Source organism: Parasteatoda tepidariorum, chromosome 3 (assembly GCF_043381705.1).
Source record: "Parasteatoda tepidariorum isolate YZ-2023 chromosome 3, CAS_Ptep_4.0, whole genome shotgun sequence".
NCBI lineage: Eukaryota > Metazoa > Arthropoda > Arachnida > Araneae > Theridiidae > Parasteatoda > Parasteatoda tepidariorum.
Window position 1 is genome coordinate 40,914,237 of NC_092206.1, and position 72,089 is coordinate 40,986,325.

Consider the following 72,089-nt stretch of genomic DNA (forward strand, 5'->3'; position numbering starts at 1 on the left):
TATTTTGATGTTTAAAAAACGTTGTATTTTTCGCGAATTTATTTAATAAAATCAAATATTTTAATTTAAAACTTTGAGAGAGATATTAAAGAACTGCAAATTTTCTCAAACATCTTACTATGATCTTCCCCATTACAATAAACACCCACATTTATCAAATAATAGCTGATAATAATAACAAAAAGAAGAGTTTATTTAAATTATCGGATTTAGAAGCTATACCCTTAATAGCCTTTAAAAAACTTTAATTATTCATATTGCTTTTATAATTAACCGATTTTAAGCTTTTGGTAGTAATACTTTGAAGATCATTCACTAAATCCTTGGATTACTTAGATTGCTATCTTGGGAAAAGGAGACCATTAAGAAGAGCTCAGATCTTCAACGTATTACTTAAGTACACTCAGAATGGAAATAAGTTTTTAAAAAATTAAATCTGACTCTATTAACTGTAAAGTTTTAATTTTAAAAATAATTCCTAATTTTAAGGCGGACATACATAAGCTGAAATATGTAGTGTTAATCCTCTTCCTCTCAAGATCATAATGCAGCTGCTTTTAATGAAAAAAAAAGGTTTTTAATTTTTAAAGGTAAGCAGTAACTCTAAATTGAAAACAAGTTGGCCTTTTATTTTTTTATCTAGTTTTGCTGCAAAGCAGCTTGAATGGATTATTTTGATCCATATAGCATAAAGAGAATTCTTAACTACAATTTTTATAGCAATTTTTTAGCTTTGAGAGAAATTGATATTGATTGGAAAAACGTATTTTTGGCAAGTATTTATCTTTAATATTGGCATGGAATTTTTCCTGTAGCTCTAAAAAAAGAGACACATTTTTGTAAGAGAATAAAAATTCCTTTTTTCTTTTAATTTGATACGACAACACTATTTAATTGTTCATTACATTTTGTTTTAAATTTTTTTGTTTATTTACTAAATTTGATGAGAAATAGCCATAAGTTGGTCTTTTTTAAGTTTTAATTTCCGGTATGGTAATTTTTTTTTGTATTTAAATCATATAAAAATCATTTAATGAATCTTAATCTCTTTTTTATCCAATAAAAGTAAATTTCTTTTTTAACAACAATTTCCCTTGAAGTTTTTGTGCTTATTTGCTAGCTTTGTGGAGAAATTGACATCCGTTGGAAAAATACAAAACTTGCAAGGAGTATTTATTTATATAATTTTATAGTAGGATAATTTACTGTATATTTACGACGAATATCCAAACGCAAATATATTTATTTTCTAAAAGGATATAACATTCGTAATTATATGAAAAATATAAATGAGTATAGAATAAAAAGAATAAAATATGAAAAAAATATTAAAATGAATATTAAAAAAGGTTACTGAAAAAACTATTGTTTAGATTTCCCAGATTAAAACAAAATAGTTCCGCATTGAACTAATCGTAAAAACACGGCTCCCAGTAAAATACAGAAGTCAAACATCACTGGTTGCGACCAGAGAGCGGATGGCTGACCATTTTGAATAGAAACTAAGGGTGTGCGCTATCGGTCCTCGTTAAACTGTTCTACCGTAATGTGTTTGACTTCGCTTGCAGGTCGTGACGCAACCAAAGCGAGGGAGCCATCACCTTCACAGAGATTCAAAATTGTGATGTAATAAGATTTTCAGGGATGTTTCTATGATCGTCGCCATTAGCCCCTTAAGCAGCTTTACGGTCACGTAAATGAACGACTACTACTAAAATATACGACTACTAATATAGTATAATATTTGATTTATTTTACTCCAGTCAAGATATCGCAATGCTATAATTATAGGTTTACACTACTATATATTTATAATTACAGGTTTTTCTATACATTTATCTAAATTTTTAAAACAAGATAAATTTAAAAAAAAATATTTAACTAAAACAATATATAAAAGAATGCATTCAAATCAAAAATATACATAGCTCAGAATTCCGTATTATATATTTTCAGGGATGTTTCTATGATCGTCGTCATTAGCCCCTTAAGCAGCTTTACGCTCACGTAAATAAACGTCTACTACTAAAATATACGACTACTAATACAGTAAAATATTTGATATATTTTACTCAAGTCAAGATATCGCAGTACTATAACTATAGGTTTACACTACTCCAGTCTATTTATAATTATACTACTACTATTTATAATTATTGGTTTACAATATATTTACCTAAATTTTTAAACCAAGATAAATTTTTAAAAAAAATTAACAAAAATAATATATTAAAGAATACATTCAAATCAAAAATATACATAGCTCAGAAATCCGAATTATATATTATTACAATAATCTTGTTTTTATTTCCTTAACATGGGATCGTTTTTAATATACAATTTCTTTGATGTATTATATTTTTCAACTTAATATTTTTTAATTTTAATAATTATAGCATTTGTTGACTATACATTAGACTCGGCCCTTTAGTCACAATGTCAATACTTTTAAAAGCGAAGAAAGTTACGGGGTAAAAATGTCTTGACTGAGAATTTCTATCAAGACAGGATAAAATGTCTCTAGAGACAACCGTTTCTTCATCCTGATGAACTCGAGGTTATAGAATTATCTTTTGGAAATCCTGAGCCAAGAAAATAGTTTGCAATCAAAGACTCCAGAGAAATCTCTGTAGTTTTTCTTTTTGGAAGTTCGTTTCGTTATTTGGAAACTCTTTAAGTAGTTTTGAAAACTGAAAATACAAAATAATTACGTTTAAATAACAGTTTTCTAAAGGGTTTCAAAAAATTTACAAAACATATAACAACAATAAAAGAGGATACTCAACCAAAATTTTGGTTCAACTTTGAACCTTAATATTGGTATATTGTGCCATAGGTTTAAATTAAAGTTTTCTAAAGGGTTTCAAACAATTTACAAAACAATTAATAACAATAAAAGAGTATACTTAACAAAAATATCAATGCAAATTGAACCTTAATATTGGCACAATGTACCATACGTTTAAACAATCACTTTCTAAAGGGCTTCAAACAATTTACCAAAAACTTAATAATAATAATTAAAGAGTATACTCGACAAAAAATATTATTTCAACGTAAATATTATTACCTTGAATTCTATGTTTAAATAACACTTTTTTAATGGGTTTCGAAAAATTTACAAAACATATAACAACAATAAAAGTGTATACTCAACAAAAATGTCGGTTAAACTTTGAGCCTTAATATTGGTATATTGTACCATAGGTATAAATTAAAGTTTTCTAAAGGTTTTCAAATAATTTACAAAGCAATTAATAACAGTAAAAGAGTATACTTAACAAAAATATCAATGCAAATTGAACCTTAATATTGGCACAATGTACCTTACGTTTAAACAACCACTTTCCAAAGGGTTTCAAACAATTCACAAAAAACTTGATACAAATAATAAAAGAGTATATTCAACAAAAATATTATTTCAGCGTTAATATTATTACCTTGTATCATATGTTTAAGTAACACTTTTCTAAAGGGTCTCAAAAAATTTACAGAACGCATAACAGTAGAATAGTATATTCAACTAAAATATCGGTTCAAATTTGAACCTATATATTGGACATTGTACCGTACGTCTCAACAACACCTTTCTAAAGGGCTTAAAACAATTTAGAGAACACTTAATAATAATGAAAGAGTACATTCTAATATTATTTCAACGTTACTATTGGTATCGTAAACCATATGCTGAAAGAATAGTTTTCTAAAGGGTTTCGAAAATGTATAAAACACCTAACAACAGTAAAAGAGTATATTCAGTGTTCAACATTAATACTGGTACCTTGTTAATATTGTTGGATACAATGTTAATATTGGTATCTTGTGCGTGTGTGAGTCGTGCATTTAAAGAATATTTATCTGAAGGCTTTCAAACTTTTTATAAAAGACTTAAGAAAAATAAAGTAGGGTATCAAACAAAAATATCGGTTCAATGTTGAACTTTAATATCGTTACTTTGAACCATAATGTGGTATAACTTATCTATGAACTAAACATTGTTAAACTAAGCCATGTTTTCGCTCAAGTAGAACCACAGTATTGAATAAGCTTAAGAAGTGATATAATATGGTTCAACTTATTATAAAATCATAGAGGTTTATGACCGTAAATTTAATAAGGTAGTGAATAATATTTCATGAGATTATTGTAAATTTTAAGAGAATAAACTAATTCACTTTATTTTTAAAATTCTTGTTAGTCAGTTTTAACAAAAAATATTTAATTTACAAATGCATTTTATTAAATAGAAATTTCGTAAAACATTTTGATTTCTCTCTCTTTTTCTAACAGTTTTTAAAACTTTCCGAATTTCGGTCACCTATTATTATATTAAATTAAGGTTGTGTTAAGGTTGATCGATGATCGAACAGTATAAAAAATTATCTAGTAAACAAGCGTTAAAAGGGTAACAACAACATATTTTCATTTATAAATTAACGACTTTAATTCTTTTTTTTATGTATACATTACATACGCTTTATTTCCTTCAAATCGATTCAGAAAAAATCTTTACTCCATAAGGTCGCTTTTGGTGATCCAAATCTTAGTTTTGCTAAAAACTTTATAATAAGTCTTATCTTCTCTTAAAAAAAAATTGTCAGTTTTAGTGCTAAATGTAATGGACAATGACTGATAAGAATTTTTCGAGCCTAAAACAGATCAAACTGTCCAAAAAGGAAATAAAATAAATATATTTAAATTTTTCGACGCATGTTTGCAATTCTGTCGTTCATTGTAAAATTGCAGTATTTCTTGATAAATAAATTTCGAAATAATGAACTTATTATCAAATTTATGTGAAGGAGAAAAAGTCATTGTTTTGTTATCTTCATAGTCATTGTTGTCATATTCGAGTAGTTCAGAGGAATCAAATACCACCGAAGACATTCAAAACAGTCCTGGTAAATTAGTCGTTCTTAAATTCAGTTATTGTTATTTTCTATTGGATAATAATGCAATTAAAGTTGATTCATTTTTATTATGAAAAGAAAACTAAATTTACAAGTATAATATACAATTTAGTAAATAAATGGATTTTTTGAAAACATATCGATACATAAATTTTCAATAAACGAAGCAAATAAATTTCAGCGAAATCTTAGAAGCGTAAGCATTTATGCATACATAATTTGTTTAAATGGTAATGCATACTTGGTAATGTTTAAATCGTATCAATACTTTAAAAACGCTTAAACATTCTTTTTATTACTCTTAAAATGCTTTAAAATATAAATATGTACCAAATTACAAAATTTATGTTTAAGATTAAACTTAAAAACGTATTGACAAAAAATTGTTTCTCCTAAATAGGAAAATAATAGTTCATAACTGAAAAATAAAAGTATAGTCGAAGAAAATATCTAATAACACTTTAGAAATAAGGAAAAAATATATTTACTTGGAAGAAATATTACAATCTCTTTTTCGATTTTCTTAGCTCATTTCGTGTCGTAAACTCAAATTTTAATTAAGAAATGCAAAACCTGACATTATGTATTAGATATTTTATGTGACAAACATATGCATAAAATGTCAGCTAATATTAGGAATAAGGTTTTTGATTAAGCAGCTTTTAATTGGAAAAAAAAGCAGAATGATTTTTGTCCAACTTTGCCTAAGTAATCTGTGCTTAAATTAAATGCGTTTTGAAGTCTTGAAAATAAATAAAATTTTTTTATACTCTTTAGGTACATTAGTCTTAACACTCAATTCGCGATTGTCAAAATAATAATTCAATAACACTTTAAAATAGAGGAAATAATATATTTATTTATAGAAAATATTACAAGTTCATTTTTGATTTTTTAAATTTATTTCGCGTAATAAACTTATATTTTAATTAAGAAATGTTAAAACAGGCATTTTTTCGATTAAATACTATCTATAATAAACATGTGCGTAAAATGCAAGCTAATAATTAGAATAAGGTTTTTGATTAAGCCGCATTTAATTGAAAAAACTTCAACAAAGTAGAATGAGTTTTCCATGTTTAACTTCAATCAATTAAACTGTACTTAAATTAAATGCATTTTAATGTCCTGAAAAAAATTAAATTATTTTTATACTCTCTAAGTACAATGATCTTCACTTCAGAGCCAATTAATTTTTAACGCTGGTTAAGTTTGCTCGTTAATACTTTTAAATAAAAGACAAAACGGAAACAAATAGCAAAATATAAATTCTTAAATTTGAAAATAGTTTATGCTACAAAAGAAATGTTGAAGTAGCTAAGTGTTTTTTAAAGTGAAGAAGTATTGGATAGTGTATAACGATTAAGGATTTAGTTTAATACTTTAAAAAGGGAAAAAAAGTAACGACAAACTTTATTGGAAAGATTTATTTTAATATTATCTCTTAAATAAAGCAAAATTTAATTAAACTGTTAGTTTCTCTTTATATTAAGAAGAAACTGAGAAAATTCTTAAATTTAACTTGGAATTGTTATTTAAAGTTCTTTTTCTTTAGTTAAACTTTTTAAAATAATTAATATGATCGCTTTAAGTCATCTGGACAGTCTGTAATTATTTTAATGAAATTATCACAATAAAACTTATTCGAAGTTTACATAAAATGAGACTCATATTTTTTCAAAAAAAAATATTTCCATGCCATGTCAGTAAAAATTAAAAATATTTTGATGTCAAAAAAAAATAATTTTGTCGAAAACACGGAAAAGGCATGAACAAAAGAAGAATCAACAACTTCGAGAAAAATAAGCATCTGTTTTAGTCCAAAATACTATCTAGTCTATTGTTTATAGATTTATAACTTGTAATTTTTATTATGCATTTCTGGGGAAAATTTTATTAATGCACTCAACTCATCAAAAACAGTTTTGAAAACTTATGTAGTATTTTAGCTAACATAATTCAATTCAAACCAGTTTTAAATGAAAAAAGTAGGTGTCTTATTTTCTTAACATAACTATTTATTCAAAGAAAATTTTAAACATTTTTAATAACATTAATTTTGTCAAAAACACCAAAAAAGCATTCTTAAGCAAACCTACTTATTTTAAGCATTTTCAGGAGGAATGAGCATTAATCATTTTATAATTTTAAGTATTTTCAAGATTCAAGAACATAATCAAATTTAAGGATCCACAAATTTTGTGACCATAGGTGTTTTTTCAATGTGGTCATCATTGCGCACATGCCACTTTCACTTCCCATACATTCTGATGCTCATTGATCTGATGTTAGGGGGAGAGGAATGAAAACAAAACTGATGCACACATTGTTGTGCTTGGATTCCGCCCAGTTACCTCCATGCTTTTATTTTAGGATGACCTTTATCGTACTGTTTTAGCTTAACCCTCTCCAAACATTTATATATTTGCAAATATGTATTTATTATGGTTATAAAAGTTGGTAGATGTTAGCTTATGTAGAAATAAAAGCAGCTAACTGACAAAAAACATAGTTAATAATCATTTGCAAAATAAAATAGAAGTTTCAAACTAGACACATTTCATCATATATGACAATTCCTTTGGTAAAATTACGATACTTATGGTAAAATTAAATAATATTTCCTCATTTACACAGAAACGGCATGATATTAAAACTATATTTTACCAAAAGTCATTACGGAAATGCTACGGTAGAAAACACGGTAAATTTTCCCACATACTCGTAGTTTTAACCATATTTTTTTTTTTTACCGTACATTACTAACAAAATGTGAATATTAGTGACATTATTTCATTTTTTCTTATGTCATTGTTTATTAGCAGATTGAGAAGGTGAATTAATTGTAATAAAAGTGCATGGAATTATGAACCATGACCAGTTTTACAAGCATGACTTTTGTTATTATGTTATTCAGCAATATATACACATACATTAGATATTGCATGTGAAAGAAGCTAAACACCTTAAGTTAATTTCACTAAACAGACTGACTAAGAAGATTGCAATAAATTTCACCAATACGCAACTCTGGGAATAGCACTTCCAAAGTCACAATGCAATCGTCGGACTGAAACATTTTTGCTCGTAAAATAATATTGAAGTTGAATGAACGAAGCATTTTATTTGAGTTGGATTTTAATTTTTTAGTATGCTCTTGTGCCTCATTAGAGAGAATTAAGTGGTCGAATAAGTTTTAATCGTGCCTTTTTATTGCTTGAGTTCTTGTAAAAGATCCTAATAGCTCCCATAGGGGGAATTCCGATTCCAAATAAATTCTTTTCACTATCATTTATCCATGTTCCTGCTCTGAATTTCTTATTTCATTTATGTATATAATGAATGAAGTTTATTTTGTTCGAAGTTTATATATATATATATATATATAAGCATTAAATATGAAACAAAAAGTAAATTCCTTTAACTTGTTTATTTTATTTTCAAAATAATCTTTACCAATAGCAATCAATAAGATTACTCACTGCGGATTACATACATTGCGTATATTCCTGGAAGACGAGTTATTTCGTCCGTTGCGATGAAAGAGTTTAGCAATCTACAACTGACGCTTAGGCCTCATCAGTGTTTCTCGAAGCTCTTTTCTCAAAGGGAAATAAGTAGACCATAATTTAAGTTCCTAACACTTAAGGTGGTAAAGATATAAATTTAATACTATATATAGATACCGTCTTGCCGGAAATAATGGATGGGCAAATAACTAAAATATTAAAAAAAAAATTAAAAAAAAAACGTTAATTTGGAGAGATTTTTCCTTCTAGATGAAAACTATCGAAATCAATGAATTATTCTCAATATTTGCAAATTTTTATGAGCCCTGATAAGGTTGCATCAGAAATTTTTTTAAATATTTAAAATTAGATCGCTAATGCTTTTCCCTTTCACAAAACTGTGACTTTTCTTCGTATATACGTTTTGTGTCATTTTCAGAATTAGCCTAGAAGAGAGGCAACTAATGATGTACGTTTGCAAACTCACAGCAGTTATGAAAAGAGCCTCAAAAAATCACTTTATGAGAAGACAAAATCTTCAAAAATCAGCCTTAATTTTATTTTAATATTTTGGATTTTCTGTTATTATTCTGAAATATTACACGATTGTTGTACTACAAGAGCGGTTNATATATATATATATATATATATATATATATATGGATGAATAGATATAAGATTAAATAGTGCGTTGGTCAGTGTCGGATATTTTCTGAGTAACTGATAGTTAGTGACTCAAATTAAAGCCAAAACTTGTATTTGTTCATTTAGTTATTATTAAAAAGATATAAATAATTAATCCAGTATTTGCAGTCGAAATTTAGCAATATAGCTTAAGCTTGAGGTTAAAAAAATTCCTTTAAAATTGTAATATTTTGAAAATTTTGGTATCAAAGTAATAATAATGGTCGCTTGTGAGGTTATATTTTTAAAAATTTAATACACGTTTCAAATAAAAGCATATTGCGAAAGTTATAAAGAAGTATATTTTGCATATTTTATACGAATATATAAAATATTCAAAAATAAGATAGTTATGAACAATAAGAGAAAAATGAGAGCGTTGGTCAGAGTTAGGTATATTGCATATATACAATATTAGGGTGGGGGAGGTGTTCAAATTAGTGCCATACTGTAAGTATTTTAATATTTGCAATATATTTTATTATATTTATTACAATATGGGTGAAATAGAAAATAATCATGTATAATCAGTGTCCATCAATTCGTTAATATAATACTTTTAGTAGATTTATATTCATTTCAATTAATATTTGTTCAATATTCATTCGTTAGATGGTCTAATGTAAAATATAAATAGTTTTTACTCAATATAATAATAAAAACCGAAATTATAGCCAGGTCAAATGTCGGTATACTTAAAAATCTGTTATGAAACAACTGAAATTGAATAGAATCAGATATTACAAAATGAAATTTCAGTACAAGAGTCATATTTTAACCGCCATAACAATTATAAAATAATAAGAAAGCCCATAGAAACAATTTTTAAGGCTTACTAATTAAGATTTATTTCAAATGTGCAATAAACTAATAAATTTCGGTGTAATACCCTAATAATTACTAATGTTCTAGGCATTTGAAGATTATGGTAAAGGTTTGTATGCATTCAAGATTATTATGTATGCATAAAGAAAATTATAAATTCCCTCAAAGAGTTAATTTAGTCTCAAAAGGAAGTCTTAATACAAAAGACATCGTAAATTGGAGACAGTTACGAACATTATACTAGTTAAAATCAGTTACAAAATGTTTATAATCAATATAAAATAAATTATTTTAAAGAAGCTCTAACATGATGCGATAATAATTAACAAAATTATAAGTATTTTAATTAGTTTGTTGCCCAATAAACCTTAATAGAATGTTATAAACCAAAATAAAGATGGTTTATCAATTGAGGTAACAACGTTATCAAGCATAAATCATAGTAAAACATAAAGAAAAAACAAAATTACGAATTAAAAAACTCGTTGAGGCATGATTTTTGAAACAATATATATTTTTGGGGAAAGTCATGTGGATAAACAGAAATACACGCAGAGAACGACCTCGAAGCAGGCTGAAGTAGATTTGAGAATCAAAATCCAGTCATATGATTTGACAAGTCAATAATAGTTTTTGAAATGAAATCATTAACTTTTACTACGATTAGTAGCATTTTGTTTAAAATCATAAGCATATTTTAATAATTGACCAAAGAAAAATGTACTTGATTTACTAACCATTTCACTAAAAAATCAGGTAATTAAGGTACAGGAATGAAACAAAAAACTGGAAGTATCACAATAATTTGGGACAACTAAAAATCATGATTATTCGATGAAAAGCTCAATGAAAAGTACTTAAATGTACACATACGAATATTAACAAAGAACAAAGATAAATCGTTCTTAATAAGTTGCGATTTTTTGGAGTCATGTGCATTATTTATGGCCTTTGGGCCAAATTTAAGTAACCTTTCCTGTGCTTTAAGGTAATTGCTTAGGGAAAAATAAAAATAAAATTTTAATAAATGAACATTTGAAACCCCCAAAATAAAACAACGAAGAAACATTCTGAAAGCACAAGGCTACAATTTAATAAAGCAAATTTTTACATTTTTTTTAAAAAAATACTTTACGTATTTGTTTAGCGAATCTTGATCTTAACAAATGAAATTTTGGTGACAATGGACATATTTTTTTTTATTGATTTTACAGAAAATCAAGTAGTACAAAAACAACATATTTTCTCTCTTAAAAAAATCAACAAATTAAGACGTAGATACAGGAGCAAAATGATTCCACAAATGGTTAGAATGGTTAAACGTTTCCATCATTAATACAAAAATTCTTAAAAATTAGGAAAGACTCATTACAGATGCTATATTCAAAATGACGAAAATTACAAACCAATTACATATTTATAATACCAATAACGGGATGCATTTTATAGTCGGGATTTTGAAACAGATTGACACAATTTGAAAGCAAACAACATTTCCTTCATATTAAATATAAATCATTTAAGAAAAATAATAATTTACTTCATACAAAAGTTGATCCGATATAAACCGCAAAGAATTTCGTTTGGTTGGCAAAAATTTAAATTGTAAAAAAGAAAACATTTTACCGGCGATAAAGCCTAAGAGGGAAAAACCTCTTGGCTATAAACACCACACGATGACGCTAATGATATCTGGCTGAAATTTAGAGAAATTCTGTGGGTTTTATGAAAGAAAGATATTGTGCTAAAGGTACTATAGAATATCTGTTGAAACAAGAGGTTTTTATAGAGTTTAGTTGCTTTCAATAAGCCAGTTTCTGCTGCAATGAATTGACTGGCGTCGTAACCATAGTAATACCTTCCAGGCAAACAATCTGAAATTGTAGAAGAAATGCAGTTGTATCTGGTTAAGAAAAAGCACAACCAGGAGTTCTTCTTTCAAAACTAGATAATTATCTAACTTATTTATTAATATTTGATTCTTGTACCGCCATCAAAAAACTTAGAAGAATTAAAATATTCGAAAAAAACATATATTTTTCACCCTTCCTTATCACACTGGCCTATGATATTTTTTTAACAATTTATACTTTTATATTAAGGTGGTACTTTATTAAAAAAATAAAATATTTACTGTTTATTCATAGAGACAAGAAGAAAACTGGTTGTACGTTACAATATGTGACCTTTTACAGTACCAACTTGTGAAATACTTCGGAATTGGCGTTTTCCCCTTAAAAAATACAAAACAAAATTTAATTCTTCTGTCACGGTTGCACAGGACTAAATGCTATTTATTTCATAATAACTTGGTAACTATTTATGTTTTAGATTTGTTTTTGAAATATAATGCAGCACTCATTCTGTTTTATGAGTTTAATTATATGTATTCTTCGTGTTATTGCTGTCCAAAACTTATTTCAATTTTAATCTCATTTTACCATTTCAACTGGCTTTATTACAAATGTCAAATATTTGTTTAAAATTCGGTTGCATATCATACAGAGCAAATGAAATATTAATCGAAAATCTAGAACTTCGAGTATAATATATATTAAACAACCTTCTTAAATTAAATAAATAATGAAATATTTCTAGTTTAAGCAAATATCAGATCCCATCTGTTTTACAATGTCTATTTAAATAAGAAATTTTAACTATATGATATAAAAATTTTAAAATAAACGTAATCAAAGGTAGAGATACTTTGATTTTTTTTAATAATTTACTGATAGTAAAATTCAAATTGGATAGAATTGCTTGAATAGTTCGTTAAACTTTTACCTTATATCTATGCAATTTCAATTACAGTTTTGTTTGATTTAATTTCAAATATAGCGATTATAAAATATATAATAAAACAGAAAAAAGTTTAAAAGTTTATTATACTTTTATAGGTTATTATATTTAAAGTTACAGTATTCAAAGTTTATTTTCAAAACGTTTTTGAGAATAGCATATCTTAAAATTACAAAACTTTTATAATTACTATTAAAAAGTATTACTATTTCCTTCAAAATATATACTACTTGATTTGTTTTAAGCCTTTCTGTATTCTATAATAATTTGAAATAAGGAGTTATTCGAAACAAGTTTCTATGTAATTGGACGAATGTAATGTATTCTTGTGACGAAAAAAATAATTCGAAATTGTAATTATGTACAGAAGAGATGGCTGGTGTTACAGAAAAATCTTCGAGTGAATTACATACATTTTTAAGCTTTACAGCGCACCTATCTTTACTTAATTATAATAAATAGACGAATTTTAGCAAACGCAAATATTGAGTTATTTCTCTTGTCTTAAGTAATTTGTTAAAATTGTTAAAGCAATTTATATTATAATTTAATATGACTTTTATTTGTGAAGTATATTATTTAATAAATTTATAGATTAAAAACTAAGTAGGCCTCTCCTTAAAAAGAAAACTCAAAATTGTATATATGTATAATTGTATAATATATTTTTTGCTTGTCAAATAATTTATGCTAATACAAGTTCAATTAAACATAGACATCACGTTCATGAGGAAAAATGTTCTGGTCATTGCTTACTGTATTTCAATTACTAGGTTTTCTGTGACAAAATATAAGATTCTTAAGACTTGTACTAATTCACTTACTAGCTCATTCTTTAATACTCCAATTCACTTATTAACAGATTCCATTTATTGAATCATTCCATTCATTGAATTACTCCATTCAATGATTTTTCTAATAACTAATTTATGCCTTCACTCTTTCATCAGCATATCGAATAGCTAATTTACTTCCTTTTTTCAATCGTACCATTTTTTCTTTACCTCGCAATCCAGGAACACTCTCAGTAATTACTACATTAACGTGTATGAGTAATTACTGCAGAAAATAATTATTAACAGTAACTACTGCACAGTTTTTACTGCTCTAATAATTTATAATAGTGTTGGAAAATAATACAGTTATATTGTATTATATCCTGATCATTAACAACCATATCTCAATTTCTAGGTTTTCCGCGATAATGTATACGATTCTTATTGCACCATTTTTGAATTCACTTATTCACTGATTCCATTCCTTCAATCATTCCATTCACTGACTTTTCTTAAAACTAATTTGCGCATACACTTTTTAATTATCTGATTTGTTTTACATTTATTTTATTATTTATTTTATTATCTGATTTATTATTTTATATTTAATAGTGTTTTTTTTTCATTCTCCTGCTATGTCCAGAATCAGTCAGAGTAATTCTAGGCATGCATTAGATATGCACTATTCATAAATATGTCTTGACGATTCCTGTTAAATAATACTAGTTTCAATCCATATTGTCTTTTCCCTAACTACACTAACCTATTACAAAGTCACTTGCATTAGTTTTATAATGATTTATTTTGTACAAAATTTTTATCGATAATATTTATGATTTATTGCTAACCACTGAATTCTCAGAGCAAAAATAGCGATTATAGAGAATGAAGCACCATATTATCTTAATAGCAGTACATTCACTTTTGCTCATGAAACTGAAATTTGCTCATTGAGGAATTGAAAAATTAAACGCTTAAATTAATGGAACCTAAATAATTTAAAATTTTATTAAGTACCATGCAGGGAACATATTATTTTAATGAATGTCAATTCTCACAAGTGAAAAACAAAGTAAATTTTGCAAAGTGTTTTACTTTATCCTCCATTTACATAGAGAAATTCAACGTCGCAAAATTAAACAGTTTTCCATAAACGTACATTTGAGTAAACATCAATAATGTAATGTCATACTTCTAATGTTAAAAAATATTTTATACCTTTTAATAAAACTTTTCTAAATTCAATTTACAAGTTTTCTTAAATAAAAAACTACTATCGATTTACTCACAAGTCCAAGAGAAATACCAATTCAAAGTTTAGCCATATTACCACTGAAGTGAAGCATAACACAGTGATAAGTTTCTGCAACCTTAATTCGGTGCTAAGTTGAACATTGCTTTTCTATCGTATAATCAAGTTCAGGATGGAGAATTTGCACTATAATATGGGTTAAACTTCGCAAGCTGTTAAAATTTCTGTTCTAAAATTATGGTAAAATAACGGGCAGCAGCCTGTCCATCAAATTAACTGTAAAGTTAATGGTTTAGGGCATTTTTTACCTTTACGGTTTTGTAATTGTTTACAATTAGAATGGTTATAAAACCACGAGTAAAAAATTATGTGAATTTTCAACCATTAAAAGCTAATATGGTTTCAAAAACGTAAAAATAAATTCAAATGGAATTCGGGGCTTGTCTTTTCGTTAGGGTAATGGAGAGTGCAGGACGCTGGTGAGTTGAAGAGAATGTAGGAAATGTAGTGGTGTCAAGACTGGGACTCGAATCCCGTTCTGTCACTCATGAAATTGACAGATTAGCCCTCTCGGTTATAATATCCACCCAGCTGCAAGGAACTAAGTGATTTTATTATTAGTTGGGTCTAGTTGGTGCGATGAAATTCTGGTTGGCTAATCGTAATAGGTGAAAGCCATGAAGCGATTTTTCTCACAGTCAACAGTTTGAATACTATCAAATTTATGACTATTTCTCCATTATGTAAGAATATGGTTAAATAACAATCAAATAAAATGTTATTTAACCTTTTTCCAAGAAATTTCCAACTGTGCATATTATTCAGGTTGCGATAAATTTTGATATTTTGAGTGATATAGTGGTTCTACACTAAAAATGTAATTAAAATATTAAAAAAAATCATTAAGAAATACTAAAGGTTTTGTTTCGTATTCGCGGGAAATAGTTTTTTCTAATGCATAATAAATAAATGAATAAAAAAGCAGAAACAAATGTATATGAAAAAAGAAGTGACCTTTTAGAAAATACGGATTCAATGGAAAGGTTTAGTGTTTACACGGAATTATCTTTAGAAGCCCAAAGCTTTCAAAGTTGTTTGCAATCAAGGTCTCTGGGGAAATTAGTTTATTTTCTCTTTCAAAAACAGTTTTGTTGCTTGGAACCCTTTAAGTGATTTTAAATTTAGTATTGAATAATTTTTACGCATATTTGAATTTAAGAGTAGAAATTAAATTGCGATAATAAGTAAATATTATAAATTATTCCCTAATCCTTAGCACATATTAAAATGAATTATATTTAAAGTATTAATCTAGTAAATAATTGAGACCTTATTGGAAGGAATTAGTGTTATAATATAAGATACTTTTAATTCCAATACCTTAATTTGAACTTCTTTTCTCAAAAACAAGTGCTGTTATATAAATATAAAGTAAATAATGTTTTTCTTTCGTTTGCAACAAACATTACATGAGTACAGTAAACGTTTTTTAATCTAATTGAGAGAAAATTTAAACTGCGTACATAATAGTTTTCATTCCTAAATCTTTATTTTGCAATTTAAACAGTTTAAATCCAATGAAAGATTTACTTTCTATTTTTTTCTACAAATGAAAAAAAATTTTTTAAACCAAATATCTTTACATTTTTAACATAAAATTCAAATATTTTTAATCTGTAACATTTATAGAACATCACATTTAAACAAAAGCAAATCATCATACATTATTAAAAAAATTAACTTTTTCTGTAATATAATGAAAATGTGTGTAATGTAATTAAATAGAATTTCATTTTGCACTGGCTGGTTTTTATTTTAAACCTATAAAGTAATGAATAATCCATCAAACATTGCTAATTTTTTAAATGATAAGCAAGAAGAAGTTTAATGATATTTTAATAAATTTTTATAAAAACTATAAAGAAAGCGAATTTTAAATAGTAATATTTTCTTACAAGAAAAGTGGTCTTAGGTTTCTTGCAAAAATGTTCGAAAATACTTTCTTTATATGACTCGCTAAAACTTAAAAATCTGACCTTAAATAAATTAAGATATTAGTACAATAACTAAATTTAATTTCTTTACCTTACAAATAAAGTTATGGATATACGTATTATGGATTATAGTATTATGGATTAAAGTATTATAAGTATTATGGATATAAATATTATGGATAATAAAAAGAAGATCAGCATGGTGAACGGGAAAGATCGACATTCACTAACACTCCCACTAATCACAACTTATATATAGTTTGTTTACCAGGAGTTGGCACTTGGCTCCGCCTTCATCGCGTGGTATCCGTCGATGCTATTTTGCTTTTTTTGAGAGAAGGATGTGAACAATCCTGAACAATGTTGCCGCTCTGCGATCATATTACAAAAAATTTTATTTCGAAATTTCTATGTGCATTTTATTAACATTAAATATTTATTGATGATATTTCTCTCTTTTAAGTTGATAGTTTGTCCTTTTTGATACCTTTCTGATACATTTGGTGAGAAAACAGCAGATTTAAATTTAAAATATATTAAATTAGCTAGAGCAACGAAAGGTATAATAGCAGATGATAAAGTGAAGTAAGTGACTGAAAAAGAACTGTTTGCGTTTGGCGCGCATTAAGGGCAGTCTCAATTTCAAGCGCGGAGATGTTTCTCCTCTCACTCCCACGTTGAAATGAATTCTGAATCAGATAAGGTGGAGCGAAGTACCAACTCCTGGTGAACGAACTATACTTAAAACCTTGGTTCTAAGATTCATGAAACTAATAAATATTATAGGTTTTGCATTCAATTCTAATTTTTTTAACGGTTCTTGCGAAGTAGAAATTATTCTTATTTCCTTAGCAGGAAAAAATTAAGAAACATTTTTATTTTATATTGCAATTTGTGTCAATAATATAGAAACAATTTATTTTTAAATATCAATTTGTGTGAAAGATATTGCAATTTTAAATTCTTATTTTTTTACTTTAGGTTACATTCTGTTTTGTGACGTAAAAACTATAAAACTTAGAAACATGAAAATCGGAAGTTATGTAGAAATATGTGCAATAATTCAATGGAATGAAAAGAAAAATAAGATTCGATTAACAGTTCAAAAAGTACAACTCTTCAAGGCGTTTTTATGAGCTCCCTAGTTACTTAAAAGTTTTTCTGACCTGACGATTTTTTGCGAAATTTTTTCCACCACGTTTTTTTCTTTTGCTATAAAACTCTTTACCCACTGCTATAGAGAAAAAAATTTATCTTATTTTTCAAATTCTGTTCGTAAGCTCGTGCAGAAAAAAAAAGATTAAATATACTGAAAAAAATTAANATAAGATTCGATTAACAGTTCGAAAAGTACAACTCTTCAAGGCGTTTTTATGAGCTCCCTAGTTACTTACAAGTTTTTCTGACCTGACGATTTTTTGCGAAATTTTTTCCACCACGTTTTTTTCTTTTGCTATAAAGTTCTTTACCCACTGCTATAGAGAAATATATTTATTTTATTTTTCAAATTCTGTTCGTAAGCTCGTGCAGGAAAAAAAAGATTAAATATAATGAAAAAGATTAAGAGAATGAAAGATGGGATGTTGTTAGATATTGTAGATTAATTGATGAAAAATTCATCATTTATATCAATTCTTAAAATATAGATTACTCAAAAAAGGAAAAGATTAAAAGCCATTTCCAATTTAAACTGTTAGATAATATAAAGTTATCGTTATACGGTGTTAACAAGTAAATTTACTACACATTTATCACTTGTTATTACATCGCACATTCTATATTACAAGAATTAAAAATTTTCAAGTACATGTTGAATTTTTTTCAATTAAAGGTAATTGTTCTTTTTCGTTACCAATTCCTTTCATGCATAAACCATTGCACGCGTCAAATATCAACCAGAGTAAAATGAGCTGGGAATGAAGCCTATGCTTCAGTCAAAATTATTGCTTTATTTTTCAAAACCTCAAACTAATAGTAAAATGACTTTATTCAAAATACTTCAAGGTAAGCTATATTTAGCTTCGAATTCATAAAATTTTTTTTCCTATACATTCTAATTATTTTATGGCTTCTAATTAGCAAGAGACTCGTCTTAAAAGTTTTCAACTTTACAGCATTTTCTCAGTATTTCTTTTTAATGCTCCGCTACAGATTAAAAATACTAAAAGCAAGGTGATTTTAAGGCTTTTAAAGTAAAAATTATGTTTCTAAAACATATATATTTATCAGCTAATTTATTCTTTTCTTTCATGTTACAGTAACATTAACTCTTTTGAAAAATTTAGAAACTAAAGTCCATGCAATTAATACATTTTGTAAGCCAGTAGTTATTAATGAAAGGATAATGAATTCATTTAATAAAAAATAAAATGTAGTTTAATATTATCTGTAAAAGAATTTACATAGTTTATTGATAATCTTCGTAATTATAAATTATTTTGAATGCCAACCATTCCATTTTCCTACAGAACTGTAATTAAGCTTTTAGTTTTGAAATAACAAAAAATACTAATTCATTAGCAAATAAATGACTATATTTTATCTTATAAAAACACCATATAATGCTTTTAAGTTGATCTCAAAGAATCAACGTCTTTTGTATGGTTCCGGTAATTGGGGAAAGATAATTTTCAGCATACACCTTAAAAAGTATCGGATACGATGGAAATATATTCTTGAGATGTACGTAATATATATTATAAATGATAATCTTTGAATTATAAAAATCATGTGTTTGCATCTAGAATGCGATTTATAAAATTTAAAAATTCAAGTTTTAATTAAAATCCTCTGAAACCTAACTCGAAAAAACTCCAAATTTAACTCGAGACATTAGGAAGTTCAAAGGAAGTTGTATGCATCATTATTTTGAATAATTTATTAAGTTACTGAGAGAAATTCTCTTATTATATATAAATCTTTTATTACNTATATAATAAAAGAATCTTTTATTATATATATAGCATTTCATAGGCAAAGATGTTCCTTGTTAAACCTTAGTGAATTATTTGCATTTTTTAGTACTGGTTTGCTTGTTTAATTTTTTTCCTTAACTGCTGGTTCAACTATATCTGCCAGAAAGATCCCCATGCTTCTATCCATGCGATTTTTTTTTCTCCTTAAATTTTTTATGTTCTTTTTGTTTAAGAGTTAGTAATTATAGTTGATCATGTTTCGTATTTCTCCCTTAAACTATTACAATTTAGTGAGCAATGTAAGGATAAAAACCTGGTATATAAGTATTCCAAATCAATCAAAATAGTTTTAAATTTCAAGATTTTTTCTTATTAAAATAAATTGAATATGCAATGAATTTTCAGAAAAAAATTGGCTTAACAAAACGTTAGACACAATATTTTATTCTAGTAATTAAATTTGAAACCAATTTGATTATTACTTGAAAGGAATTATAATCATATATTAAATATTAAAAAAAACATTTTGATAAGAAAATTTTCATTAAACTTACGAATTTGTTTTTTAAAAAATTAGAAAATTTGATACAAAAAGATCCTAAACCAAAAAGTTTTTTGTCGGATGCCTGTTTAGACAGTGGAGGTGCAATTGTTCCTGTTTCTCAGTGGCACCATCTATGGCCAGGAATTCTACTTCTGCCACGTCATTCACGCAACCACAACCCGTTTCGGGTCCCATTCACACACAAAGGAGAAAGGACATAGAACACACACAGAGAGAAAGGAACATCCATGCCTTTCCCGGGATTCGAACCTAGAACCTTTCTGATGAAAAGACAGTTCCCTGCCCCCTACACAGGCCGGTCCGCCACAAAGTTGATCTAAGAGCAATTAGGAAAAAAAAATCTTTTTCTAAGAATTGTGAAATTATTTGAAGAAAAATTATTTGAATTTGTGCACTAAGTTATTAACCATTTTATGTAGTATAAAATTTCCACGCACTTTTTAAGAACGCGTTTTGAAAAAAAAAGGTAAAACAAATTGAGAATCCAATTACACCCTAAAAAGTTAATTGACTGAATGTAAAACAAAAATGAAACATCCTTAAATTAAAATGAAATTCTTTAGCGTGAAAGTCTTAAATTCAAGCTATCACTTTGTTTACAGGAACTAAATGAAACAAAATCAATATTTTTTGATTAAATGTCTAAAAAGGTGAAAAAAACGTTTTTAATCGAAATATCGTAAGAGAACGAGCTTCTGAATATAACGTGGCAAATCAACGCTAATTCCAATCTCTTAACTTTTCTTAATTTAATTTTAGTATTTATTGATTTTTAATTATTCAAAATTAACATGTGTTTCTTTAGTTTATGTAAAACTACAATTTCATATAATTTTTATTTTCATTTACTGAAATGTCGTAAGAAATAAAAATAAGTAGAACGTTAAATAAGTAGAACATTTTTTTTTGCAGATGATCGCACTCGTTATAAGTATTATCTCGATTTTACTGGCTGCATTACATTAACATATACTATATTAATACTAACGTTTCCATTAAATTTGATTTACGACAAATGCTTGTTACAAATAAAATTTTCTTTGAATTATGTATTTCACAATAAAGCACGCCATGCCAAACAAACAAATTTTCTCAAAGAATTTAATTAAAAGTTTAGTTCCTAAAACTTTTCTGGTAATTGGATCAATATTTCCTTAAAGTAACTAAATAAGCAAATTAAATCAGTTTTTAAAATTGCTAAGTAAGTTCAAAATACTTGTCTAAGAATTGTTAGAGAAATTGGGAACGTTTCTGTTAATTTATTGTAAATCTAGAAGAGGTAAAAGAAAAATGAATAGTTTCTATTAATTAAATTAGAATCCTCTTTTCGAGTTTCACCTCGTATATTCCCTTTCTTGAAACAGATGGAATAAAAAGATTTGCATACCTGCAGTCATTAAGTTTAATTGAAAACAAGCTAGAATAAGATTCACAATTAAAAATGAATTTATCAATTTTTAACGGCTTCCAATATAAATTTTTTTTCACTATTACTTTTATCCTATTTCTTTAGAATAACAAAAAATATTAAGTTTTACTTCAAATTTCGTGAATAATTCTTCTTAAGTTTATTTTTTTAAAATAAGAAGATATATTTAGTAAGTATAACCATCAATTACTTTCTTTCTTTGATTTCAGAAAATGTTTAAATAAAACTAAATTAAAAGTATCATTTATTTTTTAACGATTAGTTTTGCCTTGGAATTACAAAAGAAAAAAATTGCTTAAAACTTTATGAATAAGTTCTTAAGCTTTTCTTTTTAAATAAGAAAATATATTTAGCAAGTATCACTTTCAATTATTTTCATTTACAGATTAAAGAAATGTTTAATCAAAATTTAATTAAAAGTATCATACAAAACTTAATCTCCAATACTTGTTTAATTATCCGAAGTCTTTAAATAATATAATGGTTAGAAAAATAAGAAATAATTTATGGAAAATTTGAGACAAAAATGGTGATGAAAGGAAGTTCAGATTTATAAATTTTACTACGATTTAGTTCAATACATTTTTAGATAATATTATGAAATTACTAATTTTTAACTAATATTTGCTTAGTTTTCATTTTCAAATAAGAAGATATAATTTTATAAATAAATGTTCAACAGTTCACTCAGTAATAAAAAAAAGTATTAAAAACTTAATTTAAAACTCTCATAGAAATCTTAAGTATTGTCCTATTTTCCCAGGCTTTCTGATGATATATTAATTAAAAATAAAAAAATAAGAAATTAATTAATAAAATTTTGAGAAAATTAGGATATCAATGGAAATTAAGGAGAGCTTAACAATCATAAATATTTATGTATTATTAAAATTTATGATAATAGTAAAATGATTGTACTTAATTTTCTATTTAAGTAGTTTTCATTTTAATTTTGCAGAAAAATGTTACACATAACTACTCAGTTTTGTTCTTGAAATGAGATAACATAATTTATTAAATGAAAGTTTTAAAACAAATCAATTAGTGATTAAATTTTTTTTTCTCAATTATTTTTTTATTATAATGCATAAATTTAATCTTACAGGGTCTTTCTTCTTTTATTGATTATAAAAATTAAAAAGTAATAATGAAATAAAACATAGATTTTAGGATAAAAATAGTGGCAATTATGAAATGAAGTACAAATAGCACAAATAGAAAAAAATAAGACGGAAAATCCTTACCTTTCCGCATCAAGTATTTCAAGCAACAAAAAACAAGTAAAATACGATGCCAAAACAATTTTTCTGTAGTAAGGTTATTCTTATTTTTTCTAATGCTTTCATTTCAAATTAATATTGGCATTTATAGAATCAATAATGAATGATATTAAAAGAAATACTTAAAATGGCTGATGTTTCCAAGACAACAGTGGACACAGTTTTTATTTTTTAAATCATTGAAGCACAGTCATAGCCCATTGAAGACACAAGAGCGACATACCTTCTGCGTGTAAACATTTCCTAGTAGCATTTTTCCCATAACTTCGCATTTTTTTTCTAATACGGTTGAATACTCTGGGTGAAGAATAGTGAGAATTTTTTAAGGAAATTCTTGGAGCGTTAACGAATATATTTACTGAGTTTTGAAAAAAAAACTACTTTTTTAAATTTATATTTGTTAAGATGAATATTTAAATAAACGTTTATGAAATGGTGGAGAGAAAAACATGGAAACTTTATGTAACCAAACTTTTCTTTTCATTTAAAATATGTTGGTTTACGTACATTAGTTGTGAAAAATGGATGCATTACTAACTTTTTAAATAATTACATTTTATTGATAACTTTTTCATAAAATAATGTAAAAAAAAAAGATTTTAAAAATTGGATTTTTTAAGTAAATTGAAAAAGAGGAAATATTTGTATTTTTATGAGACTTAAAATAAAAATCTAGGGTATGTCACTTACAATAGTTAAGTTCATAGGTTATTACCTACTTAAATTTAGGTAATAGGTAAATTTAGGTAATTTACAAATCAAGTTTATTACTCTGAGAAAAAAAAGTATGGTCAAAACTACCATAAATTGGTAAAATATACCGTGCTTTTAGCAGCAAGGGAACACCAAAATGCTCGGTAATTGATTTACTGAAGCACTTTGGTAATTATTTCGGTGAAATTAACAGTAAAATATGGTTTTATAATACTTGATAAAATTTAGTAATTGTGGAGAAATTTTTAAATTTTTATGATACCTAAAATCATGGCATAAAAACCATTTATTTGGTTAATATTACTTTTCAGTTTTGTATTTTTTACTAAATGTGTGGTAATAAAAGCTATAATTTTGAAAACCATAATTTCCGGAAAACCGTTACCAAATTAACTCAAAAATTTCCAAATAAATGGTTTAAATGCCGTACGTATTGGCTTTATTAGCCAGGATTATAGTTCTTCTTACCAGAAATATCAATTCTATATAGTATGATAATTTCCCCAGATTTTTTTCCCTGTACCAAGGTAATTTCCAATGTTTTTTGATTTAAGACTTACAAAAATTTATTTGCTCTTTAAGTCTACATAAAAATAGTAGTTTTAAAATATTTTTATTTAAAAAGTTCTTTATTTTTACTTTCGTTTCTTTTCTGCCAAAAAAAGTTTAAAATGGCAAAATTTCAAAATTGCAAAAATTGAAATTGCAAAAACTTGACCCCTTTGCTCTTCATCTAGTAAATAATTGTTACTTGAAGATCTTTAAATGAAAACTGAACACCCTAATCAGACGGAAGGTGAGCTAAATTTTCGATTGTCCTTAACGACGATATATATCCCTTTTGTAGTCATAAGTTAATGATTGAGTCTTGTATTAAAATACTACACAGAGATCCTGTTCAAATTTCTAGTCCAAATATAACCAAAGTTTTGATTATAATATTTTTTTTCTGATAATACACCAATAAATTCTACTTTATCACACAATCATGGCCAAACACTTAGCCACCTTTTTAGAGCTTTATGTCTTGATGTCCCTTTTGTCAATAAGAATTAGTGAAATGACTACTGTCTTAAACTGTCTAATCATCTTAGCTTACTGTCTTAAATCATGACTGTCTTTCCGTTGCGCTCAAAGTTCCAGTTTAAAATTGAACTTTCCTGCTAGCCGAAAAATTTTCAAAATTTTCTATTGAAGAGAGTAAATAAAGATATTAATATTTATCTCCCTTTGCTGATCATATGACTGTACTGAATGTTAAAAATAGTCAAAAACAACAAAATAAACCAGTTAAGGGATCTGGAACAAATAGCGAACTTGTACTGCCAATAGCCACAGAGCTCTAGCTGATGTTTGAGTGTTCTAGATAGTTGGAAAGAGGTTAAACTTGTTATTACGAGATTCAATCTTTCGAAACGAACGAGTTTATTAAATGTATAAATAATTAGTATTAAACTATAAACTGCGCTTTTTTAAAAGTTAATCTCATAGTTTTATAGAGTAAAATCCCAAAGGTCCGTAATATTTTAACTGTAAACCTTTTGAGCAAACTATGTTTTCATTTTAAAAATCGAAACATTTTCTAAAATGTTTACAACGTAAACTGTAATAAACATCATTTAATAGATTTAACTAAGCTTCTTGAACAATTTTCAAGAATCTTAACATCCTATTAAGAGATTTTCTTCTCGTCCTGAGAGACACGTGTAGTTTGATGTAAGAGACACTTGATATTTGACATTCCGGACAGGAAAAAAACTAAGACAAGCTACAGATTAGTTTAGGCTACGGAACAAAGTTTAAAAGAATTCTGAACCTTTTAATTCCGTTCGAAGTTAAGGACTCTAAGGAAAACACTTCAGTAATATTGCAAATATGCGTCGACTTTTAAAGACATTTTATTGGAACGAACAAAAATGAATAACTTTTCCTGATAATGTTTTTTGAAGCACTCGATAAAAAGGACTGGGTATTAATTTGTTAATAAAGCAGGTTGATCATTTCAAGATCTTTCAAGATGAAAAAAAAATGCTGATTTATCGATATTTTTTATCAACACTATTTTTAATAGTTGTGATGATTATGAAATTTTATACCCACTTTCAGTTTATTTCATTCTTTCAACTTGCTTAAAGCTTGTCAATACTTGTCTGTAAAATTAGAGTTTATTTGTCTTGAAGCATAAAAATGTTCTATTGTCATTTCTTCGGATTTTCAAATCGTATCAATTAAACTTTATAATAATTATTAGACACATAAACAATGAAATATTATTGAAGAAAGTGAGTACAAACACATAATCATAGTACACTTCTAGGTTCGAACTTTAACAATAATATCGTGCAAATGTGTTAAAAACTAAAGTATTAAGTTGAAGAATATTAGTATTGTGATGCCACAATTGGCATTACATATTTATTTCCTCTCCTTTTAAATATCTTTGACTATTTAAGCTTATTTTTATTAATAGAATTATATTTAAAATGAATCAAAGACTTAATTTTTTAAAACGAACATAAAATATTTATTTCTTCTCGTATAGATCAATGTAACGGATACTTTTTATTTCATTACTAATGCAGACTTATTAATTCACTGTCGCCTCTAATCGAAAACAAAAATCTATTTATAACTTTTTATTTTAATTTCTAACCGCAAAAATGTTTCAGTTGTATGGTTGTAATAATTCTCATAAATTTGTTGGCGACTCGTGATCGCCAAGGTGTTTTCTTAAACCCAATATTAATATGCAGGTTGGCTTTGTTTTGGCTATGTAATATTTTGATATTTTGCCAATGTTGGATCTCCTACCCATGCTTCTGTGTCAGTTGGAAACAAATTACATGTGCTTTTTAATTTGGCTTTTGATTAAGCAGGTCGTGGGGGGATTTGTCTCCCATGGCCTGTCCTTATTAATATTATTATGCAAAATTGATTCAACTGAAATTATTATGGATAATATTTATATTTGCTACCTCGAGCTTTGCAAATATATCAAATAAAAGCTTTATATGATCCGGTTTTCATTTTCAAGTTTTCTTTTCATCATCTCCTGATTTCAGCATCAATCTTCAATTTGTCAATACCAATACACCCTCCTACAACTCCTGCCTATTCCATCTTAACATTATTGGCACCCTTGGCATTATAATAGTTACATCTCCATAACTATTATAATTGGACTATATTATTGAACTATATTATTGTAATTGATAGATGAGAGATAGACAAAAGATAGACTAGGGAAATATAGTTTAATAAGCAAATAGTACATAATTGACACAGAACTAAGAGTGCACACAAATATACTTCAAAAATTTTCAAAATGTCTAAAACGTCCATGGAAATGTCCATAGAGATTTCCATTTAGTTTTCAGAAATCATTAAACTATTGCTCATTCTTTTTATGCATTAAAATATTTCCGAATATAACATTAAAAAGTGTTTTTCTTCAGAAATGAGAGAAAAGTGATAATAAAATCTTTTAATTTTTAGCGTTTTCGAGAATAGTAAAATATCAATGACAACCATGACTTCAGTTTTTGGTTCAACTGAAATAGTTAATGTTAATCATAGATTTTTTACTCCTCTCGAAAGCATGCCAGAAAGTAAATAGTTTTACTGAAATTTGAAAACTTGTATGGGTAAAAAAAAATTGCAAAATTTGCTTTGAAATGCTGAACTGCATTTCATTTGTGTTTAGGTTCACATACATATTGAACAACTAGATAGTAATTCAATAAAAAATTAAGAAAATCGATACATTTTTATAGTAAGTTCCGTATAAGTATTCTGAACTACGACATTTATAAGCTGATATACTTCCTAATTATATGGGATATTTTTTAAAAATACTTTTAAATGTCTCCCATGGTCACAAACAAAAAACATTATACAAAAATATAATTATTTTCTCATTTAGAAAAAATTATCTCATATTTTAAAGATTAAAAATGGGAAAGATTCAATTTTTTTAAATAAAATTTTATTCTTATTTTTGAATATTTTTTCCTTCACGGAAAAAAGAGAGTTTACGAAATTCTGTCTAGCAAATGTTTTTCTTTCTCTATGAATATGGAAAAGAAAGCAATCTATATAATAACATTTTAAAAATTTTCTTTAGGAAAATAAAAATTTAAGTCTGTCTTTAAATTATAGTATTTTTCTTCAGAATTAAATTAACTTAATTTTGCAATTAACTCCCTTATTATTTTATTTTAAATAAATAAATTATTTAATTTTAATTTTAAATTATTCTATCAGTGATCTTTGGGTAAAAAGCATTAAAATAATTTATCGCCAATAAAAATGCATATCCCATTCAATGATTCTTTTATTTGACTTCTTTCTCAATTATCTGCAGTGACTACAAAGAAATATAATTGAGCATCTTACCCTAATTGTACTAATTCGCTTAAATGGTGCATCTAACAAGAAGAGCAATTTTCCAAATAAATAAATTTTAAATTACATCATTTTGTAATCACAAAAATTAAATAAAATTCATCCTTTCACTGAGAAAACCTCATTTAATTAAATTCAGATTTAAAAAAATAACCAAATGAAAGAAATGAAGTGCTTTCCAAAAGTGAATTTCTTTTCTTTTAAAAGCAAAATAAATGATTCGAAAAGAGGTTCTGAAGATTTATCATCATTAACTGAACTTAAAAATGAGTAAAATTTAATCAAAACTTTAAAAAAATGTCTCCGTTCTCAACAAGTACAACTTAAATGTACATCTGAAAGTTTTCGAAAATGCTTTCTTAATTGCATATAACAACTAAAAACTCAACTCCAAATAGTATTTCATTCAGAATTTTGTTTTCAGCGAATAAAATAGTTGTGAGCAAATGTCATTAAATATGAGTGAAGTGTTTCATTTCCTAATAAATGATTTATTTTTGCTAAATTATTTGAAGGAATCACTTGTCTGCAATTTGTTTTTTTTTTGTTAAAATGATTTTAAAGAGCTAGATTATTTGTGTAATATCAAATATGAATGAAAATAGGTACAAAAACTTTAGCTAAACCTAAATTGTTTATGAACTAGGAAGCAGATTTAAACATTAATACTTTTGTTTAAAATTTTATTAAGCGAGACTATTCAATTGAAAATATTAAAAAATAAAATTAACTTTTGATCCAAACATATACTCTTTTTCTTTTTCTCGAATCAAACAAAACTCAATGTAAAGAATCTCTTAGTATAAACACTTAAAATAAATAATTGTTTGCACTTATTGGTTTAAAATAACATTTTAAAAAATGTACCTAAAACAAGCATGTGTAAACGAAAGCATATTTTATTAAATCCTTCTACCTACATGGTATAATCTCGAATCATTTATTATTTGTTAAAACTAAAACGAATAACTGTGGATAATTTTTTATTTAAAATATGACTCTGAAAATTGCATCTTAGAGTAAACAGATATAAAGCCTCTTAATTGGATGATTTTCAAGGTTTCATTTTTATTTTCTGATTGCTGTAGCATTGAAAAAGAAGAGGTCTGAGAAAAGTTTAAAACAAAGAAACATAGTAACACATACAGGCAAACACAAACGAAAGTATTTTTGATGGAATCTCAAACTTTTAAATCATGATCAAAAAATAGGTTTGAAGTTAAAATTCTGAATCTCAGACTTTACACGAGTAGTTTTCAAAACCCAGAGCTTCCAAACTGATGAAATCATTAAATTCTCTAAGACTTACTTGTATACGGCATAAGTATTTTACTGTATACTTCGTTGTTTTTTTTTTATTACATCATCTTCAGTTTCAGAATCTACAAAAGTTTTGACACACAGTACATCAGGATTCCCAGCAAGAGTTCTTGAAGTATGATGAACAAAAATATTTTTCCACACGTACAACCACCGACAGATATCATTCTACAAATGTCAAAACGTGTTTCGCGCCTCCCATGAAAGTGTAAACCCATCAGAACCTGAGTTACAAATATTTCACGAATCCATTTTTTTCTTTCATTCTTTCTGATCTAATAAACGAAAATGAAATAGTTTTTATGATAGGAACCAAAATGTAGAAAACTTTTCTCTGAGTTTTTATTAAAGTTTTATGAATGTTCTTAACCAGAGATTATGAGCTATAGTAAAGCTATTTGGTGTTGAACTAAAAATAAAATCATTAATTTAATGTTAAATAAAAATACATTAATATTTTCGTATTTCCTTTATTTATCATTGGAATATCCGACTGCCTTCAGAATGCTTTTTTTTAAGAATCCCTGTATGAAATATATGCTCAGTTATTTTTCATTTTGTTTCGTTAATCAACAAATGTATTTTAAAATTTTTGCAAGAAAAGTTATTTTTTTAAAATTTTATAAAAATAATAAATGAATAAAAGTAGAATTTCCCCTTAATATCAAAGCTTTAAATTGTGAGAAAATTAAACTTTCATATTGATATCTAAAAAATGTTCAGTTAATTATTTTTTGTTCAGTTAATTATTAAATGTTCAGTTAATTATTTTTTGTTCAGTTAATTATTAAATGTTCAGTTAATTAATTTTATATTTGGATTGTTTTAAATTGTAATTATTTCGAAACCGATATTTACGTAACTAATTAAACGTTGAATAATTTAAAAATATGAACGATGATTTCCCCAATGCATTATGAAAAAGATTCAGCACTCAGGATGTCGGTTCATTCTACCGTAAAATACATTTTCTGGAACATGTTACGGATAAAAAACTTATATACGATATTTTTTTTACAGTAATACTTAACGTAAAACTACTGAAGTACACTAATTAAACATATATTAATGTAAAATTTATCATAAAATATTTTACGGTAAAAATAAATTTTACTAAGGATGCGTCGAAAGTGCTGGCACTTTACAATATAATTTGATCCAGAATTTTTACAGTGTGAACGTCATTATACGCTGCATAAATTTTCTCGGAAAAAATAGTTAAATAAAAATTTATTTAATTTTCATTTTACCATATTCAAACAAAGCGGTCAGATAACCATAGTTACGATGGTAATCAAACAGTTAACCGAATACCAATTAAGTGCATTTAAGGGACAGAAGATCATTAACCTGAGAAATTAAATTAGAGGATCAGGGTTTGAAAAAAATAACATTATTGTTTTGACTAGTAAGCATGGTATCAAGGAATTTGTTTGAAGATAATATAGTTAATTAGTTTATTCGTAGATAGGTTGTGTAAATAAGAATAGTTATTTTTATCTAAATAAGTAGAAATTTTTAATTTTATTTAACGTTATTTAGTTTTGGTGAGGTTGTGGTTTAATAAGAATTGGCTATTATTTGAAATCTATATACTAGAGAGTTTAAGTGCAGTGAAATGATAGTTTTCATAAATGAGTATTAATTTTCCTGGTCCATATGGAAGCTAATAACTGTACTTGTTTTTGGTTAGAATATGTCTCACCAATATACCGAAACCACTTCATTAACGCAACCATACCAAAATTAGGCTAATACCATCGAGGCACATTGGAAGAAGGGACAAATGGAACTTAGAGCGAATTATAAGTTATATAGAAAAACCAGCCAAAGAAAAGGCGCGTTTTTCTCCTGACGCAGGTATGGAAGAATCAGCTCCGATTGTGCTGATTAACAAAAAGGATGAAACAGTATTGAAAGGATTAATCAAAGCTGGAGAAATGAGATTGATTTAGGAACAAATATTAAAGATTGAATTTTGAGAACAGGAAAAGGTTTCTAGATGAATTTCCATACTAACTGGAATAGAATTTTATTTTATGCTTCATTTATTAAATTACATAGTTTTAAATAAAAATTGGGCATGTTTTTATCTTAAATTATTCATCTATCTTAAATCAATAACCAATCGCAAGAACATAATGCCGACTCCCGGCACAAATATTTCGATGCTTTTTACTTTCTGAACATATTCAATTTTACTACCATCTTTTTGTTTTATGGTATTTGCATGGTTTTTATTACTTTAATATTTCCGCTATTAGATCTTTAATATCATTAATACAATATTTCTGTGTTTTTTTATGCATTAAATACACACATTGTTAGAACGAATATTAGAACTCTTGTATTTATGTAATTTTGATTACTTAAGTAAGTAATAAAATTTATCTTGCTTTAGAAGTTTAAAAAAAATTCTGTTTATTATAACACAATTGCAGATATTATTTTGAAAAAAAAAAACAATAGGCCACAAAATGAGATGCAGAAAACATGTTTTAAATTCAAAATTACTTGTAAGATTATTTTTCGAGGTTTTGTTTATTATATTTCTCAAATCAGTAGTTTGATTTTAGTACAAATTTCATTATTGCATTTTTTAATATTTTCAGAAAACATTAAGAAACTTTTTTTATCTTGCTTAAATTTGTATGAAAATTTTTTTGATAAATAATGAAAAATAATAATACACTATAAAAAAGTAGAGAAACTGCCTTCTTAAAGTTTATAAAAAATGTTTTTGGTTTCAATTATTTTTAAATATTATTGTTGAATGCATAACCAAAGCAGAAAATACAGAAATATAAAGCATTAGATAAATAAGGCTACAAATGAGAGCACAACTTGTAAATAAAAAGTAATTTTTCAATTGATCTTCATCTGAACTTTTTGTTTTATAATAATTTGAAATTGAAGTCATTACATTATTAACCTTTTCTTCTGAAACACCAATATCAGTATTATAAGAAATTGCGATTAAAATTGTGCTCTAAAAATGAGTATTTCTTTATGCCAGAATTCCATAAACAAAGTATCACATAATTTAGGGAAATAAAATATATTATACAAAAATGCTTATTTGTAATTAAGGAAATAAAATATTTTATGCAAAAACACTTATTGTAATTAGTTTCAATGGGGTCCATTTATTTGGCTTAAATAATCTTTAAAATATAAATAAAGATATTTGAAATCAACAAAATATTTTACAGTAAAAAGATAATGCATTCGACGTAATTTCATATTTAAATTTTTCAAAAATGTATCAACTATGTTAGCGCTTTTCTATCAAAATTAATTTAATATTTTTGACTGAAAAATTAAAGCTTGCACTGTTTTTTCTTATTTCAATGGAAATTAAATCTGCCAATTTAACGTTTTATACAACAACAAAATCAATCGCTATATTAAAATTAAATGGTAATAGGTGTACTTACAAAAACTCAAATGAAAGAACTTAATTTTTAAATGCCTTAAGAATTAATCGAAGCAATTATGATTATACTGCCTCTATTATGAAATCTGAGCATAAAATTCTGATTAATTAGTTTAAAAGGATATTAATATTTTAAGAATTAACTATATTTAGTGTCTATTCATTTTTTAACCCAAAGTGATGAAAATTTAATAAAATGGAATGCGGCAAGTTTAGGGAAATAATTAATGCAGTATTTAAAAGAATTTCAATTTTTAATTTTACCAATTTAAATTCGTTAAAAATGGAGCATTAGAACAAAAGCAATATCTTTAAGCTGAAACATTAAATAACGCTTAATTTATATCTGATATTTCTCAGAGAGGTAAAAGAGATTTAAAATACTATGACTAGTTTTTTAGTACTTCACAGATTCCGTTTAAATATTGGATTACGACATTTCAAATTACGCACTTAAAAATATGCAAAAATTGTGTATCTTTGAATTAAAAAATAATTTGGAATTATTTTATTTAAAATTTTATAATCGGTGCTGAATAGCCAACTCGATTCTGAGTTTACGTCTACCATTGTTCAACTCCGTAGCCTTGTAATTTTGAACCCAATTCAGAAGACCGGGGAACTCTTGGATCGAGTATTAGGAGAAATTTGCTTTGTTGAAGAATTTTCGATGGAGCTAACCCGCTTTTGCGTCACAAGGAGAGGCAATCCACAGAAACCTCCCACGGTTAGTCTCATAGCAAGGGGATTCTAACCCCTGATTAGTCTACCACTGAGGATATTTTACGTCAGCACTGTGTTCGGTACAAGCCATGTACGGAATTCTTTTCGATCAGCCATTACAGGAATTTGAACCCGAATCCCCTCATTGGGAGGAGAAATACTTATAAAATATTATTTTCATACTGAATTACATTTAGATAAAAATAATTTTAAAATTGAGCAAAAAGCATATTTTAATGTTTTAAAAAGTGCAAAAGGTATAGTTTAATTCCATCATCGTTTAATTAACGTGAAAATAACATTGGAGGTACAAAATTTTCGACCGCTCTCCTATCAAAATTTTTGTTGTCCTATTTTCCAAGTTATGGGGCCACCCCCTCTTACTTAGAAAATACTCTATGGTTCTTGAATCCAAATCCATCGAAATTAAACAAATGTTTTTTCACTAAAAGTATGTTTTTATATCAGATTGCGTAGCTTTAAATATTTTCTACACATTTTGTGTAGCTCTAAATATTTTCTATTTATAATTTTCTACACAAATTAGTTGGAACATTTAAGGTTTCCTCGAATCATTAAGATTTCATCTCACTAAATGAAAAGCCAGCCATATGGTCTTAGTTAAGGAGTTTCTTTTTTTCTTTTAAGAACTGTACAAAAAATATGCAAAATTATTTATTTAAAAATGAAAAAAAATCCTCACTTTAATCAGGCCACTTGTTGAAGTAAGCATATGGGCCTAAAAATTAAGAAAAAAAAAGCTTTAAGGCCTTAAATGTATGGAACATTAATAATTGTACAATAAAAAAATGTATGGTACATGTTCAATCAATAAAGTTTTTACTTATGCACTTTTAAATTATTATTTTTATTAAAAATTTCATCGTGATGCAACTATATTTTTTTAATATTTATTTCTGCACAATCAACATAGTTTATCAATTTTAAGGACTATTTTAATGAGTGTAAAATAGTGTTTTTCAATAAAGGTTTGAATCAAAGTACAATTTTGCAGTTCCTGTCCAATAGCTTAGTTTTAAAACAATTTATATTAATTTAGTGAACAGGAAAGTACACATTGTTGGAAGGGATTTTTGATTAAAATACTTAATGATATGCACTTCGATTAAATTTGTCGCAATGTTTATTTGAAGTGTCCTGAAAGAATTTAGTTATACGAAAACGCATTTTAAATTCTTACGAAAAGAGAAAAATTCAAATTTATGAAATATTAGGAATATATAAATTTAAAAATTAGTTTATTAAATAGAATTCAGATAATTAAATGTAAGTTAAAAAATAATTTTACCATTTAATTTAGTTTCCTAAACTTACATTTCAAACTTTTTGTTCCTGTAAGTTAACAAGATTTCATTTTTCAATCATATTTTCTCTTGATTCAGTTAATTTGTGTTTGTTTTCAATTGAATTTATAGTTTTAAGTACTTTTTTTTATTTGAGATCACTGGAACAAACTTTTCTTGAGATAAAGCATATGAAGAGTTGTGAAGCTTGTGCAAATCAAGTGATTTTGTCCGATTCCTGCTAAGTTACAGATCCTATATATTTTTTATCAGAATTGCCAAAAAATAAACTTCTTTGCTATTTTTATATTTCATGATTCGTATTTCTTGGTCAGGTGAGGGGTCTGTTTATTTGGAGTCACCAGGAGAACATTTTTAGAATTTGATTTCATTGTAAAAACTATATATCTCCATCATGGAACTTGAAATCGAATTTTATATGAACTTATTATTTACCAAAGGTTTTCAATAAAATATTTTTCCTACTAAATACGTTGTAAAAATTATGGAGTAATACCAATCCCAGTTTATTTTAAAATAAAAAAAAATAAATAAAGAAAAACTCTTTAAATGATATATTATTTCAAATTAATACCGAATGTAGCGTTCGTAGAGAACAATTACCGAAATCATACCACAATTCACAACCTAATTTTTATCAGTCACAAATCACTGATAATTATATTTTAAATATCTTAGCAACAAAACATAGTTATTAAGCTGCTTATGTTTTGTTTTAGGTAAAAATATTTTTGAGACACTACTAAGAAATAACTATTTTTAGAAGTTCGTGCAAGTGGTGCGATTTAAGAAACCAGTTGGCTATTTCATTCCACCAGTCCCCAAACCGTACTTACCTTGAAAATTTGAGCAAAAATGTCTAAACAAATAAATAGAGAATAAGTAGTTCAAAACACAAATGTTTAGTATTAGAACGTAAAATACAGTTACTATATTTTCAGAACTGTTACGAGTTCAGATAATGGCATTAAAAGCCAAAGAAATTGCGAGGAAACATGACAGTTTGTTACTAGCAAACTCAAGTAAGACTTTTATATGGAAATAAAAATATAATTAATTATAAAAACAAGCATTTATAAAACAAAACATTAAGTTCAGTATTTAATAGGAGTATGGTTTAATTATATTCAAGATACAACATACAAATTTTTTTATTCAAACCTCTGTGGCCTACACATTTTTCATGAATCCAAGTTTAACACAATAAGCATTGCACCATAACTTCAACTGAATGAGTCTCAAACACAAGCAAACATTTGTCAAGTCTTGAGAATGGGTGCCTGTTTTGAGAGCTTGAAGCATGTCGACTACTATTTCCATCTTCACATTTTCGAAACAAAAGTAATTTTTAATCAAATAATATCAGTTTCTTAGGATTTTTTAATTAATGCACCTATTGCTTCAAATCTTAGTTGGATTTTAGTTTTTTTAGTGTTAGTAAAACTAAATTTGAAGGTTCTTGATTTAACGTTTTTAATTTTGCATTCATCTAAAAATTTTTAACTTTTTCCTTGGCGAATTTAAGTTCCAGTTAAAGTTCCGGATCCCGTTAATTTTTTAAGGGCATCTTGTTAAAACTAGAGCTCTTTGTGACTGATTAGCAACTTTTTTTTTTTAGATATTGGAATTATGGAAATTTATTTAGCTATTGAAATATTTGAAGCAGATGAAAGCATTGAAGCAGATTGGTCAATTTTATCCTAACCAAACATAGGATTACTTGCTTCACGAGGAGGCTTAAAAAGTCAGCCCGATTGATTTGGGTCCATGTTTACAATTTCATTTAGGGAAAGTCTAGTGAAAAGAAATTATAAACTTTGGTGTCACTGACTAATGAAAATGATGGCGGCTACTTCACACTAAGTAGAGTAAAAGAGCACTGTTGTCGTGAAGCACATATTTCCATGAGTTATGTATCGTGTTTTACTTCACCACTTTAGTGTAAAGTAGTTGCCACAATTTTTGATGTTGGGGCGGTACACTAAAATTTTTTACAGATTTTTTACAGAAACCATAAAGATTGCAATCATTTTAAATTAGTGGTCACGCAGGTTTTACTTTATTTTATTGTATTGTAATAGGTTTCATTTTTCTTTGATTTTTAGAACATTCGTTACCCAGGGTAAGGAAATTTGAAAAGTGTGACTTTAGGCATTACTGAGTTCAACTCTTTCTATACCTTTTAAACCAGTAAGCAACTCTTTCAAAGATAAAAATTTCTAACTACCACTACTCCAAAGCGTTTGGTTTCGATCGAATTCCGCATAAAAATTTAAACCGGATACAATATCTCATTTGTCAAGATGGCCTCTCCCTTTTAATCCTCTTTTCTCAAATTAATCCTCTTTCCCCTTTTCTCTCCAGGCGCACGTACTAGATGTTTACCTGTGCTTTCCTTATGCTACAGTGCATAAGGAAAAAAAATGCCACTTGAAATACCGAAGCACAAAATTTTAAATGAAAAGTAGTTGAGGATGAAAAAACACAATTAAATCCCCATAGGATAAAATAAAACTTAGTAAAATATTTCCATGTTATGACCTAACTTCTGTCAGTTGTAACTGATGGGTCGATTACCGGTAATTACAGGACACTATTTAATATCAAAATTAGCTTCCATAATTTAAAGTAAAAATTAAAAAAAAATTAAATAAGAATGCAATTTTCTTTTGAAGGGGGGGGGGAGAAGAACAAACCGCTATTTTCTGAATGCTTGTTAGTGAGTTGTCTAGTTTTTCTTCAGAATTCCTCTCTAAATCTGTTTTTATGTAGCCAGTTGTTTTTAAAATTACAGTGAATTCGCGATAACTCGAATCTGATGGGACTGACGAATAACTTCGACGTATCGGAAGTTCGACTTACCGTAAGTTTTGGTTTTGGACTTTCAAAATACTGTCGGATTATTTAATTAATGCTTATTAGTTACAAATCTTCTAAATGCTTACAATATTTAAGAAAAAAACTATAAAGTATAACATAATAACTTACTTTATTATTTGTACTAAATTTTACGTTTTTTTGAAGTAATCCGTCACTTTACGTTGAAGCAGTCCTTTATGAGTCTCTAGAAACAGTAAATCTTCAATTTTCTGCAGGTGCACAAACATAGAACTATCAATTTCTTCTCGACTCTCTAAAAAATTTTGAAGAACTTCAAGAGATGCACGCGCTTCAAGTATGTTTGGGGCTATTGTTTCTGAACCTTCTTCCTCAGCAGCACTTTCATCATTTTCTTCTGTGATCTGTATAAATTCTTCGTCGGAAATATCACCACAAACAGCAATGTTTTCATCGAAGTTTATGAAATCAGAGTTCTCAATTACTTCCTCATCCTGAAGCTCTTCTATCACGGGTTCACTCTGTGTTTCTTTAAAAACCCTACACTTCCGGAAACAGTTTCTTATTGTCGTTTCGCTTACATCATTATTCCAAGCACTGGAAAGTAGCCTCATGGCTTCCAGTACATCAACTTTGAAAGAAATATTGTTTTCAATATCGTTTATCATTTTTCTGACAAATCTTTTGCGACTGTTTGAAGCACTTTATGATACCCTGGTTCATCGGCTGCAACTTTGCTGTTGTGTTTGGCGGGAGAAACTGCAAGTTTACTGCTTTCAAATTAGGTAGATCACTATGCGCTGTGCATTTATCCATAAAGAGTATCAGTTTCCTTTTTTTGGCGAAGAATTTCCGATCCAATTTTCTTACATAGTCTTCAAATAAAACAGATGTCATCCAATACTTTTTGCTTGACTTGTAATCCAAAGGATACGTTTTTACATTCTTGAAACATCGGGGATTTCGGTATTTTCCGATAACAAGTAAGGGCAATTTCTCTGTCCCAGACGCATTTCCCCCAACTAGGACAGTCAAACGTGCCTTGCTCATTTTACCCCCTGAGCAGTTTTCATCCTTAAACATCATAGTCTTATTTGGAAGACATTTAAAAATTAATCCCATTTCATCAATATTGAAAACATCATTTTCACTGTATCCTTGAAGTAAATTTGGTAACGTTTCATTTAACCACTGTTCACATACTTCAAGAGGGACAGCTTCAGCTTCTCCATGAAGAGTGCGAAAGACAATATTGTGTCTGCTCTAGAATTTTTCTAGCCACCCAGCACTAGCGTGAAAATTGTCCATTTTTAACAGTTTAGCAAAATCTATCGCTTTCTCACGTAGCAAAACACCACTTATGGGAATAGCATTTTCTCGATTTCTGTACTGCTGAAACCATTTCAGAAGAGCTGATTCCACCTGGGGAAAGGCACACATCTTCATTCTTTTAGACAGCGGGTTCGTAGATTCATATCGTTTAAGGATATTTTCTCTTTCTTTTAATATCGTAGAAAGGGTATTCGGGGGAATTCCATACTTCAACGCTATATCTTTCATCTTCATGTTTGGATTTCTATCTACATCATTAATAAGATTAATTTTATCTTCCAAGTTGAGAGTTTTTAATTTTCGCTTCGACATCTTTAGAGGTAAACACTTCTTCCACACAATCTCTAATAGCAAATCATAAGCATAAAGCTTGTTCAGACCAGAAAAAAGTTTACTCATTCCCCACAGTTGTTGTCTGTTACGAATTAATTCTTTTCGGCGGCGTCAATTCGTCGCCAATCAAAATAATTTTTGTTTAGTTGTTCTCGACACACACACGCCGGAAGGAGCACCTCTTGAAAGCTCCTGTTGTTTTTTATTTCTCATGTTTTATTATTTTCTTTTTCAGTCTAATTGCTAAAATTTATTGTTACGTTTTGTTAATAAATTGAGTCTATTGTGTGTGTGTTGCAAAGGAAGGGGCAAGATATCAGCTCCTAGGTTTTTTTTCTAGCTTTAAAAGATGCAGTAATCTTTTTTTAAAAAAATCGAGTTAAAGGGAGTAAAATTCGAGTAATCGAGAATAATTAACATGAAATTGAAGACAGAAGGGTGGGTACCTCATAAAAAAATCGAGTTATAGTAATATTCGAGTTATCGTACTTCGAGTTATAGCGAATTGACTTTTTTTCAAAAATGGTTTACATATCACATAATATGTTGAAAACCACCTAAGTTGACTTAATGTCATAGAAATTTAAATAAATCAGAAAGGGTCAGTATTTCTTCCCACTTCATTTTATTACTGCTGATATTAATTTCATTTTATTAATTAGATTATAATTTATGTCTTCCATATCTCAAATTGCGAAAATGTCACAAGATTCACAATCAGGTTCAGAAACATTTACTTTAAAATTGGGCAAAAAAGTAGGAATGGCTCTGAAAAAGGTCGACCAATTACCATAAAGTTAATTTGTTTCCTTAGAAAATCCTTATTCTGATTTTTTTAAGTAGCTCATTATAGATCATGGATATTTAAATATAGATCAGAGGCATTTTGGCAAATCGGAATTCTACCTGTCACGCGATGTTCTAGAGCAGGGGTGGCGAACCTCTATGCACCGACGTGCCATTTTTTCTAAAAATATTGTTTGATGTGGTCATAGACGCGCCGTCAAATAATTTTGACTTCGTTATTATTGGGAAAAGAATAACACTAAATACTATCAACTCTAAACTCTTTATTTACATTGAAAAAAAAAACATTTGGCAATGTCTCAGTTATACGAGTAATTCAACTTAAAGTAGCATTAGTGAGACTTCTGCTGTTGCAGATTAGATGACAAATAACTTATATTATGTAGTAAGATGTTAGTTTAAGCAGGACTGTTATTTTTTTTGCTAGTTAATTGCCATTGTTAGCTTGTTTTTTATGGTTATTAATTGATTTTTTAGCATTAATTGTTAATTTTTTATTAATAATTGTTTATTATTTCGTGTGTTTTTTGTTAATTTTAATTTAATTGCTACATATGCTTCATAGTGTAATACCATTTGCGTAATAACAAATGTGATCGGGTGCCATAAATGGCACGCCTGCCATTGGTTCGCCATCCCTGCTCTAGAGTATCAAGATCACGGCATTTTTAATTGCCTACTTTTCCTACACATCAGGGATGTATTTCTTAAGAACTGTAACCAGAGAGCCACTTTCGATTGTTTCAATATATCACGAATAACAAGACTGCCATGTTAAAATTTTTAAAAAAGATTTACAAATTTGGAATTCAAACAAATCAAAGAGAACAACAAAACAATGTGTTAGAAATAGAACCAGAGTCGAGAAACAGCTTAGATGATGAAATAATTTTACTTGGTTCTGAACTTGTGTTCCATAAAAATTTTTTTTTCGATATTAACAAAAAGCTATTTTTAATGTTTTTTAACCTTAAAATAATGTGCTTACTTTCTTTAACTTTCCTCTAATCCATAACTGTAAAACACTTCCCTTTTGGATTTGATTTTAGATTTTGTAACTTTGATTGCATTATTGATTTAAATAAATATTTGTTTCGGAGACAGGTCACGCTGTATTCTCCATGCAAGTCAGCCAAGTGTCCCTCTACAGAATATAAATATTATTGTCTAAGATATTTCAAAGCCATGTTTCAAACTATCTTTAGTTTTAATTTAATTCTATTTCATCAAAGGGCGTGTTTGCTTAGAGTCTATGAATAGAAAAAAAATGTTTAGCAATAATGTTCGTTTATTAATGAGCATCAATAACCATTTTTTTCCAAAAAAATTTAATGCTAATATATGAAAGAGAAATTATATTAGTGTTTTTCTTTCTTCTCCTTTTCTTCTTTGTCTTAAAAGAATTCTTGTTTGGAGATTTTATTGTAAACTCTTATATAAAAGAAAATCAAAGAATAAATGAGTAACATAAATCTTCGAAAACCTATGTCTTACAAAAACAGCAGTCAATAACCTATACGTTAAACTGAGTAGGTTATTTGTCCTCAGGATTACGGTTGTTCGTTTATTAAAGAGTATCAATAACTATTTTTTTTCCAAAAAAATGAAATGGTAATGTATGAAAGAGAAATTATATTAGTGTTTTTCTTGCTTCTCCTTTACTATTATTTTTTAAGGAAATTCTTGTTTGGAAATTGTATTGCAAGCTCTTACATAAAAGATAGTCAACGAATGAAAAAGTAACTTAAATCTTGCAAAAAATCTATGTCTTACAAAAACAGCAGTCAATAACCTATACGTTAAACTGAGGGCGTTATTTGTCCTCAGGATTACGGTATCTCTTTTTTCCAAATCCTAGGATAGGCCGATAGCATCTATTTACCTTGCGACAGTTTCAGATTATATGTATATTGTGTTCTAAGCCTGCATTTTAGCTCAATGATTTCATTGAATTTGTTTTCTCACTGTTTTACGTTTATGTAATATCAAATAGCTTTTAGGAAGACAAGTTACACAAAGGAAATCTAAAAAAAAAAGGTTTTATTCAAAGTCAATTTGTATTGCTTACTTTAATATTTGGTTGAGGCTGTATTATTTCTTAGTAGTTTATTTATTAAGTGAAACATTTCTCATTAAATGCAACATGCACTTAAATTTTCATTGAAATTCACTTTATTTGTGTTAAATGTTTCGTTTTTGAGTGATGTAATATCTTAAAACAATAGAAGAGATACTTTCAGTTTTTGAAGCTTTTTTTTTAAATTTTCTTTCGAAATATTTAGAGAATTAATTTATAACTGGGGAATGTTAAAAAAAAGGTATCATTCAAAAACAATTTTTATTGCCTAATTTGATAAATTGTTTAAAGCTGAACATGCACTTAAATTTCTATTGAAATCCAATTTTTTGTGTTAAATGCTTTGTCTTTCAGAGATGTATTATCTTTCAACATTAGAAGAAATACTTTCAGTTCTTCTTGACACTTATTTTTTCAATTTTCCAAAGAAATATTTAAAGGATTTTTTTACAAATGTGGAAATGTTTAAGACATGTGATATCTCATGCTTATCAATAAGATTTGCAGCTTTAAATGGCTTGAGAGACCGTTAATATTTATGAATGAGAAACAGTGCCTAGTTTAATGGAAAAAAACGGCATTTTAAATGAAAAACTAAATAGTTTGCCTTACATTTTTTAACTATAGTACAAATATTAACTGAAAATAAGCAAAAGTTTTGGAGAAATGTTTAATTATTGAAAAAAAATACGGTTTTTAAATTGAAAAAAAATTATTAAAAATTGCGCATGTTATGGGAGCAACTGAAGTATTCCTTTTATACTGTGCATGCATGGATAAAATTTAAAATAAATTATCCTAATTTTATGAAGAATCGTATTTGATACCTTATGAAAACGTCCTATTTAAATACCTTGAAAATGTATAAAGTTTGCATCAATTTTCGAGGTAATTTTTGTGAATTTTGAAGGAAAGTTGTGCGGGGTAAGGGGTTTTCTACTATTTTCATTTTGCATCATAAAACAAATATTAATTAATGATTATACCCCAAAATAACTGTCCGGGCAACAAAATATGATGGTATAATTAAAACAAAACATGCGAAATAAAACATATTATAATAGGGCATTTACCCCTATAATGTATATGACATTTTTATTAAATGTTGTTAATAGTAGTCTTGTTTATTATTTGAAAACATTCTGATATCAAAGATTTAAAGAAAATAATACCACCTTTCATCAAAATTCGTTTTACTTTTACATGATTTTTTGAAGACATTTTTATTTAAAATTACATTTACAATTTTGCTAATCTTTATTTTCTGATTCGTTATAAACATCATTAAAATGCTATATTACAAACGTTGTTAGCGAGTTCTACAATAGTACCAAGATTGTCAAAATGAGGGTTTTTTTTATTTCTACGCTGGAGTAAATAAATTACAATATTATTTTCTCTAATGCTACATAACAAAGTTTATCCTTGAACTGTATTTTAGTTTTGATAAAATTTTGACTCGAAATCACGTGTTTTATGACGAAACGCGAAATCTCAAATATATGATGAAAAGCCTTCCTTAACTCGAAACCACATTGAAATGCATTGAGAGAAACTGGAAAAACAACTAGATGTTGTTGTAATTCATTTATGTCTCCCTAGGGTTGCACAATGGGCTATTGGCGACGGTCTCTAAAAAATCCCCGAGGAAAATATGCCATCGTAATTTTGATCTTCGGCAAAGGGGATGGCTCTCCTGCTTTGGTAATCCGATGACCTGCGGGCGAAGTCGAGCACTTTACGGAAGAACGGTTTAACGAGGACTGATACCGCGCACCCTTGGACCCACCGCAGTCTGATCAAAGTGGTCACCCACTCGCATACTACGTCTTTACGATCAGTCCACTACGGGACACTGGAAGATGGAAAATAAAGCGACGAAATGAATTGACCGTGATGAATGACTCGGCCTCGTACGAAGAAGACACCCGGGTTCGATTAGAAAAGTTCTATCTTCTAGAAAAGTAGTAATTTAGCACTCTGCTCCATCTGCCTTTCTTTTGTTGATGGTTCCTCTTTAATTCATCTAAAAACTTCCTACGATAAAGTGATAATTATAAAAGTTCGATACTTTAGGCGCTACGAGGTTTTTTTTTTGCGGAAAAAAATAGAATGATGAAATACTTATTCGTTAATTTTGAAGAAAGTTTTCTCAAAGAAGTGACAATGGCTATTTCGTCTCTTCAATGAAAAATTCGCTCGGAGCATACACCATGAAACAGTTTCGTCAAAAACGAAGAAAGTTTCGAGAAATTTGAGCATCCATTTTTTACAGTGTAATTTCTAAAAAAAGGAAATAAATAAATTGCGAATGAACCTTTGGATAAGGAGAGAAAAGAAACAATTTTACTAATTGAAGAGCTCAAACAATAATGATAATCTCTTTCGTATATCTTAAGGGCTTAACTATCTCAAGATAAAATTTCAATTAATAACTACAAGCCTAAATAATTGTTAAAAACCACTTCACCGCGAATCTCTTTGTCGATAATTGTTTCGAAAATTACTTTTTTTATATATTGTCTGAATGAAACAAGAGGCTCCAGATGTAACTTGAACTAACTGTTATAATTACAGCTTTATGATTTTCCATTTCTGTATCCTACCGTATATTATTCTAACGATTAATGGAAGAGAATGAAACAATTACTTTTCAGATCACGTGGCTACTTACTAATGAATGTAGTATCGAGAATTAAGTGCTGCTTTTAACATAAATGTAGTAATTATGTATTCGATTTGAATATTGATATGAACAAAGTTAATAAATGAAAGGATAAGAATAAAAAAAAAGATTTTGGATGTATTTCTGTATTTTTCGATAGATTAAAAAAGGAACTAATACATCTTACAGGCATACCAATTTAACATTTGTAATTGTTTTAAACATGAAGCATACTTGAAGGAATTTTATGCAAACTGTATCATTGAAAAGTTCGCATTGTAATTTTAAGTTCGCATTGTAATTTTGACATAATGTCAAAATTAGCGAAATTAGTTCATTGTAATTTTGACATATTTTAAGACAAAAGATGGCAAAGAAGAGTCATCAACTGAAACATATGCTTTGGTAATGTGGATCACTTTAACATAAGTGTATTGTTTATTTATTGTATTATGAAATAAATGAGTATTAAATAAATAAATTAGTATTAAAGAATTTTATCAGATTTTCGTAGAAGTCATCTTTAAGTATCTATTGCTATAATTCCAAAAAAAATGTCCCGCAGTGGACTGATCGTTAAGACATGGTTCCCAGCAGATCACCGAGGTCAAGCATCACTGGCTACGGTTAGTGGGCGGGTGGGTGACCACTTGGATCAGCCTGCGTAGGGACCGAGGGTGTGCGGTATGGGTCCTCGTTAAACTGTTCTACCGTAAAGTGCTCGACTTTGCGTGCAGGTCGTCGGGCTACCGAAGCGGGGGTGCCATCCTCTCTGCAGAGGATCAAAATTGCGATGGCATGTCTTTGGATCATCCTCAGGGATGTTTCCCAGGCCGTCGCCAAAAGCCCATTGTGCAGCTCTAGTGCGCCGTAAATGAATAACAACAACCAAAAAAAAGTATTAATTACTTGAAATATTTTTAATAATTGTTTTTTTTTAATTCTAAAATTCAATTTCAAAACCAAATAAGAAAGAATTACTTGGTCTGACAATTAATTATCATGTATACTTATAATATTTGATAAAAAAAATAGCAATTTTAACAAAATAATTTTAAGGTATATAAAAGAGATATACAATTAGTAACAAGAGGATTCAATATTTTATTTTTTTACTTTCATCTAATTACATTAATTCTGCTACAATTTTGGAGATTGCTATTGCAGACTGCCTGGTGGCTGAGTGGTTAAGATTCCTGACTTTGAAGCTGATGGTCACGAGTTCGAATCTCATTCGACATGGGTGTCCCTCTTTCTGTGTTTGTCGTGTTATGTGTGAATGTGGCCCTTCCCTATAAACGTGTATCTGTGGCAGTGTAGTGTGGTAAATGTGGTTTGCCTGAATAACTCATGTACTCAGGATCCCACAAAGTACGCTTCCGGTATATATTGAAAAGAAACGAAAGAGTTCAGAGAAAGCGATTTGAAAAAAATAATAATATTGTATTTGCATTTTTATTTCTTAATAAACATAGCTTGGAAATTTTATAAATATAAAAACTTCAAAATATTTTAATTTTGTTAAAATAATTATAATATATGCAATAGGTGAAACATCTGTGATCGCATGGTAAGTTATTATGTGCCAAAAACTTTAGGTTTGAATCACAGCATAGTCATGAACACCGTAGTCATTTTCCCCTTTAAACATCTAGACATTTTATTTTGTAAGTTTATCGATTAAAACCTCAGCGTTTATAAGCGAGTATCATATAAGTGCTTATTGAAATAGAAGTAAAAAAAATTATGAAAATCTAAGACAAGAGTACCTAGACAATTTCAACAGAAATACGAATCTTCATGCCGAAATGTACAAACTTTGGATCACCGTATAACATATTAAGCTGGGGTAGCCGAAAAACAATGAAAGGAAATTATAAAAAGGAAGATGCAAGTTTGTACCTCGAAGTTACAGAAGAAATTCAGAGCCCAAAAATGTTATTCACTCACTCAAAAATGGTTCTTTTTCAAATTAGCTCGTGTATGGTCTTCGTTTGAAAGTCCTGATTTTTTTACAGAGAAATAAAATAAAAATTTGTCCCCCTGCCTGATCGATGTTGCCCACACTATAGAGCGTTTGGCAGAGCGACGTTGCTATTCTGCCAAACGCTCTTTAGTGTGGAGTCAGCGAGCTCGATTCTCACCGTAAACCTGAACGTATCTTAGTGATATCTTTCTCCTCTTGTTATATCTGGTCTTCAACTTGACAAGTGCTTATTCTTTGCAATGAGCACACAAGCTTGCACACAAAAAGTTACAAAGTTACAATAATTAAAAAAGAATAATAAGAGTTTATAAGCAATTATTTGTGAGGATTCATACCTTCTTATTTACTTCTTTTTCACTTCTAACATCTAATTTTATAGGCTTGTGTCCTCGATACGAAGAATAACTTATAAGCAATTCTTTGCAATTATTAACTATTTGTAATTAAAATTACGTCAATTTGAAGAATAGCTAGATTTTAAAAATAGCAAAAGATACATCCAGGGTTGCGTTTGGATACGAACCCGCTACCTCTATGCTTCAGAGCATTTGTTGAAAAGACAATATTCCTCGGTCATGACCATCCTTTGTGTATTAATCTAGTTTGGATATGGATGTATTAAAGAGTAAATAAATAAATAGCTCCGCAACAACCATTAGTAATCGAATTGCCTTTCTTAAATTCAGTTGTAAATATGCAACGTTGATTGACGATTTATATTAATAAATCCAGGTATGGAAAAGGGGGAAATCTTTACGCTTTATATGAATGAAGATTTGTTTGTTACAGTATTGTTTATGCTTTATACCGGGAATGAAGCATAAAAAATATTGTATAAACAAACATGCTTTACATTACTTAAACGTACTTTTATGTATATTTCTTATATACTGGTAAGAAGAATCTTCACAAGTGTTCATCCGCATAACGATCGCATTCTGCATTTGGACGCTGGTAATAGTTCTTAATCATAAAATTGAATCCATGTTTGGAGTATGTCTCAATTGAATGTGGTACCAAACATAAGTACTTTTTCGGGTACCAAACACAGGTACTCTGATGTTTTTACCACATTATCTTGTGTCCCAGTTTGATCAGTAATGATTACACTCTGATCAAAAGAGTCCGTCCTGATCAAAATTATTGAAGCTTGATTAATCTAGTTATGTGCTTTCTTGTGAACTGGCAAGGTAGATTTTGGTCATGAATAGGTATTTTAGTATTTTTTAATTGTTCATAGTGCATTAGGAATAAATTTTAGTGAAATTTTTATATTTCATATTTTTTTCTCCTTTTTTAACTTTTTGGTAGGGTAAACAAACCAGTGAAGGAACACTTAAGCTTTGCTTGCCTCTTAAAAAATCATATTAATTTCAAAATTCGCAATTTTAGTTAAATGACAGTGTCAACAGACTTGTTACTAATTGCAAATTATATAAAAAAAATTGTACAGAACTTACTAATATTGTTTTAAAGTTTCGGAGGTTCAAATAACAAGTAGTAAGAAGACCAATTGAAGGAACTGCTCTTACCAGGGAATGAACACCCAGTAAAAGAACACTTAATTTTGTTTATTTTTTAATGCTCTTTATGAATTTATAAGCCATACAAATATTCAAAAACAAGCCCATTCTTGAAATTATAACATATAAATACTTGGAAAATGTTAACTTTTTTTTGTAATCATGAATTGAAAATTAAAGTGTCAACATATTAACATATACAGTTCATTCACCGGGAAATCTTTGTCCAGTAATGGAACATGCCTGTTCCCTCTCTGGTTAGAAATCGTTTTTCGTATTTTTAACAAACTTTTGATGCGGAACATCACTAAAGGTACAAAAAAATATCTTTTATTTTCATTAACTTGAAAAAAACCTGGTAAAGGAACACTTGTTCCTTCACGGGTTTTTCATCGTTTGGTGATCCAGTGAATTTTCTCAGCACTTTATTATGCTATGATGCCTGAAAAAAATGAAACGTAACTTCAATAAATATATTTTGAATTCTCTTTTTCGCAGTAAGAAAAATAAAACTATTACATGCAATTGATTCCACTTCAAACATATAAATACAAACACTCACCGTATAATTTTTTCAAAAAAACAAGGAGTTGCAGAGATAATAACAAATTCGAAATTTTTTCCAGAGAAGTCTATTTGACCAGGTAATCCAAAACATTGCTAGATGCCTTCCTATTGTTTTGGAGTAAGCTATTGTTACCAATCAATCTAAAGAAAAACTTTCAAATTCTTATTTTTAATCAATATGTATGAAATGTTCCTTCACTGGTTGGTTTACCCTATATTAAAATATCTATTTTTGAGTATTGTATTGAATTACTCTAGAATCAAAATTTTGTTTACATATATAATAGAAATTAATTTGAGGTGTAAAAATTGAATTGGATAAAAGAAGAAATATTATGCTGGGAAGAGCACGGATCTAATATGATTCTTTATGATCTATATGATCTTCCCTTAGAATGCATATTAATTTTTCTTTTTTGTGTATTCTATAATTCAGTTATCTGAAAAATCGCTCTGTTCAATTTCTGGTCAGTTCTGGTCAATTTCTTACCCAACTAGTGCATAGAGTTTCAGAAGTTTTATTGAATTTATAATTTTTTTAGTGGAAAATAAAGAAATTTGTATATTTTTTATAAAATATATATTTTGCGTACACATCGCATTTTTATATAAATGTATTTGAAAATATTTTAAATTATTTTACTTAGTTGCTTAAAATAAATTATTTATAACTATCATTTATAAAATAATAATTTCAAATTAAATTTTTTAACTTTTTTTATTTTTACTGATCAAATTAGATCAGTAAAAATAAAAAAAAAATTAAAAAATTATAATGAGTAATATATGAGTAATATTTGAGTTATTATTTGAAAATTTCAATTTCCTATTTTTTTGGGGAGTAAGTGTTAATAAAATAAAGGTTCAGAAACAGCAGTCATAAATAGTAAAAATGCAGAATGGAATAGTAAATTTATCTTTTTATTATAATTAACTTGTATAAAAGTAGTTAAAATGCCTATATATTTGGAATCTTTAGATATGTTTTTCTCTTTTACTATTATAGTTTTTTTTATTAATATAAAGTTATGAAATCGACCACGTAAAAATAAGTGAATAAATATATTCATGTAACAGAAATTTTACTAAGAATGATTACGAATTATATTCATCATATAATGGAGTTGTTAATTAATACTTCACAAAAGTGTGAAGCATTTTTCGAGATTTCCTTGACGTTAACGCTAATCTAATTCTTTTAAAACTTTTAATAAAAAATCAATACAAATTCAATCGAAACACGTTTGCCGAAGATTGATGTTTCGTATATTTGTTTTCAGTTAAAGATTTAAACCATAATTTCTGGTTTACTTTGACTTAGGTAATTTAAGACTATAAGAAATACAACAAGGCTCCCAATCTTTCATTCAATTAGTTTGTCTTGCAATATGTCACTGAAAAAAAAGTTTGATTGTTTCAAATTCGATAATCACGTAAAAATAGAAAGAAAGCAATTTACTGTACGTTTTTATTCCTTAGAAAATGTTCAATTTGAGAAGAAAAAACAAATTTCAATTAAAAGACGCTTCACTAAGAATTTTTTTTAAGTAAAATCTTGTATGAGTAATCTAATTAGGAAAGCCATATATCTTTGCTAAGTGAAACTATTTCTTTGTTGGTAATTTTTATTATTTAGTATGAAATATATAAAATTTTATTTTCGTTTAGAATGAGTTATTGTTTTTAGTTAAACAGTGATATTATGTAAGTATTAATAATAGAACTGTCTAGAAAGAACATATAAAGTTATATAAAATTGCAACCCTAAATTACAACTAAGGTTTATTTAAATGTTTGACATATAAAAATTTCTCAAATTTTAGAATATCTAAAGACATTTTTGTCAAAAATAACAACACAATTTTGTCTTTATAAACCAAGGTATATTTAAACTATTCATCTGGTAAATTTTTTCGTTCATATGGTAATGGTTTACAGAAAAATCTGGTTTTCAAAATTATCTTTCTTATCAGTTTTTTTCAGCAGTTCTTATCAGCACATTTACCAAAAAAATATAAAATTGAAAGGTACNAACGCAATTTTGTCTTTATAAACCAAGGTATATTTAAACTATTCATCTGGTAAATTTTTTCGTTCATATGGTAATGGTTTACAGAAAATTCTGGTTTTCAAAACTATCTTTCTTATCACCGCACATTTACCAAAAAAATATAAAATTGAAAGGTACGAAAAAATGGTTCTTATGCCAAGTTCTAAAGTATGACTATAAAAAACTAAATTTATCACATTTACCAAATATTGTCGCAAATTATGAGACCTTGTTTTGTTAGTTTAACAAAATTTTTAATTTTACTTCCTAAAGCACCTCGGAAAAATTACCGAGCTATTTAGCGTTTTTATGGAACAAAAAAAGCTATAAATTTTATCATATTCTCTTAATTTTGAACATACTTTTTTCTCAGCGTGAAGGCCTATTGACAATAATAGGCACTGAAATAATCAGAGGATTTAATAGTTACTTTCTGAAGTATTACCCCCGATACTCATAACTTGTGCATTAATCATTGTAAGTCGATTTTACTACATAATTAAGATGTCAAATAGCCAGTTAGCAATCTATTTTTAAAATTTATACTCTGATTTATTATCTATGTTGCAGCGATATACGCATTTTTCAACTGCTCTGTTTTCTCATGTTAAATATCTAGTTTCTTATTCAGTGGCTTTGGAATTTGAGTAAGGCCTAGACAGTTCAGTGGAGCCTTTGAATCCTTTGGATAGGTAAGATAATTGCAAATTTCATAATCACACTTTTTTGAACGCCAATGTATTAATTGTAAATAATAGTTTGAGCAAATTTGCATAATTCATTATGGCCACCTTGAAAAGAAAAATAAGAATGTGGAAACTGTGCCTAATATGCATAATCTAAAAAATTTCAAGTACTAAAAATATTACAGGCATCGCTAACTGACTAAACAGTAGAAAATAATTAAACACTGGATTATCTATTATAACCATAATTAGATAGTTAAACACTGGATTATCTATTATAACCATAATTAGAGAGAGAAATATAAAGTAATTTTAAAAATAGATATATGGTTACACTCTAGTCAACAGTTGATATTCTTGTTGTTTGAGAATGCAGCAGTTTCTCGTGCATTGTTATGTCCCAAAACATATTAAAACCACATAAGTTTTGTTCTTTTGTTTTTGTGAAATATCATCCAAATTTTTTGCAATAGAAAGGAAGAGAATATGGGTTTTGAACTTCTTCAAACGTTTAAATCTTTGGGATGCAATACATTTTCTTGTCAACCAGCAAATACTTTTTCTTGCTTCGCTTTTTAACTTTTTCCCCTGCAAGCGATAAACGCAGGGAGCGATCCCTCCATATTTCAACGTCAGAAAACCAACATTAGTAGAAAATTGATAAAACGTGTGATTTACATTTGCGCACGTGAGTAACTTAAATGAAATTTTCAATTTTTTGGGGGCAAAAATACCGTTCTTATTTCAAAAATATTCTTTATAGATTTGAAATTGGAATGTAAAGTTCCGTAATAAACAGATATTCAAATTCAAACAAACAAAAAGCTAAATTTTGTCTAGTAATGCATGTATATGAGTTGCAAAATTATACATGTTTGATTATGGGACAGAGAATAGACAGATTAAATGGTGATCCATTTTATCGCCTCCCTCATGGATTATTTAGCATTTCTCCATCTATCTTGATAAATTTAAAATTGCATTGAAAAAAAAATATGTTCAAAACCATAAAAATATGGTTAAAATTTTACCATGTTTCTGGTTTATAGAATCACCAAAATGCTCGGTAATTCTTACCTAACTGGTTTGGTAATGATTTTTGTAAAATTAGCTTTAAAAATGGTTCAATAGCATTCGATAACATTTGGCAAATGTGGTAAAATTTGTAATTTACCACATTTGCCAAATATGTACATATTACATATATAATTATTGGGACAGCAATGTAATTGCCACATTGCTGTCCCAATAATTATATATGTTTGATTGGGACAGAGAATAGACAGATTAAATGGCGATCCATTTTATTGAATCACTCATGTATTATTTAGCATTTCTCCATCGTCTTGATAAATTTAAAATTGCATTAAAAAAATATGTTCAATACCATAAAAATATGGTTAAAATTTTACCGTGTTTCTGGTTCATAGAATCACCAAAATGCTCATTAATTTTTACCGAAGTGGTTTGGTAAAATTAACAATAAAATATGGTTTAATAGCATGCGATAATATTTTTCAACTGTGGTAAAATTTGTAATTTTATCATGATACCTAGAGCATGTCATAAAAACCATTTATTTGATTAAATTAACTTTACAGTGATAATGAGAATTGTTATTTTGAAAACCAGAATTTCCGTAAACTGTTACCATATGAACGGAAAATTTACCAAATGAATGGTTTAAATACCGTATATTTTAGATTTTATTAGTTAGAATTAGCGTTTTTTTTCCTGAAATGCCATTACCATGCATGGTAGTTTTACCAGAATTTTTTTCTACACATAAAATGCCGGCCTTTTTTCGTTTCGCTTGCTTTTTCTCTTGCATGGAACCCAATAAATCGAGAAGCTTCCATTTCCTACTGCTCTGGAATTTAAAAGAATATATCTATTCTTTTTCGAGTAAACTTCATTAAATTTATGTCAGGAAAACATAAAAATAAATTTTCCGTATATTTAAAATGCAAGCAAACTATAAATAAATGCAAATTGTTGCATTTTTAACAATGTATGTTTGCTAACTTTATGTTTAAAAATTACGTGTACTACTCAGAAGTGATTTATGAGGTTACAGTGGATTCTTAGGACGATTAGAGGAATACCAATAAATATTGAAATAGTGAGCGATGGTATAAAAAGTTCTTTTTTATTTTAATATTAATGTAACTAAAAAGGATGTATCAATCTTTAAAATTCCAATCAACAATAACTCAAATTTATTTTATCAGTTGATGGGAAACTAGACATAAGAGAGTCTACTAAAAAAATTTTAACATCTTCCAGTTATTAAAACTAAAACAAAACTATTTAACTTCAGTAAATTATTTCGGTAAGAAATCCAGATTAAGTTATTTAACATTGTTCTCATGTTTGAAGCTTTTGAAGCATTGTTTTCATTTGCTCTAATTTCACTAGTGGACTGTGTGACGGGATTAAGCAGGGGTTAGTGCGTTGGCATCTCAGATTCGAATTGAGACTTTATGATGGCAGGGAGGTAGTTGATGGTAGTATGTTTTCTATTTTTTCCTATAACAGATTTTCAAGTACGTAGGGAACCGATTATCCGGAACGATCAGGACCATCGCTATTCCGGATAACTGATTTTTCCGGTTTTCTGAATCGCCACAAAAAGCCGTTTTTTTTTATTGTTAAACCCAACTAAAAAAAAATTTTTTTTTTGGAAATAATCTTAAAAAGAAGAAAAAACGATCTAGTAATACACTAATGATTATTTCCAGAATGATGGTAAGGTAAACATCTTTCAGAAAAGAAAGAAAAATCCTAAAATCCTAAATTTTTTTTTAAAAAATGGCGGGAAAATTTATCGAATTTCGTTCCGGTTTTTTGGTTTTCCGGTTTTCTGATTTCCGGATAACGGGTTCTGTACTGTAGTATATTAAATTTTACAGCAAAATTAAGTGTCAGTGGTATTTTCACAGTAAAATTTATGGAATTAGGCGGTATCCAAATAAAGAGAGGGTTATGATTTTGCTATATATAAAAAAAAAAACTAAAACAATGTAAACGAGGATAGTTTTAACGTGTTAATAAAAAAACGAAAGTATTGTCCAATTTTAATCTATTGAGGAAAGTATGTAAATAAAATGTAAAAATTAAAAGTGCAAAAACAGTACGATTAATAGCATCTAAATAAATATACATTGCTTAGGTACTATGATGAAGAAACTTTTTATTTTCAGAACATAGTAATAAAGGAATGATTTTTATTCTAAAGAAGGGATTAAGTTTGTATTGCATAGGAAAAAAATTAAGTTATTTTTGGATTTCATTATATTCAGGTAATATGTAAATAAAAAAAAAATGAAGCAGAGGGAAAAGATAATGCCATATAAATAGATATATAATTGTTTAGGTACTGTAATGAAGCACTTTATTCAGTGTTAAAACGCAAAAAGAAGATGAGGTCATTCTTCTTTGCTCCTTTTGCATTTTGACACCGAAGAAGATATTTTATTTTAGTATTTAATGTCATATAAATAGATATGTAATTGTTTCGATACTAAAATGAAGCACCTTCTTCAGTATTGAAACGCAGAAAGAAGAGGTCAATCTTCCATGTTCTTTTTGTGTTTCGACAGAGAAGAAGGTTATTCATTTTAGTACCGAAAATGTCACATTATGTATGTAACACCAATTGAGCTCTTTCCCAGTTGTTTTAACTTTATTTAGATAATACAGGTGATATATCTTAAAGTTTGAAAATACTTTCAGTATTTTATTAACGTGATGAAAAATGTATATGTATGCAAGTTCAAGAATAAAAAAAAATGTTTTTTTGCAAAAGATATGTGTATCCTCAATATTACATGGAAGCGATCATAAATTTTCATTACATGTCTACATTGATTTTATGTACTTTAAAAGCTTTCCAATTTGAAAGCTGACATTTTTTGAACATACGCAGTCGCAAACTTTTCAAATTTAGCGTAAATTTAAGGATTTATCTATTATGAATACACAGTGTCAAAAAGCAATCTGTTGAGGAAATTAAAATTGACACATACGTAAAACATCAAGAATATAAAACATTTATAATATTTTCTATCATTCTTCGACTACTTAGAATTTTTCTTTTATTATAAACTGACGGTAAACAGCAGTTTTGTTCTAAGACTTAGTTTGTTTTAAGAAAATTTTGTTTAGACTTTTATTCACATCGATTTAATAAAATTTCTTTCTTGGGTATTTTTTCTAAACATTATTTATTAAAATATAGGACTCATAAAAATTTTTTTGTTTCTGCGAAAAATTATGTTTTGAAGAATTATAAGTATGGCTTAATTTTAATTTTGTATAAAACTATCCTAGATTATATTGAATCTTGGATAAACCTATCGATTTCTAATATTTAGTATTTTTTTAGACTTTGAAGCATATGAGCTTCTTCAGCATCTTGTTATCTTTTGTTATTTTGCTTATTCAACAAATATATATGGGGCAATCCATACAAAATTTACACCTATGATACAAAAATGATATAATTTATTTTTTTTATTGTTCTTTATTGAAAATAAATCGACACGTATTTTTGCGTTTTTGTTTAATTGCATATTTTTGACTATACGAATTTTTGAAAATATCGCTTTTTTGATCACACGACTTTGCAAGTTATTTTTTAACGTATTGCCATCCAACAACCAAAGTATTTAAATACACTTTCTTGAAGTGATTTTTCTCAAACTTTACGAAAAACAAAATAAAATATAAAATTTTTTGTTTTTGACATAAAAAAATTCATTTTTTGAATAAAACAACTTTTTTTTGCAATTTGGACATCTTTGATTTTTTTATAATTCGACAGTGTGAAGTATAATCAATAATGATATTAATTCCAAATTTTTTGAATGGTAAGACACTTTGTTTGAAAGTTTGTTTTAATATATATATATATATATATATGTACGTTCTTTATTCGTAGACAAATGTCAGCCTTTTCCAAAAGGTCTTTTAATTTATGTTATTAAATGAAATAAATTTTTTTCATTTAATAACAATTTCATGCAGTTTGAGTTTATTCTTCCAATTATAAGTATTTATTTACTTGAAAATATATGTTCAAGCAGTCTTTAATGCTCTTTTGAAAGGTTTTATGAAATTGTAATATCCTTTACAATAAATTCAATGGATATATTGCGGTATTAATATCTGCGTAAAAAAATTTCAGCGGTGCCACACAAGAAACAAAAAACAATACAGTAGGGAGGAGATTAACTAAAAGAATTTAAACTCATAAACACTCCCAGACAAACTGTCACATATTTTTTAAAGAAAAATTTCAAACGGAATATTTATGCTTGCTTCAATATCGGCCGAATTAGTTGAACTTCTTTAAAATACATTGAATTGAAAAATTTTATCTACAATGATTAAAAGGAAAACTATTATTCTCTAAGTTAATTTTTAAATTCTTCATAGCTGAAAGAAAATCTGTTTTGTTGTTACAAATAAATTTAAATATAAGAATTTAACCAATCAAAATATTCTTGAAAATTTTAAAGTGTAATTTGGATTTAAAATGTGAAACTTATAACATTATGCTTAAATTCTCTTCTTTTATCGTGTAATTAATTAAGAGTTTTTCGTTATGAAGTTTAATTTCAAAATCTAAAAAATTGGCTCATTTAACATCTGAATTAGTCTTTATTAAATTAAGTTCTTCAGGATAAATATATTTAATTAAATCAAAATTATTACAATCAAAAATAATGAAATCATCAATAAATCTAAATCCAAATAATAAATTATGTTGTAAAAATTTATGTTCATTAAAATGTAAGAAAATATCAGCAAATGCACTTGAATAACAAGTTCCCATCGAGATACCTTGAATTTGTTAATAAAAACTTATACTATTATATAGATAATTTTCTAAAATGTTTACGTTACATATATTAATCCTATCTTCCCTATTAATATATTCATAAATCAAATAAATATTTCTTAAATTATTGTGTGGTATGCTCGTAAATAAAATTTCCAAATCACATGTAAGAATACTCTGAATTTTATTGTAATTTAAATATTTAATAACGTCTTGGTTGTTATATTTTTATTTATAATAAGATATTTATCATTAGAANTATATATATATATATTGTTAAAAATTTGGATAAATCTTTCGATTTCTAATATTTTGTATGAAAATGTTGCGAACACATTTTTGTTTTTTGGTTCATTTTGATTAGCTTTTATTTTTATTGCAAGAAGCCGAGAACTGTGCATCGAAGTTTAGTAAATTTGATTAAGGTATCTATTTAATTATTTTAATAAAGTCGCGGTACTTTTTTTCATTTTACACAGCTTATAATTGATTTGCATGACTTTAAATCAAAATTTTCAAATTTAATTTTTGTTTTAATTTTTATCGAAAAATGAATAAAAAATCGTTTAAAAATGAATAAAAAATTATTCCTTTGCACACTTTCCTATTTTTTAGTTTCGAAATATGATTCTCTTAACATATTCTAAAAAAACTATTTGTTTCATTTCCATATTTTATTGCTTGTTTATGAAATGGTTGAATGGAAAGCTAATTAATATTTTGCTTCATGAAGCGAGAGAAAAACAGACTGTTCAAAACAAAGAACAATATTAATAAATAATTGCCTTAAACTCATTCCAGATCCTGTATGGATAAAGAATTTGACTAATTTGCCCAAGACTTAACTCAGTTGGAAACAATTCGTTTACGTTAGAAGCATTTATTGATGTTAAACATCATATGATTTTTTATCATGAAGTCTTGGGTATACAAAAATAATAGAAATGGGGAAGGAAGAAAAAAAATGATTACTCGTTGTAAGAAAGAATCGTTTAATTAGTGAATTGTATAACAATCGTTAAAACAGTTCACCATCTTTTTTTTAAGGTTCATGATGGTATACTTATAAGCAAGAGTAAAAAAAATAGTAATGTAAAAAAAAAGAAATGTTTAAGATCGTTAACAATGCATATTTGTTCAGTAATGACTCAAAATTCGGAGAATCATTAATATGCTATTTGAGAATTTTTTGTATACGTAAGATAGTATTTTCAAGCTTTTTTTATCTCTCGTTTTGAGCAGAAAAGCAGTTATTAGCTTTAAATAATGCTTATAATCTGAGTAAATCAAATTCTATTTGAGGTCTGTAACAAACTGTTGTTATATTATTCTCATAACATTGCAATGTACACCGAAGAGCCATTACATTATGAACACCCTACTAATAACATTTAGGACCACCTTTAGCACCCAAAACTGCTAGCACCCTCCGTGGCATTGATTCCACAAGGTTCTGATTGGTAGTCTGAGATATCTGGTACCAAGTGCTCACCAACAGATCCTGCTATTCCCTCACATTGCGAGGGGCTAGCGTAGCAGCACGAATTTGGTTTTCCAAGTAGGACCACAAATGCTCTATTGGATTAAGGTCAGGTGAATTTGGGGGCCAAGACATGACTTGAAAGTCACTGGAATGTTCCTCGAACCAATCCATGACGATTCGACCCTCATGACATGGTGCATTATCCTGTTGGTAAACACCATCCCCAGCAGGAAAACTGTTGCCATGAATGGGTGAACTTGGTCTGCAACTATGTTCAAGTAGCTTACAGACGTCAGGGATTGTTCTATGAGGATTATGGGTCCTAACGTGCCCCATGAAAACATTGTTCCTTGTCGAGAAACCCTGAAAACCTGGGAAAGCCCATTGTTATAGATGGAGGGTGGTCATAATGTAATGGCTGTTCGGTGTATGTGTAAAGTATATTTTTATAGGGCAGAATGCTAAGTAAAAGCTTAACAATTGTATGTTAGTACAAATGTACTATCTAGCTAGCACGAGAACTCCTTTCGAGTACTGTTAATTGATATTTTTCAAGGCAAAATCTCATATATTTTTGAGAAATTTCTGATTTATTAACTTTTCATTTTTGTTTCTTAAAAGGCATAATTTAACACTGAAAAGATTGCTTATACCTTATGATTCAAAAGTTTAGAATTTTATTAAATTAGGATCAAACATAAAACTATTTTTAAATATTTTTGACAGAAATTATCCAGAGGTAAGTGAGCTTAAACGTTAGTATGAAATATCGATTGCTGTAATAACTTTTAAATCGAAAAACGTAAAAATAATATTGTTGAAATTATTTTGGGACCCAATGGGACCTCGAAGTATAAAATATTCTTCCTATATTTAATAAATTTAAATTTTAATTAGTTAAGAAAGTGTAATTACTATGTTTTATATCTAATTTCAAAATTTGTGTTTTATTTATAATTTACACAAATTACTTAACCTGCTTTTAGATGAGCTTCTCAATGTTCATTAGGCAAAAAGTTAGAAATGCTGAAGCTTTTTTAAGGCACTGGATTAATTAAATTAAATATTACGCTTTCATGCATTAATTTCGTTACTAAAATGCGAATTTTGTTCTTCGTAAAAATGTTTACGAGTGTTGATCACCTGAAAACTACCGTAATGGAACACAAATATTATAGTAGTCATTCAATGTTTGAGTGCAACTTCAAAGAGAGTGTATTAATTCAATCACCGTTGTAAACATTTATTTCTAATTTTTCATCTAAGCAATATTTGACAGTTACATTAAAAGTTATATATATCTAATTTATTTTCGTAAATTTCAATTCGGTTGGTTCTAAAAATTAGTTGAATTATTTATCTTCCTTAATATAACTTAAGAATATTTTACTAATTAATTTATTTTTTAGCATGTATTGCCAAGTTAAATATTGCTATATCTATTTGCTGCATATATTTGTTATATATTTTGTTGCAGAATAATTGAGTTATAAAGGATGTATGTTTTAAATTAGCCTAAAAGCATACGTAAAGTACAGACAGTCTTTGCAATAAACTTAAGAACTATATGGTCAGTTAGAAAATATTGAAGACTATTCCTAGTGTATGACAAAATGGTGGAATTTTCCAGAACCCTACCTTTCTATGCACATAGCACGCAAAAACATAAAGCACAATAAAATAAATATTAGCTTTATTAATTTTTTCAAACCTTGTAATGTAATAGTTGTATATACTCTTTGATGATATTTATCGCATTAATTTTTGGGTCTTATCACAGGTTCATTTTCGAGCAAAATTATCCTCCATTCTCTCAAACAACGTTTATATTTGAGAGTTTAAAAGAGCAAATTTTACATAAAATCTGAAGTACGCTCTTTTTTTTAATTACAGCTTTTTAAATTGATATTCAACTGGAACTTATGTTTATATATAACTCTGATTACATTGGTTATTTTAAGCATTTTTTTATGCATTTATTTTATGCAATTTCTTTATGTTAACAAAGTGATTTTTCGTAACAAAATCTTATTTTACAGGAAAATAATGAATGAAAAAAACAATTCTGTATGATTCGGTGAAATATATTTCTTTAATTTTATTACTCGCTGCCCAAATATAACAATTATGCTAACGAAAATATTTCCCTACAAGTTGTTTTGTAATTATATCAAATATGGGAAATGAAGCAGATGCTAAACATTCTTCACGACATAAAAATGAGATGTTTAACATCCCATTTTTTATGTTATCTTGATGGAGAATATATGATGAAATATTTAAATGAGATAAAAAAGGTTGTTTGCTGTTATACAATTACTTATTACGTTGGAATATCTTTAGTTTAGGCGATAGAAGGGAAGACGTTTCTTTTATGTTCTAAGAGTAAAAATTAAATTTTTATGACACATACAGCTAAATATTTAAAGTATTATTATAATAAAACTGCTGCTTAGTACATTTAGATAATTGGTGTGCTTTTAAATGCAAATTTTTTATTACAAAATAGAAATAATTTGCTAATTATTCTAAATGGCATAATACTTGCACAGTATTTTCTTTCAAAAATGAAAAGGCATAAACTTTATAATTATAAGCCAGAAGATTGTTTCTTTAAATTAAATTTTAACACAATAAACACATTGAACTTATATTGGGATGGACCTTTTACTTTAAACACGATCCATCATAAAAATGACAAAACAGCAATATCAGAAATTTTCTAGAAAATTTACGTTCATAAATTTTTAAGCTAAATAAATACACTTTGAATATTTTATTTTTATACAATATATGCACATAAGACTAACTCAGTTTAATTGACAAGTTAAATTTTTAAATAGTTCAGATTTTAATAATTTCTACCGTTTAAGCTAAGTAAACAGACTTTTCAAAAATTAACTTCTTTACTATTTATAGGTAAGACTCAGCCTAGTTAACGTTGGTGTTTGAATACTATTTTCTTCTTCTTTATCAGGGCATCAGCCCTTTGTAGGCCTTGGCTGCCTCAACATCTGACAAACACTAGCACCTCCTATCCATGGCAACTCCCAATTTCCAATATTTAGGGTTTTCAGGTCATTTTAAATGCTATTGAGCCTTCTGGCAAGGATCTACCTCTGGGGCGTGATCCCTCGGGGTTCTAAAAGGGGATGATTCTCATGGCGCTATTTTCAGGGCTTCTCTACAGATAGCCCAGTCAACTCAGTCTATTACTGAGGATTATTTGTGTAATTTCGGACTGCCTATAGAGTCGGTAGATCTCGAAGTTATTTCTGGTTCTGAGTTATGGCAAAGATGGCTCTAAGGATATTTCTTTCGAAGGTGTTCAGTGACCTCTCTATATCTGAATTAAGGACCCAAGTTTCAGTTACATAAAGCAGTACAGGAAGTATGCGATTTTAAGAGATTTAAGACATGAGATTTAAATACTATATTAGTAGTAAATATGCGGACCGGCCTGTTTAGGGGGCAGGGAACTGTTCTTGCTTCAGAAAGGTCCTGGGTTCGAATCCCGGGCAAGGCATGGATGTTTCGTTTTCTCTTTGTGTGTTGTATGTCCTTTCTCCTTTGTGTGTGAATGTGACCCGCCCTATAAACGGGTTGTGGTTGCGTGAATGGCGTGGTAGAAGTCGAATTCCTGGCCATAGATGGCGCCACTGAAAAACAGGAACTAGCCCCCTCCCCCCCAAAAAATAGTAAATATGGATCATGCTGTGCATAAATGCCTTACTTGCTGTTGGCAAAACTATCACTTGGAAGTGAAAGACTTAGGGAAATAAAAGGGTAATTTACGATTTTTTCAAAGATAACATTTTTACTTCAGTTTCTTGGAATTGTTTCAAATAAATTAATACAAGTTATCGTAATTACTCAAAGATAGTAGAACAATATGCATAAATATTAATATAAATTGCTACGTGTGAATATGGGCATTTTTGTACCGAGAACGATTTCCAGAACATATACAAGATGTGCTTATCTTATATTGCTTCAAACATTATTACATTATTCTGTTCTTTACATAAAAACGATTTAATTAATTCCAAAGGAAATAATTTAGGCAAGATATCGGGAAAGTTGGCATTGTGCATACATACTTCGATTTTGATACTCAGACAAAACAATTGTGCATTATAGACAATGTATGGTTTAAGGTAACAAATAAAGTAAAAAATTTAATTCGAAAACTGAGTTACAAAATAATGATTTTTATTAGATTCTTGTCTTAAAGTATCGATTAATAAAATGATATCTGTAATTAATAGTACATACTGTTAATTAAGTAATAGAAGTTAGAAAATGGCACAAAACAACAAAATAAACGTTTCGTTTTAGAAAAATAGCATTTTTGCAGCGAGTAGATTTGATTGAACTGGCGACTTTAATGTTCACGCAATATTGTTGAAATTATATAGAGATTGAGAGAAAAAAATAAAAATTTTGAGATAACAAAGTAACAAATGTTCATTGTCTTAAAAAAACTTAAAAATCCCGATTTTAATGAAAAGAGAATTAATTGGAAAAAATGGAATGGAAATATATTTCAAAATTTTATTAAAACCATTTTTTAAATTTTTTTTTTAAAATGCGTTACGCTTAATTTTTGCTTTGCAACATAAATACATTTATTTAAAATAAATCTTTTATGAATTTTTTTTATAATGTAATTCTGGTGTAATTCTTAATAATATTACAACTGTCAAAATGAGTAGCCAAAAATATTCTTTAAATGAAGTTGAATTTAAAAAATGTGCAATTGAAGTATGATGGCTGTCACTTTGGTTTATCTTATGATGTTGAATAATGTGTTAAAGTTGATTTTCTTTTTTCGCAAAAACTTCAAAAGAAGGTTTATATATGAAACAAAATAAATTAGTTTATTAATCAAATTAAACATCAGCTTACGTTTGAAAACCTGCAATCTACCTTTAAATCGATATCCGATCAACAAAGAAATTTATGTCGATTGAATTAAATCTAATTTAATTATCCTCTTTAATTTTCTTTTAGCTTTTCTTAATTATCTGTATAGTTGACAAATTTATTTGTTGGATTACAGTTCGTAGAACCTAATCAGATTATTTAAATCGTCTCCAGAATTTTTTTTTCTTTTAAATTAATTATCTCTATAATTATTTGACGAGTTGTTTAAATTCTTAGCATAGATGCCGTTTTTTAGGTAAGCGTTAAATTCAATCGTATCAAATAAAAAATAAAAAATTGAAGTAGAAAATAATTTGTTTACTTAATTAGCTTTATTTTTGACATTTTGTCAGTAAAGTCAAATCGGAAGCAATTGCAAAGATTATTCATACATTTAAAATACATAGTCAAAGATTGTATTCTTTTGAATTATTTTAACCAATTTCATTAAAACATTTTATTTTGATATTAAAAATAGTTCTTATTAATGTTAGCGTTATTATTAAAAACAATTTTGTTTGTTATAAGTATGTAGAGATGCTTATATTTTAGATCAAATTTTTTCTTACATTAGTGAATCAAATAATAAAAACTTATATTTATCAATATTTTTACATGAAGATATTTGTTGGATAAACAATTTAATTAATAAATTAAAAATTAATTTCGGAGATATTATGAAATAATGCATAAATTAAAAATGACATTAAAGATATATATATAAAATATTTTGCACTCTCTTAGGACTATTTATTTTATTATTAGCTCCGTATTTTTAAAATTGTGGCTACTTATTTTCTCATTTTAGAGTGAGAAATTGAATCCCACTTAAAAAAGAAAAGGCATGATTATTTCCAGAATGTGTTTTGTAATTTTATTACGAAATTATGAGTAGTAATAATTAATTTTTAAATTTAAATTGTGCCAATCAAACAAATAGGAATGACTCTGAAACCGAACAATTGTCCTTGTTAACCCATTTATTAAATGAGGCATTTCAGGATACTCATTTTTTAGTTCAGTGTATATACCATGACATTATACGTTTTCTCAAGCAAGAATACCTTGTCTATAACTAATGGAATCAGCTGAAGATTTTGGAGAAAAAATAGTTTTTAATTAAAAAAAATCTAGGGATTTTCTTTTACCTGAATATTTTTAAGAAGTAAGCTTCATCTTATAGTGATAGTAATTTGTTCCTTTAATGATGATAGTTTCGCTTAATATAAACAAAAAATTTCGATTCAAAATATTTTATTTATTTTCAAAATTGATAGTTTAAAGGTAACATTTAGTATAAGGATTTCATAATTTGATTGAAAATAACAATAAACCATATTTAAAAATATATTTTTCGAAATATTGAGATAATTCAAAATGAAATTAATGATGTAAGCAAATATTATTTAGAATGACGCTTTTTGTTTTGATTCCTTTTATATAGTTTGGAAACAAATATTATTTCTTGAATTTACTCGGATAACCCTTAATTACTTTTGATGTAATTACAGGATGCTCATATTCTAGGACTCAATCTTAAGGGTTCGAGAGAGGAACCTCAAATATGATTATTTATTAGTGCACTCATACTTTGAAATGCGATATCAGATGCAAAAATGTACTTTCTATGAATAAACGTACGTCAATGGATTATGATTCAATGGATTATGATTTCAATTGATTGGATTATGAAACATCAATGGATTATGATTTCTGACCTCCAAATTATAGGTGGTAGCCACAATCTGGGAAATGTGGTCCCGATAGTTTGGTTATGAGTTTGCTGCAGAGTTTGGACCCCTTAATGTTAATTTTAATTTTAGCATATTCTTTTATATATCGAGAACTTTTTAAGCGAATTGAAAAAATTTTGCGAGCACTTATACAATTTTTATGTCCAAAGATAATTTCATGCAAAAAATTACTTTTATTAAATAATAATTATTTATATTATTTTATTTAATACTAATGGAAAAACAATTAATTGTAAGCTATCAATTTTTTCCATCACATTAAATTATGTAATTTTAAATGGCAAAATACAAATGTTGAGAAAAATTGGTCTAATAGCTCCCTAGAAATCGAATTTTAAAAAGCTGCTTTCTCAACGCACATACGCACAACTCACATACAACATACGAAGCACGTATACGATTTTTTTTTCTATATCTTGCTTTGAAAAAAAATTGGTAACAGCGTTTTAAGAGAAAAAGTTATTGCATAATATATAACTATCGTAATTTTTTCTTTCAATCTGAAGGGATTTTAAATGAACATTTATTAAAACTTGATAATCGTTTGTTCTTTAAAGATGTCGATGACCCGAAAAATATGATTATTATATCCTTAATTATTTTTTTTTGTCTCAAACTAAGTTTCTGTCAGATTAGGGTTTTTATATTTATCAATTGTTTTGGTAAAGGGGCTTAACCTAAATGTCAGATTTTATAGCTGAAAAAAGTTTCAAAGGTACAACTATTATTTGCAATTATTAATATCTTCTGAATAAGTCCTCGTTATTTACTCAAAAAGAAAATCCGTTTTTTTTGTAATATTAGTTCCCCCATTTATGTTACTAACTACTTTCTTTGGCATCATCTCTTTGCGTCATCAGCTTGTCAGTTTAAGCTGATTACGCTGGAAAGGATGAGACTGCGAAGTTTTCTAGAGACCACTATCTATTTAACAAAGTATTTTACTGTAAATATTAAATAAAAAGTAAATTAAAAGTAATAAAAAGTTAAAATTATCATGACAAAAATAACTGATGACAATCAAAATATATTCAACAACTAATTGTATTCAAGCAAGATGCAAAAAACGATATTGTTCAATCGGGCGTGTTTTGTTTCAATGTGCCATTGTGATATATTTTGTACATAATTAAAACTGTACTATTCAAGTAACCCTGAAAGTTATTCACTTATATTTTTTATAAATTGACGAAAACTAGCATTCAAAAAAAATTTCTAATACTTTAATTTAATTTACATGCTACATATATAAGTAAATAAATCTAATAAGTTATAAATAAATGATTATTTATCTCACGTAAGCGAGCTCCACTACCAGACTGTCAGCTGTATCTTCTGCAATTTATTATCCATTTCTTCTTTCTTTTCAAATTTGAAGGAAATCTGAGTATTCAAAAGCCTCTTTTTAAACTGTTTGTACAATTTCCCTCAGTACAACTACCCAAATAAGTAATTTTAGGTATCCAAATAGCCTTCAAACTCTCAAGCTAATACTAATATAACGTAACTTGTGAACTTGTCTGCTTCAACATGGCGGATAGTTCAGCTCTCATAGTGTAGGAGCCTTAAGATAATGAGGAGCCTTGGTTTTCAATAACTTATGTTAGTCTACATATTAATGTCTAGCAAGCTTTACTTCTGCTCTGAAACTATGAATTTCGAGATATTATTTATTATTGAAGGATATTTATTTTTTTTTCTGTTGTTTTCGTATGCGATTGTTATTCAATATTTTGCAATCATGCTGTTTACAGGACTGCGCATTTTTTTAAACCTAAAACAGTGGTTTTAATCAATGAAATTCCCTATTTCCCGGATCATTTAGCACCGAAAAAATGTGATTGTTTAACAACCACCCATTGACAATTTGTAAACTACTGAATAAAACTTTCCAAATTAGTGCTCCCATTCTTGAGGTACTAACGGACATACTATTCGATAGATTTTCACCTTTATATATAATTATAGAGAGAGAGAAGTTTGGAAAAACATTTTCAAATGTGCATGCTGTTGAAATATATGTGAAAAAAAGAGATTTTTTTTAAATACATTATTGGTGTGTTTTTTTAACTCACAATTTTTACCGTATTTTTAACATAAACACACATTTAAAAATAGCTAAAAGAAGAAATACTGATTTTATTTATAATAATTTGTGTTTTTTAAAGGTTTTGATAACGTTTTTTTTTGTATAGATATATTTTAAAGGCGATGAAGAATGGAGGTATTTTTCTTGTTGACATAACGTTCATAAGCCATAAAAAGAATCAACATTACTCCATGAATAATTCATTATACAGCAAAAATATTGTTTCAAACTTCAAACATTAACGTTAAACAATAAGAAGGAAAAAAATTTTTTAGGTAGTTGCCTAGCAACTTTTATGTATGTTTAAGCTATAAAAGGAGAAAAGACATAAGAAGGAAATTACTTTTAATATAAAGAATTTTTTAAGTGAATTATCTCAAGCACAGAAACTGTTTTCATGTGAGATCTTTATAGTTTCACAAACAGTAACTTAGAAAAATACCCTTTTTGTTTAAGCATAAAGAAGAGTATGAATATTTCTCAATTGTTTTTTCTTTGAAAAAACATATTTCAATGGATTACTTACGAATAAAAATATAATATGGAGTTTACTGTTACGCATACTTAAATTATCCTCGATGACTCTCTTTGAAAAACATGAATTAACTTGAAAAAAATCTTTCCAAAGTTTTACGATATTTAAATTCTGTAAAATTTGATACTTTTAAAACAAAATATATTTACGCACACATGATATAATTTTTTGCTGAAAATTTAAATTTCCATTTATTTATATTCTAAGTTACCTTTTATTTCCAAAGATGATCTTCAGACCTTTGTTTAGAGGATTGAAAAATATTTGTAGAACTATTTGAAGGATTTGAAATTAAATAATTCACAAAATATTGAATCAAATTTTTCACTGGGGTTGGCGTTCACTTTCTATGAAAACATCTCATCTATTGTGAAATTAATCCATAATGTGTAATAAATGTAAATGGAAATAAAGATTAAGAAGGTAACCTTTTTTATCATTGTAAGGAAAATGACAAAAAAAAACTTTTATCATTATTTTTGTTTTCAGTTTATGGAAAGAGAATCATTAATGAAAAAAATCAATGTAAAAAAACGAGACATTTCCAAGAGACTACTGTTATTCTATTACAGTTTGAGGAGCATAATTTTTTTTTAATTACGGGCACTTGAAACTATTGTCCATTGGCCACAGAAAGTGCCAGAACTGCTAACTCTCTTTTCACTACCCAGTGGGCACCTGTGGCGAAGCCACGGCGGTGGAGCAGCGTCGCCCACGTCACACTACCACAACCTGTTTATAGGGCGGGTCACATTCACACACAAAGGAGAAAGAAGCATCCATGCCTTGCCCAGGATTCGAACCCAGAACCATTCTGATGAAAGGACAGTTCCCTGCCCCCTACATAGAAAAGTCGGCTTGAGCAGCATAATAACTTGCAGCATAAGTTTAAGCAACATAATAAATCAACCAAAAGTTCATTACTATGAAAACTTCTTAAACAATTAATGAGCTCAGTACATATGTTCTGTAAACTTCAGAAAAAAAGCTCCTGCAATTATTTTTAGACTAAAGCATATTCTTTGTAAGTTCAAAATATATTTCACTAGTTAGATTTATTAAGAAAAGTTAGTTTTATTAAGAAAAGTTAGTTTTATTAAGAAAAGTAAATTCATGCTAAATTTTGTTCTAAGGGAACGGAAAATAAATTTTTATTAATTGTTTATTTGACGAATAAAATCCAGGAAATGTTAAAAATCATATCTATATTAAGGTAGTGTAAAGTAATAAATAAATTACTAAGGTTTAATAGATTCATAATCACATAAATAATAAAAATATACAATAGATGCTGCTAATATTTTACAGCACTAACTTTAAAACTAGTTTATGTTGAGTTTTTTTTCATATTTATTTCTTATATTAATTTCGACGCATTTTATAAAGTGGAAAAAAATTAAAGTGCTCATGTTTTTATGAAAAAAATTGTTTTTAAGATAACAATTTTTGCTTCTTTAAAATTAACTTTACTGTAAAATTACAAAAAAATATCGATCAAAACTAGATTTCTCTAATTTAAAAGGACAAGGTTAAGAGATAATAAGAAAAGTTTGCTGATAATTTTACAATGTTTGTTGATAATTTTACGGTTGCATTAAGATATGTTCAAACTTGTTCGAATGTTAAAATAATTTCAATAAAAAAATTTTACCCAAAAAACCATTTACCAAAAAGGAAATAAATTTACTCATAACCTTGTTTTAAGAGAAAAGTTATAAATCTTTAAAAATAAACTTTCAAATGAAACCTTACAAATGTTTTAAAAATGTATGGATGTTCGGAGAGTTTTAAAAAGAGAAATGCAATTACCACTTCAAAGTGACAAATGATGGATAAGCACCTGAATCTAACATTAGTTTCTTTGATTTGTTTTCTCAAATCGATGATTTGAATAAAAATATGTTGATTTAAATAAACATGCAGCCTAAAAATATTTACCGAACTGAATGATTGATGAGTTTGTTTTATCATATAAAATTGTTTAGAGTTTAAAAAAGATATACTCATCGGATTTTTCTATAAAAAGTGAAAACGTAGCTTTATCTTCAATTTACATTTGTTTCTCAAAGTTCTAACATTTGTTTTAAAATCATAAGTAGTTTATAAACTTTTTTGAACAAAATTTTCCTTACATCTATCCGAAATTCTTTTTATATATTTAACTTCTATTTATTTATTGAATAAAGAGTAATTCATACATTTTTACTTTCTTTTTTATTTGTTTTTAGATTGAGTTATTCTGTATAACATTGAAAAAACATATTGGTCTAACACAGCTTTCCATTATTGTCGGTGCATTTTTATTAGACGGAAGTTAGAGTTAGTTTTTTCACATTGCTTTCCGTATTGTTTTGGTTGTAATCAGGATAAAGTTAACAAAAGTCATAAAGTATAGTTCTCCTATAAATATATCTGTATCCCTTAACTAAAAGTAACCGTACCACCGTAAGTAAAAGTAACCGTTTTGATTTTAATTGTTTTCCAAATTACGATTTTATGACTAAGATAATTTTTTATGATCATTAAAACGTAATTTGACGCTACATTTTAGGATAAGTTTTTAAACAGCTGTCTAATTTTGCTAACCGTTTTGAAATTGTGCAAATTACATTAATATTTTATTGAAGACTGATGGTATAGGATTTTTTAACTGATTTAGAACTTAACGATAAGTTTCATGTACAAAATGATGCAAGAAAAAATTGTGCATATGCACCGGTTTGGTAAACCCAACTAATAAATTAGAGCTGTGAACTTACCAAATTTTTTATAACAATATATTTTTAATTTTAAATGATATTTAAAAGAATATTTTAAGATATTACTTATGCTCTCTAATAAATCTTAATAAAATTATAGTGAAAGTATTCGGGAAAATAAAGAGCAGGAAAACAAGCGTAAGCAAATGGAATTGTTTTCAGTACATATTTTTTAGGTGAAAAATTTCCCAATAATAACTTATGTGAAGCAATAGTCCGCATTGTAGAGCGGTGGCGAACAGGGCCTTAGCCCCCAAGTATATAAAAATATGAATATAGAATGAAAACGAAAAGTAAGTAGTTTTCGTTTCCATTGATGCCGATTTAAAGAAACTAGAGTAATTGGAGCTAAGAAGAACGAATATGTAATATAAGTTCGGTTTCTTTATATATGCTAAATTCGTAAGTTATGGAAAAGTATCATTGCCTTATACAAGTATAAATATGTTGTTGGAGCTCAAAGAATTTTACCATAATAGTTCAAATTCTAAGAAAAAAACCTGAATTCATGTGTTACCACTCATTAATTACAAAATGAGAGTATTGTGTTTTTATTTTTTTATCAAAAAAAAAAAAAAAAAAAAAAAAAAAAAAAAAAAANAAAAAAAAATGTAAAATATGTCATCTCAATGATGTATCCCAGAAACTGTCGCATGTAAAATTGTTTCCATTCATTTGTGTATTAGACATTTATCGAAATGAAATTGCGCAAATATTATTTATAGCATTGGGCTAACCATGAAAAGCTGGTTGAAAAATTTTGATCAATGCACTGTAAAAAGCTCCCTATGAAGTGGGGTAAAAAGTACTAACGGAGGAACCTGGTAAATCCACAGAGACAGCCTTACACAAGCTAGTATCTAAGATTGAAGACACCCTGGAGAGAAAGGAAATGTACCGGGAGCAGGTACTTTTTACAATAAAATTCATTTTTACCAGAGCATGTTACGAAACAAAACATCTGATATGCCGC

The 72,089-nt window shown here is 27.5% G+C and overlaps 2 protein-coding genes across 2 annotated transcripts; both read right to left on the minus strand.

Moving 5' to 3' along the window:
- Window positions 1-37,868: 37,868 nt before the first annotated feature.
- On the minus strand, window positions 37,869-38,366 carry LOC139425241 (tigger transposable element-derived protein 6-like). The gene has a single exon (XM_071179186.1). It carries the CDS (start codon window positions 38,364-38,366, stop codon window positions 37,869-37,871), a length of 498 nt encoding a protein of 165 aa, XP_071035287.1.
- A 595-nt stretch (window positions 38,367-38,961) lies between these two features.
- Window positions 38,962-39,429, minus strand: LOC139425242 (major centromere autoantigen B-like). Its single transcript, XM_071179187.1, has one exon. It carries the CDS (start codon window positions 39,427-39,429, stop codon window positions 38,962-38,964), a length of 468 nt encoding a protein of 155 aa, XP_071035288.1.
- Between the last annotated feature and the right edge of the window lie 32,660 nt (window positions 39,430-72,089).

Excerpts from the sequence above, each read along its gene's own strand:
- LOC139425241 (XM_071179186.1), bottom strand. The coding sequence starts at position 38,366 with ATGATAAACGATATTGAAAACAATATTTCTTTCAAAGTTGATGTACTG.
- LOC139425242 (XM_071179187.1), bottom strand. The coding sequence starts at position 39,429 with ATGAGTAAACTTTTTTCTGGTCTGAACAAGCTTTATGCTTATGATTTG.